The 68,978-nt window shown below is 32.8% G+C and overlaps 5 protein-coding genes and 3 pseudogenes across 5 annotated transcripts in view; 1 reads left to right on the top strand and 7 right to left on the bottom strand.

Moving 5' to 3' along the window:
* LOC145602560 (uncharacterized) overlaps window positions 1-868 on the bottom strand; it is a 9,451-nt gene extending 8,583 nt beyond the window's left edge. Inside the window, exon 1 of the mRNA XM_081658749.1 lies at window positions 372-868. Within this exon, the coding sequence (XP_081514875.1) occupies window positions 372-761 (390 nt within the window). The 5' untranslated portion in view covers window positions 762-868. The remainder of the gene's footprint in view (window positions 1-371) is intronic.
* A 7,850-nt stretch (window positions 869-8,718) lies between these two features.
* On the bottom strand, window positions 8,719-11,003 carry LOC145600721 (tetraspanin-8-like). Its single transcript, XM_081656594.1, has 3 exons — window positions 10,497-11,003; window positions 10,020-10,064; window positions 8,719-9,033 (listed from the first exon to the last, which is right to left on the bottom strand). Exons 1-3 carry the CDS (start codon window positions 11,001-11,003, stop codon window positions 8,719-8,721), a joined length of 867 nt encoding a protein of 288 aa, XP_081512720.1.
* Window positions 11,004-12,539: 1,536 nt separating this feature from the next.
* LOC145600719 (tetraspanin-8 pseudogene) lies at window positions 12,540-14,213 on the bottom strand (annotated as a pseudogene).
* Window positions 14,214-23,830: 9,617 nt separating this feature from the next.
* LOC145600718 (uncharacterized) lies at window positions 23,831-24,601 on the top strand. The gene has a single exon (XM_081656593.1). It carries the CDS (start codon window positions 23,831-23,833, stop codon window positions 24,599-24,601), a length of 771 nt encoding a protein of 256 aa, XP_081512719.1.
* Window positions 24,602-28,982: 4,381 nt separating this feature from the next.
* LOC145600717 (tetraspanin-8 pseudogene) lies at window positions 28,983-30,835 on the bottom strand (annotated as a pseudogene).
* A 2,080-nt stretch (window positions 30,836-32,915) lies between these two features.
* Window positions 32,916-34,233, bottom strand: LOC145600716 (tetraspanin-8-like). Its single transcript, XM_081656591.1, has 2 exons — window positions 33,727-34,233; window positions 32,916-33,224 (listed from the first exon to the last, which is right to left on the bottom strand). The coding sequence occupies exons 1-2, from the start codon at window positions 34,231-34,233 to the stop codon at window positions 32,916-32,918; spliced, it is 816 nt and encodes a 271-aa protein (XP_081512717.1).
* Window positions 34,234-36,799: 2,566 nt separating this feature from the next.
* Window positions 36,800-51,475, bottom strand: LOC145600239 (beta-amyrin synthase 1-like). Its single transcript, XM_081656169.1, has 17 exons — window positions 51,275-51,475; window positions 50,712-50,897; window positions 50,198-50,287; window positions 49,851-50,048; window positions 49,555-49,639; window positions 49,224-49,390; window positions 46,393-46,584; window positions 44,993-45,229; window positions 44,004-44,126; window positions 43,797-43,895; window positions 42,878-42,934; window positions 42,601-42,647; window positions 42,341-42,484; window positions 41,519-41,696; window positions 41,327-41,401; window positions 38,707-38,790; window positions 36,800-36,925 (listed from the first exon to the last, which is right to left on the bottom strand). Exons 1-17 carry the CDS (start codon window positions 51,473-51,475, stop codon window positions 36,800-36,802), a joined length of 2,289 nt encoding a protein of 762 aa, XP_081512295.1.
* Window positions 51,476-64,034: 12,559 nt separating this feature from the next.
* Window positions 64,035-66,349, bottom strand: LOC145600715 (BURP domain-containing protein BNM2A pseudogene; annotated as a pseudogene).
* Between the last annotated feature and the right edge of the window lie 2,629 nt (window positions 66,350-68,978).

Raw genomic sequence — 68,978 nt, 5'->3', positions numbered from 1 at the left:
AAACAAACAATTAACACCACTACACTCACAAAATTCCAACAAATCCATCATTCTCCACCACGAAACATATACAAAGAAATCCAAACTTAATGCAATTTCTCAAAATATACACCTAATATTTTCAATTGAGGGTACAAATAAATATATTAAGAACACAACAAATAACTTCTAAGACTAAAAAAAATTCGCATTGCTCATAATAAAAACAAAATAAATTACTACTAAACTACACCTAATAATGATTAAATTACTTTAATTCACCCCCAAATTAACTCTTTCACTTCAAAATTCCATTTTTTTTGCAGAAATTTCAAGTTTAATCAATCAAAGCAAAGCAATCGAAAAGCATAAGAGAAGAGAGAAACAAAAACCTTGAATTTCTCAGGAAGTTCATACTCATAATTCTCAACATGATCAAATCGTCGATTCTTCTTAGATTCCTCCTCCGCAACTTCCTCCTCATACTCATACAAATCCTTAACATAATTCAATTCACCTTCATCCGAATCAATAACTTCATCATCTTCAACATCATCATCACTATTACCATATAAATTAGGGTTTCCGAGATTATCAAGCTGCTTCCTAAATGCCGACGGTAATCGAGGACCTCGTCTCTCTCCTCCGCCACCACTTCCACCACCACGGCGTTTTCCAGAAGATTTAGGGTTTGATTTTTTGCTGGTGAATTTCTTCGGTGTTTTCTCTCTCCTCTGTAACTGTTTCGCGCCGTCGCTGGATTTCCTCTTCTTGTCCGCCATTGTTGAGGGGTTTCAGAGGTTTAAGCTTGGCGGCCGCGAAGTAAGAGAGAGAAAAAGAGAGTGCGAGATACGGAGTAATTAAGAGTTGTACAAGACTACAAGAGTGAGTTGGGATTTTCTTGTGTTTTTGTTGTTGGGCTTTTCTTTTGCTAGTTAATTGGGCTTATTGTGTGGTTGGCTGCCCATGCTTTGCATCAACAACTTTATATTTTGTTGTTTAGAGAGGCACAATGGCGGGGTGAGTAGGGATGGCAATCCAGTCCGGATCGGATCCTACTTCGTCCCGATCCGAGGTAAACTCTGCTCCGACTCCGAAAAAAAAAGTAATCCGAGTTCGACTCCGTTAAAATAATCCGACTCCGAGTCGGATGCTACAAAAAATCCGAGAAAAAAATCCGACTTTGACAAATGTCCGACTTTGACGGATTATCCAACTCCGACTCCAATAGATAGTGGATTTTTGTGTGGGTCATCGTGGCATTGGGTGTGGGTTGTAAAGGCCCAAATAGCCCAACATCTCAAAAAAGTTTGTGATAAAACTGATTATAAATTATGGTAAACTCGTAATGGAATGAAGTATATGAACTGTAAGCATTTTAGAATACGAACTAGTTATTGGCCCGGGCGATGCCCCGGGTCATTATAAATTTATTACTTTAATCGATCTATATATATTTTGGCTTGTTTGTCATTGAGAGATTAAGTGGTGGTTTTTTTTTATGATTTAACTAGCTTTTGGACCCGTTCTACGCACGGGTTATGCTTAAGTTATAAATTTATTTGAAACTTTACAAATTATCTTGTCACCTAAATAAAAAAAAACCTTTACAAATTATTTGAATGAATTATTTTATTATCTTTTGACATATTATAATATTTTATGAATTAGTGGTAATAGACTAATAGTTATAGAAAAAATGGCTTAAAATCGTAAAATCATATCTCTATCGCATGATATATTAATCAACAATTTGTATAAAAAACTACTTTGTAAATACCAAACACTTATTATAATTTTACAATTTTTACATCAAATGTGAAGGCATGATATTCTTCTTTAGTCTTTACCAATATATGTCTCTTATATTGCGCTTAATATCTTCAAAATTAAAGCCCCATGACACGCAAACAATGTCATCCTATGGAATTTCCATAGTATTCTTGTCACCTCAATATTTCCCTTTTCAATCATCATCCTCATTGTTGTAGAAATTTCACATAGGATTTTGAGAGATGTTTCTCTAATTTTTTAGTTTTTGAAACTTAATGAGTGTGAAAAAATCTTTATTGAAAATTTGTATTTATATAAGAAGAGGGGGAAGATAAGGGGTTAAATTAAAGAAATGAATTATGAATGTGAATAAATTGAATTGATAGATGGAATAATGAGAAGAGGAGAAGGTTTAGGAAATTTAATTTGTTATTGAATTAAAATAAAGATTACAAAATATAAAAGTTATTGAGAAATAAAGGGGGAGATGAAGAGAGAATTTCTTTGAAAACATAAGGAGGGAGAATGAATAAAGAAAGGTGAGAAAGAATGATGACATGTGTCAATTTTGGTTTGTGTTTTTAAATATTAAGTATAGATAAGTATAGATATGATAGCTTAAGTAGTTTGTTGCTTGTATGAGTTGGTTTGATTATAAGAATAATTTTCTTACATTAAAATAATCATAAAAATATGATAAATCAAATCTTTATAAATTTGATGTCAAAATATATACGACTCCATAATGCACAAAAATCTTTTACTCTATGATTACAATTTTATGAGTTAATGCACAAAATAAAAATGGAGTAATGTTTAATTTCTTACAAACTTTATTATTATGTAATTATTAAGGAGTTATAGTCCAATTCAAGGGAAATTGTCATGCCATGCATATGAAGAGTTTATCAATTAAATTAATATTAATACATAAAAGTTAATGCATAGAGTTTTTCAATAATTAATGCTATGGTATGATTTGACGACGACACATCATATGCTAAATGGCAAAATTGTTGACACATGGCAAAACATCATGTCTTGCCATGAGTTTTAATATATATATTGAATATTGATATGCAAATTATAAGTCACTTTCTTCATTTTTAAACCATTTTTTTTATGCGCTTTTCAATGGTAGTTGTTGTCACTTGTTATTACCTTATCATCTCCCTATCATATAAAGAAATCGTAATATGTATACAAGGTAGGCGGCTGAAAAGAATGTTAAAATTAGACCACCATGAAAGAAATGGGCATCTAATAAGGATTGTTTAAGATCTTAAGAAATTATTGCCTATATATATTATGAAAAAGGTCAGACGGCAAATTAAAAGAGTATGTTAAGATTAAACCATATATATGAGAGAAATAATGCAAATGTCCTATTTAAGCTCTTTTCAACTTTTTGAGTATTATGAGATGAAAAAAATATATTACTATGACCAGGGCAGCTAACGTGTGCGAATCGCAGGACTTTTGATTTGGAGTTATGTTATAACTTTAGTTGTTTGTAGCGTTAAACAAATATTTTTAGTGGTATAAATGTCTACACACTATTTTCAAGAGTTTAAAAAAATAGCATTAATGAAGGAAAATAAAGTAAAATATAGTCTCAATACTATTTTAAAGTATCAACTAGAGTGTGTGATCCGGGCTTTGCTCCGCGTGGGTGATACTTTGAATAATTTCATTTTATTTATTAAGCGCTCTAAAATACTTATTAAATTTTTAACGTGGGTAAATTAGAATACAATGACAACAATAACTTATTTTGGAATTTTTTATGTTTATATTCTACATTCCAATACATGTATGTATCTATCATGTATATGTATATATATGTAAATACTTGTGGTTTCCAATCAATGAGGTTTGGGGTTCAAATCTCTTTGTATGCATTTTTTTAATTGTGATTATTGACTGTGGATGTGGCATGATGTTAAATGTTGTTAAATGATTATGTGGTGTCATATTGGTGTAAGGATACATGTGTCACATACACAAATTCCGATTCTAAATGATCTTATGATCAACTAGGTTAGGCCCCGTGCCATGCACGGTATATCGTAATTTTCATCAATAAATAACATTATTTTTAATTAAAAAATTTCTAAAACTATTGTGAGCAATTTAATACCAAAAAAAAAGTTATTTTCTTCTTATATCATGTCTTTACAAAAATATTTAAATACTTGTATTAATATCACGTTAAAGAGTTGTTTACTTAGTCGAATGAGTATATTAAAATTATGTTGAATGACTGATTTTAAAAACGGTCAGTAATTAGCGATCGTTTTTATAATCATTTGCTAACATTCATTTTATCGACTAATTTGGTGCCTGTCATTTTAATTTTTCAAAGACAAAATTGATGTATCCTTTTTATTTTTACAATTAATCAAAAAAGTATGTATAAATTATATAGGTTTTTTTTTTCTTCCTAATTTAGTAATTATTCTTGTCCAGTATATTCTTAAGATAATATATTCTTAAAAAAAAATCACAAAGATTGCATTTTCAAAATAATTATATGGTAATGTTGCCAAAACTCATACCTATAATAGTTGTGAACCCATCTATAGAATGTAAAAGATCTTTAATAATTTTATATGGTTAATTATGACAATTATTATTGTATATAATAATTTCCTTAAATATTAAAGTTTTATAAAAGGATTGTTTTTTTTTTTTTTAAAAAAAACAAAAATACTAAGGACACACTAGAAATTGACACGTGTCATTGCTGGTGTGTCTTTTAGTATATAGTTATTGATTCTTATCACTCATCCTTGTGACTCTCTAAAAAAAAATCTTTTTTTTTTTTTTCAAAACTTACCATAGTTAGGCCCCGTTGTTTAGAGATGCTCTGCTGTGCTCTGCTTTGCTTTGCTCTGCTAAAATCTGCTTTGCTTTGCTTTGCTCTGCTCTGCTCTGCTGAAATCTGCTCTGCTCTGCTCTGCTCTGCCCTGCCCTGCTCTGCTCTGCCCTGCCCTGCTCTGCTCTGCTTAAAATTAATACCTAATATTGAATTATTATAATAATAATGTATATTTAATAATAATAATAAATAATTAATACTTAATGATAATAATAATTAATATTTAATAATAATTAATATTTAATAATAATAATATTAATAATATAATTAATATTTAATAATAATAATAATATTATTAATAATAATATAATTAATATTTAATAATATTAATAATATTAATAATAATTAATATTTAATAATAAAATTTAATGATTATAATAATAGTAATAATAGTAGTAGTAGTAGTAGTATTAGTAGTAGTAGTATTAGTAGTAGTTATAATAATAATAATAATATTTAATATTTAATAACAATAATAAATCATTACTATTATTATAGTATTATTAGTAGTAGTAATACTAATAATAATAATAATAATAATAATAATAGTAATAATAATAATGGTAATAATAATAATAATAATAATAATAATAATAATAATAATAATAATGAAATCTGCTCTGCTCTGCTATGCTTCAATCTGCTCTGCTCTGCTTTGCTGAAATCTGCTCTGCCCAGAAGCTCAAAAGAACAGGGCCTTATACCACTATCTAAGATCAAGGAGCGAGTAAAAAACACACTTAACAAATAGTCTACGTTTACTAGTCCAATCCCCCGGCCCACCCCCTCTACCCTTTCATCCACTAGCTAAGATCAAGGAGTATTACTTGATTTGTTGATCGAGAAGTTAATTATAGTACAAATGTACAATACTAATTTATTTAGGTTCTTAGATTAGTTGAGATAAGAGTCATAAGAAAAAGACATTGGAATCAATTCATCCACACTCTTTTAGTAGTATACTCCTTAATCTTGCAATATTATATTTAGTAGGTATTTTATATTGTTTGTATCAAGACTATACACTTTGCTCCCTCATGAATCATGTTAAAATCTTCCACAAGTTGGTTTAAAATTTTATGGATGAAAACTCCCACAAATGATTGTTGTCGACCACTCATTTGTCCCTTGGTTATTTATGCTTAGATAAATAGACTAATTAATTCTCATTAACATATAATAAAGAAAAAAAGTTCATGTACTTAAATTAAAAGGGTCACAATGACACATTAATACATGATATAATCTTTAAAGATAAGAACTCTAGCAAAGTTTAATTCTTAATTAGGACGTGTTTCATGGAAGATGGCGCGACAATGAACTATCATATTCGAGTATACAGTAGAAATAGTATAAATTAATGAGATGTTAGAAAAAAGTTTTATTTACTATACAAAAGATAATCCCATAGATTTCCTTCCATCAAACTTAAAACAAGCTCTTTTGTTTTTATCTACGGATTGTTCAGAAGTCTAAAAGAGGCTTTCACTTGATTCACAATAATCATCTCCTAGTAACAATCTAACAAGAAGAGTAGAAAATTATGAATAAATGGATAATCAGTGGGCTGATTACCTTAAGTGTAACCACTTCAATGATCACGATTGTGTCGATGGGTTTTTGGCTATTGAACCAGCCAAGCGACATGTGCCTAGGCATCAACACGAATGCGAAGTACAATGGGCGTGGAGAATTCACGTCAATTATCTACGTAGGTGCAGGATTCGGTCTAATCGTCACGGTCTTATGCCTGTTTGTTATGCCAATGCGCCACAATTGGAAAAATGGTGAGCCTAGTAACAAGCGTGTGATTATTGCCGTTACTTGCTGTGGGCTGCAGCTTGTCCTCCTTATATTGTTTGCTAGCCTCTATGCTCTTGCACAAAGCACCCTCGGTTTCGCCTCGCTTCAGAGGTGGATTTCTAGCCCTGAAAGATGGATGAACATCAAACACTGTCTTTACCAAGATAGCAATGTATGCGGTCATTTTCGGCACAAGTATGCTGAGGATACTCAAGATCAGTTTTTGGCTAGATACTTGACTCCTATTGAGGTACGTGCTTGTTTGTTACACGTCATTATGTTTATTTTTCTTGTTTACAATATTATGTTTTTACTCACTATCTTAATAAGTGGTCAAAGGAATTACATGACACTAATGTAAAAGTTCAATTGTTGTAATCTTTATTAAAGAATAAGAGGATTAATGTTGCTATTTTCCAATGTATTGGGATTTAGAGGTAGGGAGTCTATTAACTTAACATGAGCACAATTACTATTGGAAACGATTTGGACTTTATCACGTGACACCTATAATGGGCTTTGGGCAGTTAGGCTAATTCATGTCAAGTTAATTTGTCCGTTTGCCCATGAGATAATGGTCGCACTAAAATGATTTGGACTTAATCAGGTGACACCTACAAAGAGAGCTATTCAAATTACAAATCACTCAAATCAGGTCTAAACTATTAAGAATATAAATAAAAGGGCAATTATAAAAATCTTAAGACTAGGAATAATGAAAATTAGTAGGTATTAGATTGACGCATATATTATTCGTGAATATTGAAATTAATATTAAAGATATGCATCCAATGCCTATACTAAAATTGCTAGGTACATGTTCATATGAATAGCATACGTGATACATCCCCTAAGATTTTTTTTAATAATGATTGTTTCAATCAAGTTGTCTTTTAGAGTCTATTGTATATATGTAGTGAATGAACGGCGTATGGAGTATATGATGATTAAAATCTATTAAAGGGCAAATATGTAGAGCTTACGAAAGTCAAACTGTGTAAATTATTTATTGATACTTTTGAACAAAATTGATAGAAATATTTTGATCTACACCGATAACCTTATATAAAAAAAAGACAATTATTCTAAAAAGGTAACAATATTAATCACCTATCATTTTCTTAATATTTGTTTACTTATTATAGTCGGGATGTTGTAAGCCGCCATTGGAGTGTAACTTCAGTTTCTCAAGCCCTAGTATTTGGATCAAGCCATCAAACGGCACCTACTCAAATCCTGACTGCTATGAATGGGAAAATGACCCAAAGAAGCTTTGTTACAATTGTCAAGTATGCAAGCTTGGTTACGCTCAAGAATTGAAGAAAGCATGGATGATTAGTGGCACTCTTGTCGTTATAGCGTGGCTGTTCTTTGTTTCTGGTTTCATATTGCCAAGAATGCTTGTTAAGGAACATGAAGAACTAATGTAGGATAAATATGTACTCAAATCCGTACGAGTTATTCACTTGCATTTGTAAAATTTCAATTTTAGTATGTAAGGTGAAATGGTACGACAATGTATATGGATACAAGTTATTTACTGTTCCTCTATATACGTAGTATATTCAATTCAAGTATCATACGAAGTACAATATCACGAGGCCTGTGTATAAGATGCTCTGTAATTTCAAGTTATTTTGAAAAAAACTTTTAATAATCGATTTTCTTATTTCTCTTCTCTTCTTTTCCTTCCATTTCTTCCTGTCCAAACAAAGTGTAATTGAGGATCGGGATAAATCATAACCTTGTTGGAGAAAATCGAAGTTGACCTAGCTTATGGTCCATATACAATTGAATAATTGATCGATACAAGCATACAACTAAAGTGTACTTAAAGTACTAAATTGTTCCAAATGCTATCATGTCAGTCATTTGTCATTTAGTAGCTCACAGTCACATTGCATAGACATATTTACTTACTACTTCGTATTAATTAATTTACATCCAATAGACCAACGAATTATGTACTTGTACTAATTAAAAGCGTTGTCTGATTAAAAATAGTATTAAAATATTATCCGCTCCTATTGGTTCTCAGTTAGATTTTCTTTTTCTTTTTCTTTTTAATGAGAAATAATTTTGAAATAGGATAAACAAATGATTGGAGGAAAGTAGCTAGGAAATACTTGGTTACTTGTCAATACTAACTTCTTTTGATTTTTTTTTTTTTTTGTAAAAATAATAAATTAAGATAGGAAACTTAACAATGCAAATTAAACAAAAGCAACACATACGACAGTGCCCTTTTATGCCAACCAACAACTTAGTAAATTTACTATAAACTAAAGTAACAAAGGTTGCCTATTATCCTGATAAAGAGATAAATTGGCACTAAAAATGCAACAAAGAATGCCCATCAACATTTGTATGCCTGCGATCAGAACCAGTCCAATGCCTGTTGTAAACCAGTGACTTGTAACGTCTTCGAGGAAACCGGCCTTACATGATCGGCAGTTGAAGCATAAGGTGTTTGGATCATCATCCCATCTATTGCAGTCATCTTCGGTGTTGTAGTTGCTATTGTTTGCTGGCTTTAACCAAACTTTTGGGTTTGTATTATTGAAGTTACAATCTTTTGGGGGCTTGCAACAACCAAACTGTAAAATACATTAAAAAAAAACCTGATTAGTTTGATACCGAGCACTCAATTTAGATCCAGTGTCAATGTATATATGATTTTAAAATTAATATCTTCAACTAAAAATAAGCAAAAATCTAGCTATAATGCTATATATATTTATACAATTCATTTACTGTATAAACGGTCCTAATACATGATATGTGACAGATGTTATTGCTTCTTATTAATTTATAATACTGTTTTACTCAACAAAATATAGTTAATTTTTTTATATTTTTATTTTTTGATAGGAAAATATAGTTAAGTTAGATCAAATAAGGCCCTGTTCTCATTAACTGAACTCAGCTGAACTGAACTGAACTGAATTGAACTGAACTCAGCTGAACTGAATTGAACTCAGCTGAACTGAACTGAACTGAATTGAAATGAATATTTTATAAGAGAAGGAAATTAGGAGCTGAACTGAACTGAACTGAACTGAATTGAGCTGAACTGAACTGAACTGAACTGAACTCAGCTGAACTGAACTGAACTGAACTGAATTTCAACGTAAGAGAACAGGCCCTTAGCTTTAAATTGTACGAGTACTAAGGGCCTGTTCACATTTACTGAACTAAGCTGAACTGAATTGAACTGAACTGATTGGAACTAAACTGATTGGAACTGAACTGAACTGAACTGAGCTGAAATGAATATTTTATGAGAGAGAGAAATTCAGAGCTGAACTGAACTGAACTGAACTGAACTGATTGGAACTGAACTGAACTGAACTGAACTGATTGGAGCTGAACTGAACTGAACTGAACTGAAATTAAGTAAATATGAACAGGCCCTAAGTTTGTTCTCTATATTATAAGACAATTAAATTTATATGAGAAATAACTTATTAATAAGCGGCTGTAATTAATTTGTTATTTTGAAAAACTATCATTTTTTATATTGATGACACATAAATTTTGTTAACAATTAATAGTTGCAAAACATTTTTATATCATAACATACAACACTTTTGACATAGTTCTCCGAATATAAGTTACCCACAAGCAACTGTAAACAACATTAATAAAAAAGATGCACCAAATAAGTGCTTAGGTTTTACTTTTAAAGGCACATTCAAGATTATTCTCAAATAATTAAGAAAAACGTAAACTTGCTTATCTAGCTTACTAGCTAAACATTATTATAGTAAAATATATTCAAAGTAGCAACCCAATACATGGCCGGATTATTACACACTAATTATAAAAAAGTTAAAATTTGAAAATAAACTGACAAGTAACCTAGTTTCAATTCTATAGGTCTTGTAAACGATAAAGGTTGAGTATCGTGATATTGTGACAATGTGACATAACGTGTTTAATTATACATTTATACTATATTCACTTCGTTCAATTAACATTTAATATGCAAAAATGAATTTAAGGAACTCGAGATCGATTTTTTTTAAAAAAAGTAAAAGTTTAAAAATAGAGATAGTACCGTCAAAGCTGGGTCAATTCCTAATAGATCAGCAAGCTCACTGCACACAAGTTCTTTATTCTCAACAAGAACATTGTTATAGTACTCATCCCAATTTTTCTCAACCTTGTTTTGCATCCACTTAGAGTATGACTCTACGCGAAACTCCTTGTACGCTTGCCCGGGTATCGACTTCCCTCCTCCTTTACTGCTGACCGCCAACGCGAAGATCCCTAAACCGAGCAGGGCAAGGATCAAAGGCACCGAGCAAGATATGGACTTGGCTATGGAAATCTCATGTTTACGATACAATAAACAATTCGTAAAGCTGAGAATCAAAAGTGCAGCCCCGATGACCACTAGTGTGATCCCTAGGAATCGAAAGCCCGTGCAACCGGAACTTATGTGGTAGAGTAGGCTTCCTCCGGAGCAGATCGCCACAATTGATGTACAAAACTCAAGAATAATTACAAAAGAAAGGGATAGTTGTTCACTATTTAAGTTAACTAGTTTCTTTGAAAGAACCATTTTAGTAGTAGCAAACTAACTAGCTAGTGCTATGTGATGAATATAACAGGGTTGATAGTTTGTATTTAAAGTTGTAAATTGTAATGTGTACGCATTGAAATATTGTTATAGGTAAGATAAGGTAGGAATTTAAAATAAGGTATTGGTAAATTGTCATTTGTGAAGTGTCACTATATTTGAATGTTCAACAAATAATATTATAATCATAAATCATTAAACTAATGATGTATGTGTATAGAAGTAAGATAATGACGCTAATTAAACTAATGATGCAATGTACTTATGTAATAAAAGAAAAACCAATAATACTTATAAATATTACAAGAAATGCTCAAAGTATTATAATAATCTCCCCCAAATCCTAGTAATTAATGAATGTAGTGGGTTTTTTTTTAAAGAAGTAGAAGATTGGTTCTTTGATTTTTTTGATTGTTTTAGTGGCTCTAGAGTCTAGAATCTAGATGGAATTAAATTACAAGAGTGATGGGAGGTTTATTTTTATGAACAAGCTAGCCTTGACTTTAATTGTTTTATTGTGAAAGCTTAATTGCATAAGTAGGTGGGAAACATATTAGTAGCTTCTTGGTAGCATGAGGATTGATGATTAATTAAGGAGAAGCCTAGCATTATGGGACTACAGGTCTACATGTGGATGCCAAGTGTCAAAACCTGGCCTGACTCAAAATCGATCTGAACAAATCACGATTTAATTAGATCTCAACTTGTATAAACAAAATAATTTAACATGACTCAAGTTTGAAATAGATGTGACTTCTCACCAAAACCGACCCGAACTCCGATCCTTTGCCCTACCTTCCCAAGATCCCGACCTACACTAATTTACCAGTGAGACGAATCGGTCTAGTAAACTCCTTCTTCTTACCCCTAAATATTACTAAGTGTTTCGGGTAGAATAATGGGACCTTCGGCAAGGTCCTTCTGAAGTGGCTGAAGACTAGGCTCGGTCCAAGTAATGTTGGGCCGAGGGTTTCCTGCTCACAAACACACGTAAACTAGCATCGGGGGTTGTGCCGAGGAAGGCCCCTCCGATGCCGAAATCAGTACAATGTGTAGAGAGAAAGTTATACAAGAGAATTAATTGCTTGAGGCTTGATGTGAATGAATGTAAAATGAGACAACGGCCTAAAGTCAGGTGGGCTCACCACCTTGACTTCACTTTGATTTGGCATTGAATGGAGAGTTGAACCTTTGACTTGGGCTTGAAATTGAATCATTTATAGACCAGACCCAATTAGACTAAATTGGACCCAAACAGTAAGTAATTTAGTCATATATGTAGCATAAAGAATTAAAGATAATTTAGTAATTTTAATTAATTTGGTACAAACCTTTAATTATTAAAAAGCAGAGTGATTTTTAAGAGGGTGAGCCGTCACCATTATATTGTAGTCACATCACCTCTAACACACGTTCTTATTACATCACAGACATTATAACATAGTCGTTACACACTTACACCACTAACATATGAATGTCGAAAGGATCGGTCATGCCAATTACGATCGAAAGATATGCTTATATCCTTGAATAACCTTCAGATGAACGATCTGAAATGATAGCCGTGACAAAGCAACCTATACCAAGCAAGAATAGTAAGCCAATTATCAGAACCAAAAAAACGCCGGTGATAAACCAGTGAGAAGTTACATCTTGTAGAAGAGCAGCTTTGCATGATTTGCAGTCGTAGCATAAGTTCTTTGGATCATTGTCCCATTTGTTGCAGTCGACGTTCGAGTAGTTTCCACTCTCCGGCTTTACCCAAACTGTTGGACTTGTGTAATTGAAATTGCATTCTTCCGGTGGCTTGCAACAACCTGACTGTTGATCATCGAATTAAAATATTTCAGAACTAGTTTAATTGTTTTATTCTATTTTATTCTCAGTAAATGTGTTATTTTCACTTTATATTATTTTGGAAAATTACAACAATTAGATGGTTGATAGAATTTACTGATAAACATACATGATCTGGATAATTTTAAAAAATCAATATATCTATAACAAGAGATATTTGGTAAATAGGTGGTAGTTGATGATACACCTGGTTTGACTAGCTGAGAAGTTGATTATTATATTAATTGGTTTGATTAGCAACTTGTAAATAACTGATTGTGTAAAAGTATTTGGTAATTAATTATTAATTGTTAGTTATATATTTTAATCAATTTAATACCTAAAAAGCTAATTATTATTTAATAATAAGGCCCTTTTTTATTCACCTTATTCTCAATAAATGTGTTATTTTGACTTTATATTAGTTTGGAAAATTAGCACAATCAGATGGTTGATCCAATTTACTAATATACATAATCGGGACAATTTTTTAAAAATCAATATATCTATAACGAGAGATATTTGGTAATTAGCTAGTAGTTTTTTTTGATGCAAGTAATTAGCTAGTAGTTGATGATACACCTGGTATGACTAGCTGAAAAGTTGATTATTATAATAGTTTGATCATTAGTTGCTTGTAAATAACTGATTGTGTAAAAGTATTTGGTAAATAATTGTTAATGGTTAGCTTTATATTTTAATCTATATAATACCTAAAAAGCTAATTATTATTCAATAAACTAATTCAAAAAGCTCTTGTAATAAGCTTTTGAACCCCAAAAAAAAACTCTTTTTATAAGCTATTTAATTTATGGAATACTCAATTTACTTTGGCCTACTCAAACATCTACTAGGCCTCAATAAGATAAGGCAAAAGCTAATAAGCGTCTCAATGACCTCTAAAAAACTGGACTTAATCACCTGGCCTGAAATTGTTACCACCAAAAATAAGAAACAAAACAATTTTTTTTTTTTTTTTTTATAAAATAAGAAAAGTAGTCATACCTCATAAGGGGACAAATTACGTTTGTGGAATTTATCAAGGGAGTCCCTCTTATATTTCTTTTCAAATTTTCTGCATATATTCTCTTTATATACAATAACCTCCTTATAGCATTCTTCCCAATTATGTTCATCATGAACCTTATTCTGCATCCACTTAGAGTACGACTCTAAGTAGTAATCCTTGTACGATATCCCTGGGATCGATTTTCCTCCCCCTTTACTGCTCACAATCAACGCGAATATCCCTAAGCCGAGGAACAGAAGTAATATAAGTGAAGACAAGGATAGCGATATTGGTAAATTATGATCGCTTGAATCATCAGGGACATTCGTGCAGTAGAGGATAAACATCATTAAGAATCCGATAATGAAGAGTGTTATACCGAGGAAACGAAAACCAGGGCAGTCTGAGCCGAGATAATGAATTGAATTTATTGATAATATTAATGTGATAAAAAATGAAATTCCCGCTAAACACAACATACACCCTCCTGCTGCCCTTAATGAACTCATCTTTCACAACTACAAATTTTGTTACTACACAAAAAAGAGACTTTCTTGTAAAGATGATTTGTGCCGTGCAATAATGTTTTTCATGACATATATATAGTCAAAGTTCGAAAATCTACCTTTCATTTGAAAAAAAAAAAAAAAAAAATTATAATTATTTTTCTTACCTTTTAAAAAAAATATATATAAGAAGTTGATTATTCTATGAAAAGCTAGTTTTATTTATCTATGGTCGGCCAACCAATTATGCTAGTATTGGAACAATGGAACTGGGCAAATCTATACCTATATACTAAAGTAATCCCCGTAGTTATCCCTTAAGTACACGTGTCATCACCATATAAAAATTTTCCCGCCAAAATATTTTGTTACTTTTTTTTTTTTTTTTTTTTTTTTTTTTTTTTTTTTTTTTTGTTATTGATACAAGTTTGTTACTATATTTAAAGTAGAATTTTTGCCTTAAATTTAGGGAGTGATATCCAACAATAATAATTTAAATAAAATTAAAAAATATAGTGGTGTTGAATGAAATGTTAGGTAAAATTATAAAATACGAGTACTATTAGGATATCATTAAAAAGTTTTATTTATTTATTTCTTTTTTTGGTTATCAACCAGAATAACATGAATAGTTAGTACTTTTTTTATTAAAAAAATAGTAGCTTTCATATTACGAATACTAAAATCTAATTAATTCTTCCGTCTCATATTAATTGTAATGTAATTTAGACATTGAGATTAATCTTATGGTATACCACAATGTTTATTTTACTTTTTTTTATATTTTTTTTTTGTATTTCTAATGATTCGTTTTGTACAGTTTCTAATAAACAAATAGTAAAATATTATTGTAAAACCGTGCATAGCACGAGTTTTGAACTAGTCTAACTTATAAAATAAAGACTGAATCACACCGGTTTCGGACAATTATTAAATGAAAGAAGATAATTCCTTGAATATATCTTGGCCTATCAAAGGCATTATATACAAACTAGAGTACGTATAGTATGCTACAATTAAGGGCCTAACTTCCTATGAATATGGAAGAGATAATATACAAAATATTTACTTAACAACTATACACTAACAGAATATATTGATGTATATCAATATATTCTAACACTCCCCCGTAGTCGAAACGGGAGGACCTCGAACGCTGAGACTGTCCCTAAAATCCTCAAATAAAACCAAGGGAAGACCCTTAGTAAAAATATCTGCAATATGATGTCGGGATGGGACGTGTAGCACTCGAACCTGTCCACGAGCAACCTTCTCGCGAACAAAATGGATATCCATCTCGATATGTTTAGTGCGTTGATGATGTACAGGATTCCCAACAAGATAAATAGCACTAACATTATCGCAATATACCAATGTAGCCTTTTGAATTGGACAATGTAGCTCTAATAAAAGATTACGTAACCAACAAGATTCCGAAACCACATTGGCCACCCCTCGATATTCAGCCTCCGCACTTGATTTAGACAATGTAGGCTGTCGTTTGGCTGACCATGAGACCAAATTATCACCTAAGAACACACAATAACCGGAAGTAGACCTTCTGGAATCTGGGCATCCAACCCAATCTGCATCTGTGTATGAAATCAGAGTAGAAATAGAAGAAGGATAAAGATGAAGACCGTGATCAAGAGTCCCCTGAATATAGCGCAAAATACGCTTAAGAGCATTCATGTGCTCGACTTTCGGATCATGCATAAATAGGCAAACTTGTTGGACGACATATGTAATGTCTGGTCTCGTGAATGTAAGATACTGTAGAGCCCCAGCAAGGCTCCGATAGAGGGAGGGGTCCTCAAATGCAGTGCCCGAAACACTTAGTTTCAATTCGGCTTTGTATCTACTGGAGTCGGGGATGGCTTACATGAGGACATTCCGGCTTGATCAATAATTTCTGTGGCATACTTCTTTTGTGACAAAAATAGACCCCCTGCATGGCGAGATACCGCTATACCCAAAAAATAATGGAGCTCACCCAAGTCCTTCATAGCAAATTCAGAGCTAAGAAGAGTAATAATAGACTTACGAAGCTCATCAGAAGAGGCAGTCAAAATAATATCGTCCACATATAACAAAAGATAAGCCATAGAAGTACCTTTCCGATACACAAAAAGTGAATGATCAGAGGTACATTGAGTGAACCCAATAGTCCGAACATAGTCAACAAATCTCATATACCAAGCTCGTGGATCTTGTTTGAGACCATATAGAGTTTTCTTCAATGAACACACATGGTCTGGTTTGTTCGGATCCCGAAAACCCAAAGGTTGATGCATGTAGACGGTCTCTTGTAGTTCACCATGTAAGAAGGCATTCTTGACGTCTAGCTGATGAATGGCCCAAGCTTTAGACAAAGCCAAGCTAAGAACAGTGCGGATAGTAGCCGGTTTGACAACCGGACTGAAAGTGTCACCACAATCCACGCCAACCTGTTGAGTTTTACCATCACCTACAAGACGGGCTTTATGCCTCTCAAACGAACCATCAGATTTTTCTTTATGAGTAAAAATCCACATAGACCGAATAACATTAACATTAGGAGGACGGGGCACCAACTCCCACGTCTTATTTTTAATAAGAGCATCATATTCATCAGTCATGGCCTTTTTCCAATTTGGGTCCCTAAGGGCCGACACCGGGTTACGAGGCAGCGGTGATTTTGACACTACAGTAAGAAGATTGAAGTGTTTCTTGGGCTTAAATATCCCATGCTGGCTGCATGTAACAGGAGGTGTGGGAGGAGTAGGAATGTGTGAGTGAATATGAGGAGTAGGGCTAGAGGGAGGTAGCTGCTGTGGGCTTGTGTGATGCGGTGGGCTTGTGGGACACGACCCAAGAGAAGAGGAAGAAGGAAAGGTGGGTGGGCTTGGGCTAGATGGTGGCGTGGGATGTTCATTATTTGAAGGTGGAGTGGGCTCACGGTTTGGGCCATTTTGTGGAGCTGATTGTGGATCCGTGGTCAAATAATGAAGTACAGCAGGAGATAGGCCATCATCTAAAAATTCATATGTGTCTTTTTGTGGGCTATGCAACTTAGCAAAAGGAAATTGGGTTTCATCAAAAATCACATGACGACTAATGATTATTTTCCGTGTAGATAAATCATAACACTTATACCCCCTATGATTTGATGGATAACCCAAAAAGACACATGGTGTAGAGCGGGGTTGGAGTTTGTTTATGGTGGTAGAAGGAAAAAGGGGATAACATAAACACCCAAAAACCCGAAGATGAGAATAGGTCGGTTCCTTTTGATAAAGAACTCGAAGAGGAGATTGGTAGTGCAATTTCTTATGTGGAATAATATTGAGAAGGTAAGTTGTCATTTGTAAAGCATGATGCCAAAATGAGGGGGGTAAAGATGCATGGGCTAGAAGAGTACGAACAACATTGTTAATCGTACGAATTTTTCTTTCGGCTTTACCGTTTTGTGGAGATGTATGAGGACATGATAAGCGAAAAGAAAAACCATGCTTTTTATAAAAATCCCAAAAAGGCCCATTATCAAATTCCCTACCATTGTCACATTGTAAGTTCTTTAGACCCCGTTCAAATTGTGTTTGGATGAAAGTTCTAAAATTTAAGATAGTAGAATATGCATCAGATTTATGAGACAAAGGAATTGTCCACAAAAAATTAGAGAAATCATCCAACAATAAAATATAATATCTATGACCGGAAGAACTTAAAATAGGCGATGTCCATAAATCAGTATGAACAATGTCAAAGGGCATAATAGTAGTAGAATTTGATGAAACAAACGGCAATTTAATGTGTTTCCCAACAGAACATGAATGACAAATACTAGAATCTCCAGATTTATTACATTCAATAAATTTATTCTTCCTAAGAGAACTCAAAATATTAGCTCCCGGATGACCTAACCGATCATGCCATAGAGATGGTGCTAAAGCTGCAAAAGTAGAATGAGAAGAAACATGTGGCTTGGTGATAGGATATAGAGCACCCCTACTCTCACATCTCATTAGACGCGTCCCCGTCTGATAGTCCTTCACAGAAAACCCAAAAGGATCAAATTCAATTGAAACAAAATTGTCAGTAGTAAATTTTCTAACCGACACTAAATTTTTGATAATGTGAGGGGCATGGAGGACATTTTTAAGTGCCAAAGGAGGATGGGGAGACTCTAATTGGGTATGACCATAGCCATTAATAGGAATAGACTGACCATTTCCAACGGTTATGCCATGTTTATTGCTCAAATTAAAATAAGACGTGAGATTACCTTAGCCAGAGGTCATATGAGAAGTGGCCTGGCTCCGGTGTCCATATACCAGTTTGGATCCGGAGGAGTAATGCCGAGGGTGTGCATCGCCGCTTCTATGTCAGTTGGCGTCGGTCCAGAAGCACTGTAAGCCTGCTGAGGTTTCGGCCCAAGGATCCCAGCCTGTTGGGGCTGATTTGAAGAAGGATTGGGCCTGGCCCATGGTGCAGCGGGGTAAGGACATGGTGGGATAGCCCACTGCATCCATGGCCAAGACCACTGCTGCTGGTTTTGCCACGGGTGTGGTGCTGGTTGCTGCCCACTGTTCCGGTGGTTGTTGGTGCCGCCCTTGCCCCCTCCACCGGAGCTACCCCCGCCGGAGTTTCCTTTACCGCCGCTTCGACCCCAATTGTTGTTGCGATTCTTCCCAGAATTGCGGTTTTGATGCCACTTCCCACCATTGTTAGGACGATGAGAACCCGAGTGATCAGCCCCATCTTGTACATCATCGGAATCACGAGCCACCATAGCAGAGGCGGTGGTCTGGGCTGATTTCTTCAAGCCTGCCTCTTCAAGAACTAACATTGATCGGGCTTGATAGAATTGCGGCAACGGGTCACTTTGACGGATTAAAGTGGCCACCCCTTTGTAAGCATCGGTGAGGCCGGACACCAACTGGAGAACTATTCGGGTATTGTCTACCGGAGAGCCGACATTTCGAAGTTGATCCGATAAGGTCTTGAGATGTTGACAGTATGCAGAGACATTTGGAAAATCTTCCATGCCTGTGTGAGTGAAGTCATACTCAAGAGATACGGCACGGGAGTGTTTATTGTCTTGGAATATATCACGCAGGCGATTCCAAGCCTCCATTGTCGTGATGTCGGGTTCAATGATGGTGTTTAGCAAATCACGGGAGATTGTGGAATAGATCCACCCTAGAACGACAGCATCTAGAGTAGCCCACAAGTCCTTCTCGGCCTTAGTAGCAAGCGTCTTCTCCTTGCCTTCTGCCGGAGGAATGATATGAGCAAGCACCTTATGAGATTTTGCGTGAACTTTAAAGTTCCGCCCATGTTGCATAGCTATCAGTCTCCATTTCCAGAGTCACTGGAAGGACACTCTTGATGTTATTAACGGCAAGAGCCGGATGAAAAGTTGACTTTGAGTCACCCATGGAGGTTAAAGAGAAGAAAGGAAATTTTAGAGAAGAAGAAGAAGAAGAGATGCAACAATTGAGCGGCTAGGGCGCGGAAGATCGATGATCGTTTCCCTATAACACTGATACCATGAAAGAAGATAATTCCTTGAATATATCTTGGCCTATCAAAGGCATTATATACAAACTAGAGTACGTATAGTATGCTACAATTAAGGGCCTAACTTCCTATGAATATGGAAGAGATAATATACAAAATATTTACTTAACAGCTATACACTAACAGAATATATTGCTGTATATCAATATATTCATTGATGTATATCAATATATTCTAACATTAAAATTTGTAATTGTTTTTTTTATAGTAATATGAAAGGCAGAGAAAAAACTAATTTAAAAACTATTTAATGTCTTTTTTTAAAAGCATAACATAAATCGCTTCAGCTCATAAAATTAACATCTTCGTAACATATTAAAGGAGAAGATTATTCTATCTATTGGAGTACGAATTATTTTTAAAGTATTAAATTGAAAACCATTAGATCCAAGATTGATTTTAAATGTTTTTTTAAACCACATCAGACCAATTGATGACCAAAAAGTTATATATATTTTGACTAAGAGATTAAATGCACCATTTAATTTTAGTCTGCTTAGATCTAGTCTGAACTCTCCTATAAACTTTGTCCTATGATCAAGTAAAGCACATAAACATAAGAGGCCTATCATACATGTTCAGGTGTCGTATGTCTATACAATTGGAAAATCCTAGAAATATAAATTCCGTTTATAAATGTATTAATTACAAATTTTGTAATACAATATGTTGAAGTCAATAAGTATAGTAATATTTTTTCTTTAATAATATACAGATATACTCTGTAAATATCTTACGTAATAGTTGCACTTTGAAAACAAATTTGTTTTTTATACAACTCGACAAGTTTGGAGAATTAAAAAGTAACACCAATTAAAAAAAAAAAAAAAATGACTTCGTGTCATATGTCCAAGTCCATGTTTAGAGAATAAACTAATCCTCGGCTCCCCTCTGCGTTGCTATCTTATTTGCGTGCACGATCTTCACCTTATTTTAATTAATTAATTAATTAATTAATTAATTTTTAAAAAATTAGAGGAAGATACACTATTGTAGAAAATCAAAATCTTCTCTCAAATATTGTTGTTGCCCTTGATGTTTTGATGATAACACAAGTCAAATAAGTGGACTAATGTTTTGATAAGTCTTGCAGTTTGTTTATATTAAGTTGCAGGAAGAACTCAAGGCAAAGGAACAATAGCTAAAAGAATAAAGAGATTAGTAGCAGCGTTCCTGTAAAGGAACTGAAGCTTCGGAGCAGAAGCTAAGGAATAAACACTCGGAGCAGAGACTTCTCAGAGAAAATAAAGTCTGAAATATTTTATTTTAGGTTTTATGTAAGTAAAATTAATTAGGAGTTGATGTTAAGTGGAATGCGTTTTTAAAAATATAGAATTTACTTGATTGCTAGAAAATAGGAAATCTGATTTGGAAAATATCTTTGATTTTATCCTTTGGAAAAATATCTCAGAAAAACCAACTTCCTAAACTTGCGCAACTAACTATTTGATTCAGTCTTCACCACTTACCACAAACTGCTTCTAAGGGGCTAAACGTGTCCTGGTTTTTAGGACATGTTTGGAACACTGGAAGTGGTGGAAAGGAGTGGCGTTGATATGCAGCAGTAGTGGCGCAAGTGGTGGGAGTTGTGGTGTTTTCATCAAGCAATAATTTCCTATAATATCGAAGCTATTCTTGGAATAACTTCACCTTGCTCAAATATATCTTTCTATCTTTCTTGTTTTCAATAGAGTCAAGAGTCGCATTCACTTAAGCATTAACGTTCTTAATTCCTTTCACTAGAGTTTTATCTACTTGAGTTGTAATTTGGGAATTGGGAGTTTGAGTGAACTTTAAGAGAATTCAGTAGAGAAGAGAAGAGTGGCAAGTAGTGGGACTTGCTGCTGGGAACTCAAGTTCATAGAGGAACTTGAAGATTGATTCTTTAGTTTGTAATAGGTTGTTTGCCCTGTTATAGTGAAGAATCTTTCCTAAAATCCCAAGTGGTCGTGGTTTTTCCTCTTGTTAAGGCCAAGAGGTTTTCCACGTAAAATCTCTCTGTGTTAACTTTAAGTTCCTTTAGCTTTGTTTTATCAATTTCGCAAATGTTTGACTCAATTCTCTTAAACTAATATTCACCCCCCCTCTTGCTTGTAGTATTCTTCTAAAGTTACAATTGTAAAATTATACATGTAGGTGTGATACACTAAATTATCGAATGTCCCTAATATTTTGCTTTATTTGAATTTTCGCTGTTTGCAAGATGTGTCTTGAACTCTCCATTTACAGTAAAAATTACTATAAAAATTAGAAATTAATTAAATACACAAAGAGAAGAATCTAACAATATTAAACATGACTATATTATTTATGAAAATTTTAAGGTAGAGGCAGCTTCGTACATCCAACAAGCCTTTCAATAATCTTTATATACGTATAGCCAAGCTATAATGAGAACCAAGTCTAAAATGAGAACTAGGAACTAATTTGGACTCTTAAATCATCTTAATCGGACGACTTATATACCTACCGTGTTATTAATGACATTTTCGTAATTTTTTTACTTTACAAATTGGTTTGTAGTTGGACTTGTGTAATTGAAATTGCATTCTTGTGGTGCTTGCAACAACCTGACTGTAGATTATCGACATTAAATATTTCAAAAGTAGTTTAGTACTTCCTCTGCTCTTTTTTATTTGACCCGCTTTAACTTTTACAATATTCACCGCCCCTTCTTTGACTGTCTTTTGTAAATAATGTGTAAGGAAAAACATATATATGAGATTTTTTTGAATTCGTCTCAATAAGTACTAATATAATATATAACTTTTATAATTTTTACTTATGGAGAATTAAAGTTTTGCATTGACAAGCGTAATAAAAGAAATAGGTCAAGTAAAAATAAAAAAAACGGAGGAAGTATTTATTATCTTGTATTATCAATAAATACGTTATTTTGACTCTTTTTTTTTAGGACGCCTCAATTTCTCATAATCATATGACATTTTTGTAAATAAACCAAGAATTTTATTTAATTGTGGAGCCCACAATAATAAGAAAATTGTTGATTTATTCACGATAATGCCAAAAACAAATTTCGTTTGGAATTTTCCCTCTTTTTTTTGGATAATCGCAACAACATGTAGGATTATAAAGTAGAAGTTAAAAATGGAGAAGCTTTAAAGCAGGGTCAATAATGGAGATTGGACAGCTTATTTTTTTCACAAGCTCCGTCAATATTCAGTATTGGCGACCTCCAATAGAAGAGTGAGGGAATTAAACAATCATACAATAATCACCTTCTTTTTAGGGCTAACCATTCCATTATTAATTCTATATTTTCTTTAGGGTTTTTGTTAGATTTGGCGTTTTCGCCGCCTAAAATGGCGGTGCCAAAGTTTGGCGGTCTCCACTGAAGTAGATTTAAGAAGAAAACAAAGAGATAAAGATGGTAATAGGATGGGTGGAAATGAATGAAGGAGAAAGATACCATGGATGCGATGGACCACGGAGTTAGATCACGATGTAATGAGGTTAATATAAGTTAATAAGGGTATTACAGTCATAGCAGCTAGTTGTTAAGATATTTTGTGTGATGTTTTCTAGGATGATTCTAGTGAATGCTAGGCAATGATTAGCTGTAAGGATTGGCTGCCACTCTTGTCTTCTAGCTTGTATATATACTACTGTAATCAATCCATGAGGAGTAATGAGAATGACCTAATATTCTTCCTCTTATTCTGCCTTCTTTTCTCTCCATTATTCTCTCTTCTCTAAGCTAGTCTCCTTGCATCTCATAACATTATTTTTATCATCATGGTATCAGAGCCTTGATGCAAAATCGAGACTTTTTTGCTTATCACTATATTTCTGGTCATCTCATTTGTTAAAAATCTAATCTTTTTTACTGCTTCTCCTTGTTTCTTCTTCATAAAAATCCTCTCTTTCTTCTTATAATGGCTGACACTGCCAATCCTTTATATCTTCATCCCAATGATGGGTCTTACTCCATATTTGTTGATAAGCTTACAGGAGCAGCAGATTACAGATCCTGGAAACGTTCAATGGAGATAGCACTTTCATCAAAGAAAAAACTGGGCTTTGTTACAGGCTCAGTTCTCAGATCTACATATGCTGAGGATGATGCAAAATCAGAACAATGGGATACTTGCAACTCCATGGTAATTTCTTGGATCCATGCTTGCTTATCTGATAATATTAAAAAGTCTGTTTTGTATGTCAACACTGCTAGAGAAACTTGGGTTCAGCTTGAAAAACGATTCTTCATGTCCAATGGTTCTAGAAAATATAGGCTAAACAAAGATATCTATAATTTGAAACAGAACAATGATTCTGTCAATGCATATTATACTAGTATGTCTAGCCTATGGGAAGAACTTGATGCTATGAATTTCTTGCCCACTGTTTCTGATGGTAATACTGAAGTCATAAATCTTTTAAATGCCATTGCTAAGTTCCAAGAGGAAAGCAGACTATTTCAGTTTCTAAATGGGTTAGATGAGTGTTATGCTGCTATGAGAAGTCAAATTTTGATACTTACACCCCTCCCTACTGTTGAATCTGCTTATTCCATGCTCCAACAAGAAGAGAGTCAAAGAGAAATTCTGCATATAGGCAAGAATGATCCTGATATCTCAGCTATGTACAGCAGAAATTCTGCTACTTATGCTGCATCTCCTGGTTCTGCAAATAGACTTCCTCTTTGAAGTACTTGTGGGAGGAAAGGGCATAGTTCAGATAGGTGTTGGTTATTGGTTGGGTATCCAACTTGGCATCATAAATACAAACCAAGCATGCCAAAGCCAATTCCCAGACAGAATGACCAGAAATGGAGCAGGCAAGGCCCTAAGTTAGCAGCTGTTTCTCAGAGTACAAACACTAGTAGTTCTGGTTCTGTGACTCTAACACAAGAACAATTTGAAAAATTGCTTCAGAATATTCCCTCAGCAAATGCTGCATCTCAGCATAGGGGGAGTGATACTAATGAAGAGCTGGAGAACTTCTCTGGTATGGTGTCCTGCTGTAATGCAATCAAAGTATCAACTGATTGGATAATTGATTCAGGTGCATCTGACCACATGACTTCTAATCTCCAATTTCTCAGTGAAGTTCAACCAGTTCTCTCTCAGCTTAACATAAATTTGCCAACTGGTGAAACTTCAAGAATATCACACATTAGATCTGTGGAACTTCCTAACTCTTTGATACTTAGGAATGTGTTGTGTGTTCCTAACTTTAAGCATAACTTGTTGTCTGTGAACAAGTTGATCAAAGATTCTCAGTGTGAGGTGGTTTTCTATGGAACACATTGTGTAATAAGAGATATAAAATCATAGAAGATAAAGGGGTTGGGAAAGATGAAAAATGGCCTTTATTACTTGCATTGATTAATGGCTCTGCTGATCACAGTTCTAATATTTCTCAACTGACAGGCAACAATGGGAATGCTGGTAATGAACATCTAGCCCTTGCAATCTCATCAAAGACTGAGAGTGTTCCTTTTGCTGTGTGGCATCACAGACTAGGACATGCTTCACTCAGCAAGTTGAAGCATATTGATTGTGTTAAGAAAATAATAACACAAAATAGCCAAGTCTGTGTGACCTGTCCCTTGGCTAAATTCACTAAGCAGCCTTATCAGTTGAGTACATCTCATGCAAAAGAACCATTTGAAATGGCCCATATGAACATTTGGGGCCCTTACAAAGTATGTAGTAGAAGAAAATACAGATATTTTCTCACTTTGGTAGATGACTACTCAAGGATGACATGGGTGTATTTATTGGAGCAAAAATCTGATTCTCTGGCACAGTTCAAGTCTTTCTATAATTATGCTTTCACTCAGTTTGAGAAGAAAATCAAAGTTCTAAGGTCAGACAATGCTCTTGAATTTGATGATGGGCCATGCCAAGAGTTCTTTGCCCAAATGGGAATTGTACATCAAACTTCTTGTGTTGACAGACCACAACAAAATGCAAGGGTGGAAAGAAAGCACAGGCATATCCTCGAGATTGCAAGAGACATCAGATTTCAAGCTGGTTTGGAGCTTTCTTATTGGGGGGAATGTGTCATGACTGCTGTACACATCATCAATAGACTGCCTACCACAGTTTGAAATAACAAAACACCATTTGAAATGTTATTTAATTATGCTCCTGAGTATGATCACTTGAAAGTATTTGGGTGTTTAGCTTTTGCTTACACACACTCAATTCAAAAAGACAAACTTCAACCCAGAGGTTTGCCTTGTGTATTCTTGGGTTACCCAGCTACTCAAAAAGGATACAGACTCCTTGATTTGTCAAATAAGAAGATCTTTGTGTCTAGAGATGTTTTTTTTCATGAAACCATCTTTCCTTTCCAACTTTCCTCTCTTGATCAGCTCATGAAACCCTTGCCAATACCCTTTCTTAACCAGACACATTACCCTATCTTATTTGATGACTGTCCTGTTCCCTTGGGTGCTCAAAATGATGTTCATGAAGATCAGCCTTTGTCTGATGATGACAGTAACACTGATGCACATACTCACTCCCCAAACACAAGCTCAAACACAAACCAAAACACATATCCCACACCACCACCCCCACCACCACCACCACCTCCTCCCAAACAAAGCCATAGACCATCCAAACAGCCTTACTGGATGAGAGACTATGTTCAGCCAAAAAATAAAAATAAAACTCAGCAAATAGCCAATTTTGCAAACCAGCAAGTTTTCCCTGAATACTACTGTTTTCTTTCTACTCTTGAAAATACCACTGGTCCAGTGCACTATAAACATGCTGTGCAATCTGATCAATGGGTTGCAGCTATGAACCTAGAGCTTTCTCAATGTGAACTCAATGGTACTTGGGAGGTCACAACTTTGCCCCCTGGTAAGAAAGTCATAGGAAGCAAATGGGTGTATAAAACAAAATTTAAATCTGATGGCACCATTGAAAGAAAAAAAGCAAGAATTGTGGTTTTAGGTAACAGGCAGCAATTTGGCATAGATTACAAGGAAACCTTTGCCCCTGTTGCAAAAATGACCACTGTAAGAACCATCTAGGCTATGGCTGCTATGTATAATTGGCACACCACTCAAATGGATGTGACCAATGCTTTTCTGCATGGTGACTTGCTGGAAGATGTTTATATGTCAATGCCACCTGGGTATTTTCTCCTTTGGACATAGATCGAATTCAAGTTGATTCAGGTGCCTCACCTCCCTCCAAGGCATCACAGTTGGTGTGTAAGCTTAAAAAATCCTTATATGGATTAAAGCAAGCACCCAGGCAACAATTTTCTAAACTTTCTGAGACTATTCTATCCTTTGGGTTCACACAATCTAAGGCTGATTACAGTCTATTTACTAGATGTCAGAACAATAAATTCACTACTGTGATAGTCTATGTTGATGATCTCTTGATCAGTGGTAACTCTGAAGAAGATATTGATGAAGTCAAGCTTCTACTGTCATATAAGTTTCACATGAAAAATCTGGGGCCCCTGAGATATTTTCTTGGTCTAGAAATAGACAGGTCAAATCAGGGAATTTTTATTTCTCAGAAGAAATATACAACAGACTTGCTGACAGAATACAACATGCTTAATGTCAAGCCCTTGAAATTGCCAATGGACACTCACTTAAAACTGAGTGATAGCAAAGGTGATCTTCTGTCAGATCCTACCCCATTTCAGCAGCTCCTTGGGAAGCTCATATACTTAACTGTCACTAGGCCTGATATCTCCTTTACTGTTCAGAATCTAAGCCAGTTCATGCATTCACCAACCATAGTGCATATGCAAGATGCAAAAAGACTCCTTAGGTACTTAGCTGGTACTTGTTCTCAGGGCATACTACTTGCCTCTGCTTCTGCTGCAATTCTCACTGCCTATTGTGACAGTGATTGGGCAAGTTGTCCCATTTCCAGGAGATCCACCACATGTTATTGCATACTCCTTGGTGATTCACTTATATCCTGGAAATCTAAGAAACAACCAGTGGTAGCTCGTTCTTCATCTGAAGTAGAATACAGGGCAATGGCTGTTACAGCATGTGAAGTTACTTGAATTAAAGCTTTGCTCAAAGACCTGAATCTATCTCACTTGGCTAAGACTGTTCTTAAATGTGACAACAAGGCAGCCTTAGCAATTGCAGCTAATCTTGTAATGCATGAGAGAACCAAACATGTGGAGATAGACAGTCACTATGTCAGGGATATGGTCAAGGCTGGAGATATTGAACCTCAATATGTTTCTTCAACAAATAAACTAGCAGATGTCTTCACCAAAATTCTGTCAGTTAAGCAGCACAATGGTCTTCTACTCAAGCTATGAGTCAAATCTTCAACTGCCTCTCAGCTTGAGGGGGGGTAATGAGGTTAATATAAGTTAATAAGGGTATTACAGTCATAGCATCTAGTTGTTAAGATATTTTGTGTGATGTTTTCTAGGATGATTCTAGTGAATGCTAGGCAATGATTAGCTGTAAGGATTGGCTGCCACTCTTGTCTTCTAGCTTGTATATATACTACTGTAATCAGTCCATGAGGAGTAATGAGAATGACCTAATATTCTTCCGCTTATTCTGCCTCCTTTTCTCTCCATTATTCTCTCTTCTCTGAGCTAGTCTCCTTGCATCTCATAACATTATTTTTGTCATCACGATGAAGTGAGGAGGAAGCTGAAAAGATTTTTTTTATTATTTTCTTTTATTTTTTCAAAATATAAAAAGATTTACAATTTTGCCATTAAGATAAAAGCATTTGTTTATATTGGATATAACCTGGATTCCCTCATATAGTTTACGTTATAATCATTATGTCACAAATTGTCAGATTGGTAGCATAATTCAAAGATATGTTTGTAACTTTAATTAATATGGTACAACTGTATAAGTTTTAGCTTTATTTATTAGGGATATTTAGAATGATTCTTTAGAGGGTGAGCCGTCACCATTATATCGTAGTCACAACACTTCAATTTTTTTTTTGACGAACACAACACTTTTAACAACACACGTTCTTACATCATAGCCATTAGCCCATTATATCATACTTCGTATTTGTTACACCACTAACATGCGTACATCATAACGATCTGTCATTCCAATATACAATAACCTTCAGATGAACAATCTGAATTGATAGCCATAACAAAGCAACCTATACTAAACAAGAATAGTAAGCCTAGCATCACAACCAAAAAAACGCCTGTGAAAAACCAGTGAGAAGTTACATCTTGGAGAAGAGCAGCTTTGCATGATTGGCAATCGTAGCATAAGGTAGTTGGATCATTGTCCCATTTGTTGCAGTCGACGTTTGAATAGTTTCCGATCTCCGGCTTTACCCAAACTGTTGGACTTGTGTAATTGAAATTGCATTCTTCTGGGGGCTTGCAACAACTTGACTGTTGATCATCGAATTAAAATATTTCAGAACTAGTTTAATTGTTTTATTCTATTTTATTCTCAATAAATGTGTTATTTTGACTTTATATTAGTTTGGAAAATTACCACAATCAAATGGCTGATCTAATTTACTAATATACATAATCGGGATAATTTTTTAAAAATCAATATATCTATAATGAGAGATATTTGGTAATTAGGTAGTAGTTGATGATACACCTGGTATGACTAGCTGAAACTCTGAAAGTTGATTATTATAATAGTTTGATTATTAGTTGCTTGTAAATAACTGATTGTGGAAAAGTATTTGGTAAATAATTATTAATAGTTAGCTTTATATTTTAATCTATTTAGTACCTAAAAAGCTAATTATTATTCAATAAACTAATTCAAAAAGCTCTTGTAATAAGCTTTTGAGCCCCAAAAAAAACTCTTTTTATAAGCTATTTAATTTATCGAATACTCAAATTAACTTTGGCCTACTCAAACATCTACTAGGCCTCAATAAGATAAGGCAAAAGCTAATAAGCGTCCCAATGACCTCTATAAAACTGGACTTAATCACATGGCCTGTAATTGTTACCACCAAATATAAGAAAGGAAATTTTGACAATTACCACCTTCTGTTATGTCCATTTTAGCAATTACCACCTTCTATTTTTTTTTTTTTTTTGAAAATTACCACCTTCTATTTTTAAAAACATCAAAAGTTACCACCTTCTTGTCCCCCAACTACCACGTGACGTCATTTTGGGCCCATTCTTTCCCTTTCCTCCCTATTTCCCTCACATTTCTCATTCCTATTTGGATTCTCATCTCCCCTTTCACTTTTTTCCCCCAAACCACCAATAATTGTTCGTCAATTTTGATTTGGAGGAGTGAAGTGAAGTGTTTTTGATTGTTTGGGGGAAAAGAAGTGAAAGGGGGGATGAGAATCGAGTTAGGAATGAGAAATGTGAGGAAAATAGGGAGGAAAGGGAAAGAACGAGCCCAAAATGACGTCACGTGGTAGTAGAGGGGCAAGAAGGTGGTAACTTTTGATGTTTTTGAAAATAGAAGGTGGTAATTTTCAAAAAAAAAAATAGAAGGTGGTAATTGCTAAAATGGACATAACAGAAGGTGATAATTGTCAAATTTTCCTATAAGAAACAAAACAAATTTTTTTTTTTTTATAAAATAAGAAAAGTAGTCATACCTCATAAGGGGACAAATTACGTTTGTGGAATTTATCAAGGGAGTCCCTCTTATATTTCTTTTCAAATTTTCTGCATATATTCTCTTTATATACAATAACCTCCTTATAGCATTCTTCCCAATTATGTTCATCATGAACCTTATTCTGCATCCACTTAGAGTACGACTCTAAGTAGTAATCCTTGTACAATATCCCTGGGATCGATTTTCCTCCCCCTTTACTGCTCACAATCAACGCGAATATCCCTAAGCCGAGGAACAGAAGTAATATAAGTGAAGTGATGCATATCGACACTAGTAAATTATATGTGCTCGAATCATCATAGACCTTCACAAAGTAGAGGATAAACATCATTAAAAATCCGATTAAAAAGAGTGTTATACCGAGGAAACGAAAACCGGAACAGTCGTCTGAGCCGAGATAATTAAGTGAATTTATTGATAATATTAATGTGATTAAAAATGAAATTCCCGCTAAACACAACATACACTCTCCTACTGCCCTTAATGCACCCATCTTTCACTACTACAATTTTTTTTTTTGTAAAGATGACTTGTGCCGTGCAATAAGGTATTTTCAGGGTATATATATTGTGCAGATTTCAAAAATCATATAATTATTTTTCTTACCTTTTCCAGAAAAAGTTTATTTTTAAATTATCTAAGGTCGGCCAGACTAATTAAGCTAGTATAGGTCAAAAAAAAAAAAAAAAAAAAAAAAAAAAGGAGACTAATTAAGCTAGTATTGCTGTATTGGTATGGGCCGTCTAAAGCCTGAATGGAACTAGTTCTAAACTTTTATGAATATTTGTAATTTCTTTTTTTTTTTTTTAGTAATGTGAAATAATTGAAAAATTAAACGTTGAATGTTTAGCAACCTCAGCTTCCAGTAGCATCTTAAAATTTGTCTCATGCTCAAGTACTTATCAAAGATTAAAGTAAAAATTAACATTAATTATACCAATTGACGCGTGATTTTATCATGCTGTCCCAATTAATACCACTTTAAGTAATGTTTTAAATGCTTATCCAATATCTCGGAAGGCCGGGGCCCGGGAGTTAGCAAGATCCTTTATAAAATAAGTATTAAAATCGAATTTTGTCCAATTTCGTGTTTTGTGATAATACAATATGTTGAAGTCAATAAAATATAATAATTTTTTTTGGCAGTAACGATGATTCTTACACTAATCATACGTGAAAATAAGATTTGCATTTTTACAACAATTTTTTTTGTACAACTCTATAAGTTTGGGCCGGGGAATTAAAATATAATTTCTTTCCATGACTTGATCTCATGTGTGCAAAGTCTATGTCCAGAGAATAAATTACTTCTTGGCCCCTCTGGATTGCTAATCTTATCTGTGTGCACGATCTTCACCTATTGTTATTTATTTATTTTTATTTTTTTTTTTCAGGAAATTAAAGGAAAATAAACAAATTAGAAATTTTTAGGAGTCATTATTTTTTAGCTTTAAACCACAACCCTATCCCTTTTGTTTGCTCAAAATTTGTTAACTTTTATTACTTCCAAAAATCAATCAAGTACGTAACTTCCTGTTAAGCCATAATATTGTATTTAGTATTTGGGCCTATGATTATCATATTAGGGCATAAAAAAAAAAAAAAAATTAAGGCTTAACACTTCCACTAGTCGTATTTGTGCAATTAAAAAAAAAAGTAATAAAATAAAATTAGATTTGGGCGTGTTTAGGAAAAAAAAAAATAGTTGGAGAGGCATAGCTATTAGTTGTGGCGGTATGCAATAATTGTTAGATGTCAATATATAAGTTGTTAATTGTGAAGATAAATGATTAAAGTTTAAATATCCGATCAATACAATATTAAGACTTTGTGAATTAAGAAAAGTTAAATTTAAAGTTTTAATATTTTAATTTGAACTTTAAAACATACCCATTGAAGGTTTTAAAGGTATAGTCAAAGGACTAATTCAATCAAAAATTTAAACTGATGGTTAAAGCCATTATTGGTTTTATATATACTATCACGCCCCCTCACATAAGATCCCATTAGGCTTGAACATGAGTCTCTAAAGCAACAAAGAGCATGCAATTTATTGACTTTTACCAACAATAAAGACAAAATATATATCAATAAAATATTAAGGTTTGAATTTGATAACTTATGGGCTAAAGATAACATACAAATTAAATAAAAACAAAACAGTAAATAAAGCTTTAATTAAACAGTACAATACATACAATAATTTGCTTGTCACAAATCACAATTAAGTAGCCAAAGTAGGTGGCATAAAGATACTTGTGTAAATTTATTTTGGTATAAACCTTTATTAATTTGGTCACATACAACATCTCTAACACACTTACACATAGCGACTGATCACAAAATATTAACTAATTAGTCTGGATTCAACATTATACATGTTATTTTGATTTTATTCGATTCAAATACTAAGCTAAAATTCTGTAGGATAATTCAGATGAAGTTGCCGTGATGATACCTATTACAATGCCACATAAACCAATTAAGACTGGTAAGCCTAGCATCACAACCAAAACAATGCCTGTGAAAAACCAGTGAGAAGTTACATCTTGGAGAAGAGCAGCTTTGCATGATTCGCAATCGTAGCATAAGGTCTTTGGATCATTGTCCCATCTGTCGCAGTCGACGTTTGAGTAGTTTCCGATCTCCGGCTTTACCCAAACTGTTGGACTTGTGTAGTTGAAATTACATTCTTCCGGTGGCTTGCAACAACCAGACTGCCATTAAATAAATAAAAAAAGTAAAGTTAATTCCAACATTTCACAATATATATGTGCTACTTAAATCGACTTCTAAAGTAAGGCTATGTTTGATAACACATTTCAGAAACCTTCAATAATAAGTTGTTGAAAATTTAAGTCAACTTAAATGATTTGAATTGTTTGACTAACACGTTTGATCAAAGTTATAATTGTTAACAAAATTATTTGCACACTTTATTTTATTTATTTATAATTGCATTATTACTAGTATAGTAGTATATACAAATAAACATAATAATTAGGACAATCTAATTACCGGTCCAATTGAAACCGGCTATCCAAAAATCAATGTATCTAGTTTGACCGAATCGGATTCAGATTATAAATTCTTTTATCGGTTAAGAACGAATTGGATATTTGATTTTGAATTTTATTAACCTCAAAATTAAACACACAGTACTTCGTATATTATTTACTCAATATATAAAGTACATAACAATTAAATTAAAGTACTAACCTCATAAGGAGACAAATTTCGTTTGTGGAATTTATCAAGGGAGTCTCGCTTATAATCCTTACCAAATTTTTTGCACACATGCTCTTTTACAATAACCTTCTTGTAGTATTTTTCCCAATAATGTGTATCATGAACCTTGTTCTGCATCCAATTAGAGTACGACTCTACGTGGTACTCCTTGTACGATCTTCCAGGGATCGATTCTCCACCCCCTTTGCTGCTCACAGCCAACGCGAATATCCCCAAGGCGAGGAGGAGAAGCAGTAAAGGCGACCCGAGGATTGCCAATACTTGTACCATATCTGAACTCCCTGCGACTGTAGAGAAGATGCCGCAACAAAGGAGGATGAGTGTAATGACTCCGATGATGGTGAGTGTTACACCAAGGAAGCTAAAGCCCGAGCAACTCGGGCCGAGAAAATCAAGTAGGCTCGATCCCAAGATTAATGGGATAAATAATGAAATACTCCCAACTAAAATCATACACCCTCCGGCTGCGTCACTCATGTTGCACAACTACAAAATTTTGTACAAAGACTTTCTAGTGAAGATGACGACTTGTGCCGTGCTATAAGGCGTCTATATATATACTACGTTTGGTGCATGTGCGGCCCAGCAGGCAGCAGCTAGCTACACCAGAGTCCGTTTGTAAAAGAACAAAATAACCCTTATTACACTCACTAAATAACCCTTGAACACTGACAAAGTAATCCATATCATATTAAGTTATTAACTAAGGGTCTATTCACATTTACTTAAATTCAGTTTAGTTTAGTTCAGTTCAGTTCAACTCTAATCAGTTTAGTTCAGCTCCTAATTTCCCTCTCTCTTAAAATATTCATTTCACCTCAGTTTAGTTCAATTCAGTTCAGTTTAGCTCAGCTCCAATCAGTTCAATTCAGTTCAGTTCAACTCAATTAAGTAAATGTAAACGGACCCTAAGTAACCCCTATAACACTGGCAAAGTAACCTTGAGGACCGAGTAACCCTTATAACACTAAAGATCTAACCCCATAATTACTCGTCATATGATATGACCTACCACATATAAGAATTTGCAATTTTCCAGTTTTTATTTATTTTTCTTTTTTGTTTTTTTGTAAACATAATTAAATAGCCAATAAAAACACATCCTCCTGCGATTGTCCAATGTCCCTTTTTTTTGGGCGTGAACATAATTAAATACTCCGTAGCCAATAAATACACATCCTCCTAGCTAATTTTAGAAGAGAATTAAAAATCAATCACTTTAGAGGACTTTATGAAGTATTTAAACTCAAAATAATCTGTTTTAAGATCATATTTTAACCAATTTTGGACTAAACTAGCTTGTATTAAGTCACCAGAGATTATATTTCAATTCGACTAATAGATTTTGGCTCATATTTACGATCTGATTCAATTTGGTCTGATCAAATTTTATTTTTTTTAGTCGAACAAATTTTTGAAGACCGATAAGTGGATTGAACTTTTCTCCTTATTGGGATATTACTGTCCTTAATCCATAATTAGTAGCTTCGTCTCATGCAAAAGTCCATAAATATTAGTAACCTATCGCGTTCAAGTTGCTGTATTCAAGTGGGAATATTTAATTTCATACACAATAAATCTAAATGGTATATATCATTTTCAAATTTTGTCAACAATCAATTTGTGTAATATAATATGTTGAAGTCAATAACAATATAATTTTCTTTTGATCGAGTAATATAATACACTAACACCGAAGAAACTTACACTAAACGTACGTGCTACTACGTAGTAGTTGCATTTTAAAAAACCAACATATGCTCAAGAGTCAAGTCAATGCTTAGACGATGCTAGCTTGCCCATCTTCTCTGCGTGCTTGATCAAAATCATCCAATTATCCTTAAATTCAATATTTATGTGTGCGTTATGCTACATTTTCGGATCTTGTCTATGTCAATTTATGAATTACGAAGTTACAATATTGTGAGATTATTTCAATTAGTTATACTTTGTAATTAGGTAGTTAAAAATTACTGAAAATTTTTCAGTGTTATTTTTTTTAAAAGGACAATATAATTTGCTTACGTGGTGAAATTTGATTGGCCCATTTCAAATATTTTGATTTTTATTTTGAGTTATTTTAATGTCCATAATATATTACAAATGTATTTATATTATGTATTATTTTTAATACATGTATTATTTTAGAAATATATTTATAAATTATGAAAATTTTATTTTTATAATCTAATTAATTATCGAAATTATATAAAAATCATAAAAGTAAAACTAGGGAAGGGTGCACTTTCACAATGATTTTCTGATAGTGTTTCCGGCGTAGGGTTCACGGCAGCGTCTACGAATTCTGGTGGTTCAAGGTGCATTTCCAGGCAAATTTTAATTATAATTTAATTTTCGAAAATGATTTTAATATGATGAAATAGAATTTAAAAAGCTATAATTATGTATTCTTTACAGAAATATATGTATTTACAATTATATTTAGGCTTTTAAGAATAAATTAAAAATGAACCAATCATAACATAACACATCATCATGTTATGGGTGTCAAGATTTTTTGACAAAATACAAATGATGGTCTTAAAATAGATTAAGCTGATAGAACAACAATATGTGGGCCTTGTTGGGCATTGTTATGCTGATTTAATTTGACTAAGGCCTTTACAATCAAACTGTTAGGCCCAAAATAAAAGCCATTTTGATACCCCAAACAACGTGGATCATAGAACTAATTGATTTTCATAGTTTTACTTGATCCTGAAGTAGGAGAAACAATATTGTATTAACTTGTCGAAAACTTATACATGAAGTTATTATGTCAACTAAAAAACTCTGGCATTTTATTTCATATTACGAAGTAAATTTTACCCCTAAAAAAAATAAATAAATAAATAAATAAATAAAGAGAGAGAGAGAGAGAGAGAGAGAGAGAGAGAGAGAGAGAGAGAGAGAGAGAGAGAGTAAATTTTACATATAATCTTCGTTAGAAGAGTATTTTAAACAATAAGCAAATAAATTGATAAAGGGCATTTTTTTTTTAAAGAATAAAGAAGGGCATTTTTAGAAATGAATAAAAACATAATTAAACAGAGTTGGTTGAAGGTAATGGAACAATCTTGATATATTCAGCAAGTGCCCACAATGGGAAATAGTTCCTGTACAATGGATAATTTAATATGCATGTCTTCAAGGATGTTCCCGTAATTTCCTATTTTTAGGATACAACACAAATGGAAAAGAAAATTAATTTAACATTCAAAATAAAAATCATATGATATTAATTCTACTCTCGTTTATATTATTTGCAATTTTATATATCTCATAAATAATTTAAACTAAAATAACAAATAATATAAAACGAAGGTTATTACTTTTTCTATATCCAAATTAAATAAGTCATTTTTCATGGACAAGCATGTTTTGGAGAGGAATTATTGTCGATTAAAGTTGGACACGATTCACACGAAGATAGTGAAAATAGTTTAGTATCATCATAAAGTGAAATTATAAAAAATATGTACGGTAGGATTCGACAAATCATGTGATTATAAGAGAAAAAAGACACCTAAATGAAACTTGTTGGTAAATAAAGTAGTAGAATAAATTAAGTGATTTTTTTTTTTTTAATTTTTATCACAAAAAAACCCTAATATTGACTTTACCACCTACTCTTTTTAAATTCTTATATTAACTAGGGCAGCTAACGTGCATCGCAAAGCTAGTCATACCTAGAAGGTTTTTTTGTTTGGCTTTTAAATCACAAATTTAGTTAAATTAACAATAAGAGAAAATATATAAACAACTATATTTAGGAGGTATAAATGTTCATGATAACTAACATTATTGAAAACATAAAAGTAAATAAGTACTTTAGAGGGTATAGTTTTCTAAACATTATTCATTAAAAATAGCTTGTACATATTAATGAGGGTATGTATGTAAATACACATTTTGAAGGGTATAATTGGCATTGCACTATTTATAAGAGTAGTTTTCTACTTTTTATAAGGTAGGGAAGTAAATAAGTACTTTAGAGGGTATAGTTTTCTAAACATTATTCATTAAAAATAGCTTGTACATATTAATGAGGGTATGTATGTAAATACACATTTTGAAGGGTATAATTGGCATTGCACTATTTATAAGAGTAGTTTTCTACTTTTTATAAGGTAGGGATACAACAAAGACATCTGAAAATTGGGCCCAACATAAACAGGTGTCACTAATCTATTGGGTAAAAGTAAAGGAAAAAGAAAAAAAATCTTAAATACTAACCCAGCGACCGCCCCACCCGTGCCCCATCCTATCCTCTCCGGGCGCTGGCACGCCCTAATCTTTGGCCCCCCCTCCCCCTCCCCCCACCCCAAAACCAACCCTATCACCCCATACCCACCAACAACAATGCAGCCAACACACCTCCCTCAGCTCACCCAACTTCCAATATGGCCATTTCACCCAAGCCCGCAACAATAACACTTATACAACAGTCGAGCATTCACGGAAGCAGCAACAACAACAACCAATTGGCGACACATGTTCAAAATTAAGGATTGAGGAAAGGGTGGTTTTTAAGGTGGGGAAGGGGGATGGGGCCAGTTTTGGGGTGGAGGAAAAGTGAAGAGGGTGTTTTCTAGGGTGCCGCGGCAATCAGTTAGGGGGTGCCAGTGGTGGTGTAGATGAGGCAAGAGGTGCCGATGGTTGGGGTGGTGGCTGGGTTAGTTTAAGGTTTTTTCAACACAATAACTTAGAGACACGTTTACAAGGTAGGGCCCCTAACATATTCTTGGATGGAATCTGTTATATGGTGATAAAAACCATTTTATAGATTTTTTTATTTTTTTTGGTGGTGTTAAAATAAAATATTGAAGAGAGTAGGTGGTAAAAGCCAATATTGGTTTTTTTTTTTTTTTTTCCTTCCTGTGGTAGAACAAAAAATCTCCTACATTAATTGGTAAGACGATGTATAATTTGGGAGATGAATTGAGTTACCTGCTGAGGAAAATCACCATTTTCCAACTGTGAATTGATTATAAGTTTTGCTGCACGGTGTAGAGGACCCAAGTCCCTTTTTGCCTGATTAGGATTTAATAAAATTTAAAGATTAGTAAGAGTTGAAGAGATTTTATGTACAATTGGGTATAAAATACATTCAAGGGTATATTTTTGCTTATTTCAATGATCTTTGCTTGTTCAACCATCAAATGAGCGAAAAAAGAAAAATATGTTTGGGTACACCTTGCACCTAGATGTATACATATAAAATTTTAGAGAGCCGGACTTAGAAAATTTCAATAATTTATTAATGGTACGGTCCTTTTAAAGATAAATAGATAGATAAACCCATTAATATTTGCAATATCAAGGTCCCATTAGTAAATTATGTATCTTTAGCTACCTTTTTTTTTTATCTCATACGAAGTATTACTTTTTTTTTTTTATCTCATACGAAGTATTACTTTCATTACTTTGACTACATGTGCTTACTAATTGACCTTTGAAATCTTTAATCATTTTTTTAAATCAAAGAAACAAAATTTAAAAGTATTTATTAAGATTAATCAGTGCCGTCTTGGACATTTTAGGGGCCCGGAGCGAAATCTTAAAAAAAAGGCCCCTAAATTATGAGAATGTATTTCATAAATTTTTATATTATAAAGTTCACCAAAATTATTGATTTTAATCGATCCTCCGAGCATTTTTTTAAAGCAAATTCATCAATCAAACCCTCACAAGCTATATTTCCACTACCTCATTTTATTTATTTAAAAAAAAAGTCAAGAATTTAAACCCAATAAATAAAAAAATTAATAAAGAAGAGAAGTTCAGTAATTAAAGCTAACATAATACGAAGTAGAATTTAGGTAATTAAAGCAAAGAAATAAACTAAAAGAGAAAGTCGAAAAGAAAAAAGGAAAATGAAAGCTCATATATAAGAGAAAATGAAAATCTAAAAATACAAAACAAAAAGAAAATTAAGCAAATAAACCAAACCCCTGCTTTAGTGCTTCTTCATTTCATCCATTTGAACCAAAAAAATCACTTAAGCTAACTAAATTAATCTTTTGATTCATCTTTATTTAGATTAAAAAGAAGCAGTTATACTTGTCATTAGTACTACATTTTATTTAGATTAAAAAGAAGCAGTTATACTTGTCATTAGTACTACATTTCATTAATTTATCAAAAAATAGTTTTTTTTTTTTAAAAAAATATTAAAAAAAAACAAAGGGGGCCTACAAAAGGGGGGCCCTGAGCGATCGCTCAATGAGCTCCCCCTAGTAGCCGGCACTGAGATTAATCTATCCAATATATTTAAATACTAATTAACATTTGTATTCATATATTGTGAATAGTACAAAAGATCAAAATGAGTAAGAAAGTGAGAATAAATGGTGAGCTTACGCCTCGACTTCTTAGTTTTCTAAATGTCCTATTAATCGCATACATTACTTTGACTAATGTTTGTGTTTATACATAATAATATAATATTAAACATAGTCATGTGGATATTGGATATTTGTTAGAATTGATCCAACCTGTAGTTTCAAATATTAACAGTTTAAAATGTATAAAGGATAAATAAGAAGTCAGCTATCATAGTTTTTTCATCGATGTATATTTGTATATTGTTCGAAGTAGAGCACTTCCAATAAAAAAAGGAATTATAACTCTACTAAAAACTATACGGATAGTTTCAAATGGCCTCAGGCCATAGTATTAAATCAAATTATAACCATTTATTTTTATGGCTAATATAAATTGTTGATATTAAATTTTTTGACCAAATTTTTTTTTTAAAAATATAATGGGGCAATTTATGTCAGTTTCTCTTGTTTGCCAAGTAGGTTTTTTTTTTCCCCTTTCTTTTTTTGGCTTTTCTCCTCCATCTGCATTGTTCGAGTTCATTCTTTGAAAGAAATGGAGAATAGGAATTCCCTCAAAAAGCGTTTTGCATATTCATATCTTATTAATTTGTTTACAAATATTGGAAAGAAAAAGGTAGAAGATGAAGTTAGTGTTCCACATATTGAAAGATCATAGCCTTCATTGATCTGGGATAGATTGGAATAACTCGGATAAGTAAGACAAGCAAAGCCAAAGCCTCTAATAGTATACTAAAGTAACAATCGCTAGCATCATCATCCTTTTCAAATTGTACACGTGTCAGCTTCTCCTTCATATTTTCCCGCCTAAACTTTTTTTTTTCTTTTCATATTTTTTTTTTAAAAAAATCAAAATACTGATTGCAAATTAGTTTAATACAGTACATTAAGCTTTTTAGTTTTCATTACCTTTTATTTAAAAACCTTAAGGAAAACAAATATCAACCTTTTATACACTCCATCTAATTACAAAGTTCGCTAAATTTTATTGTAGATGTGAATTTTCTTTTGTTTATATATTTTAAAATTTGGTAGTTTGATTTATGTTTATAATATCGTATGTAATACAAAGAATTATGTACATATTTGGACTGATATGTTTGTGAAGTTTACAAAATTACAAATTCTTTTATTATATCCATGCATCGCACGGGAGTTAATCTAGTACAATACTAATCTAAACACCAAAAGAAAAAAAGAAAAAAAAACTTAGTTAGTATTTGTACCTGCCCACCATGGAGTAGAGCCATCAAAGCCCACGCAGTTTGGACCAAGTTGGACTTTGGAAGTGGCACAAGTTCCTTTTGTTATATCCATGAGAGCAATACACAATAACACAAGTATAAATAAATATGCGTGAAATACATTGTTCATAGTTGATATTGCAAAGTGTTAGAAGAATTCATCAACTTAATTACCTCTTTGTGACATGAAAGATAGCTCTCACCCCAGCCACCATCCTCCATTTGTGTTGCGAGAAGAAATTCAACACCCTTTTTAATGGCTACACAATTATCATAGGTCTTTCCTGTTATGGCTAGTCCTTTAAGAGCAAAATATGTCCCATACGTGAAGCAAATTCCCCAACTTCCATACCTACACTCAGTATTATGTCAATGTTATACATAAGTATTAATCTCGTCATCTAGTATATTAAATTCAGACTAGATTAAATAAGGTGGAAATATTATCAAGACAATTTAATTAGGGCCTGTTCACATTTACTTAATTTCAGTTCAGTTCAGTTCAGTTCCAATCAGTTCAGTTCAGTTCAGTTCAGTTCAGTTCCAATCAGTTCAGTTCAGTTCAGCTCTTAATTTCCCTCTCACATAAAATATTCATTTCAGATCAATTCAGTTCAGTTCAGTTCAGTTCAGTTCCAATCAGTTCAGTTCAGTTCAGTTCAGCTCAGTTCAGTAAATATGAACAGACCCTTAATCATGGTAGGAAACTATAGGACGAATACAAAACCCCTTTATTTTTGCCTTGTCAACATTCAAATTAAAAATAGTCGATTTCATATTTATGTAATACACATGATAAGAGGATGTCCCAGTTTCTCATGGTGAGAAACAAAATTTGTTTCTCATATGGCATTTTCGTAAATAAACCAACAACTTTATTCAACCGTGGAGCCCACAATAAAATAAAAAAGTTGTTGATATATTCACAAAAATGCGAATAAGGAATTTCCCCGCATGATAATATGGATCGAATTAGATACGTAGCTAATAACATACCAAGATCCATCAGGAAATTGAGAGTTCTCAATGTAATCAACAGCCTTTGTGATTAAAGCTTCAATCTCTTTCTTCCTATGGCTTGGATGTAACTTCTTGAACAATACTAGAGCTTGAATTACTGAACTCGTACACTCTACGTACCTATAATATATAATGTGTATCACGGTATGTACAATCTTCTTATATGCATAGCCATTCAAAAAACTAATAGCAAATGTCGAATTTGTGAGCATTAATTTACTAGTTTGAGTACTCACTCATGCTCAACGACAACGTTGGCAAAGACATCTGTTGTGTTCATAGCCTGAAATGGTACAAAAGAACATGTCAAGTTCGTTTTTTAGAGATTGCGTTAAAACATACCACCTTCGTCCAAAATATTTTTGCTAGCTTATGTTTAAAATACAATTCTAAACCTATTTATAACCTAAAAAATATGATACTTTTCAAAATATACATACCGAAATAATTATTGTAAATTTGTAATTAAGTGTGTACAAAGTACGTACAACAATATGAAAATTATTTACTCACTTCTAGCCATTTGTAACCTCTTGCTTGCTCCCAGGCAGTAAGCCCTCCATTTTTACTCTGCAACAATAAATTTAGTGAGTGGTAATTAAAAATATTGCTAATAAATACGGAGAACGTTAACATATATGATGAGTATATACGTGTGTAATGTGGATGTTATGTTTAATGTTTTTTCAAATCACAAAAATCACATGGTTGTACACTTGACTACTTGTGTAATTGTGTTAAAACACCTTCAATTACAATTCCTCAAATCACATGTCGATTGTACCTTATAAGGTATACTTCCTCCGTTTTCTTTTAGATGCAACACACACTTTTTCACGGTATTTAAGAAATGTGGGGTTCACATGATATAATACATTTTAAAATGGGATGAGTGATTGTTAGGAGTGTAATTAGTGGGTCATGTGCTTTAAATAAGGAAAATAGTATAGTTTTTCCCTAAAGTAACTTTCCTTTTATAGTGTGTTGCAAGTATTGTGACATTTTCTTTTTAGGGAAGTGTTGCAAGTAAAAGAAAACGGAGGAAGTAATTGGTTGCCCAATTTGCTCATTTGTGTGGATGAACAAGTCAAAATTTTTCTCATTTGCACAAATGAGTATATTAGTTTAGTTCTTATTGAGCATTATTTAACAATTTAATTTGCTTATATAATTCTGTGCAGACAAAGTATAAGTTAAACTGAGTGTACTGATCACTTGAGATATCCCTCACTCTTTCTTTTTTTTTTTTTTTTTTTTTTTTTTTTTTTTTTTTTTTTTTTTTTTTTTAGAAAGAAAGCTATCCCTCACTCTCATAAAGTGAGTATACTATAAATCTATGATATATTGTTCGAATATTAAAACAATTCAACAAAAACACTATATTATACTATTAATTATAATATCGACCTAGAAAATGAATTGAAGGTAGTACCTGTAAAGAAAGCAAGAAATTGACGGAATCAAAAATATGTTTAGTGTCCATCTTTTCTCCAACAATTTCAGGGGGCATCGTCGATAAGATTAAGCAACACTTGATATAACAATACAAGTAAAAATTAGAAGAAATGATATAATTAACAAATTAAAAATGTACAATTACATTTTTATTTTTTACATTATTGAATAGATAAAGGTCTACCTTGAGGGCATCAGCTGTGCAATCAGAAACTTGCCAACCATGATCTCTATCAGAGAATGCCCAGGCTCCCTTCGAGATGTGTCGATACATACTCTTGAAGTCACCCGATGGATTTTCCTTTATCTACATATATCATAAGATTACTTAGTACATATGCTTCTTCTTTGTAGTTTTATATCCTAACGTCTTGGTTTTCACGCTTGTTAATACACATTTTTTTTTTTGACAAGAACTGTTAATACACATTTTATATAAGTACTACTAACAAAACTTTTTTGAATCAGTATATATACTTCATCCATTTTATTTACTTGCACCACAATACTTTGGCACGCATTTTAACAAATATATTAGACTAAGTAGATGGATAAATAAATAATTGACAACATGTTACCAGCGATAAGAAGAAAGTGATAGGTTGCTACGCGGCTAATTTTCATATTACATTTTGTTCGTTTAACTAATTTAATCATTTTCTCAATTAGGGTCAATACACATATTATAAAATCAAATATTCTTTAAAATAAGAACCATTTAAGATATATTTTGTCCAATTATGAGTATTTTATTTCAATCCTATAGTCAAGCCATGAGACATGAAAACTTGGCATTCCAATTTTTGCCAAGTCTCAAGCCATACTCATAAGCAAAAATTATGCATAAACATGCCATATTAGGTTTCATGTAAACGATATCGAATAAATTTGTTTATTATAAAAAATTAATTTTGAGTTTTAATTTCGATAAACTTTTAATCTTTCCCATACATACAATAATTTATATTATTCAATAGTTTACATCTTATAAATTGTAATTTTTGCATCATAAAATTGTTAATTAAATTCGAATACTTGTTATTCATAAACGTCATATGACTTTTATATTAATAATAGTCTGATTTTACTATTTTAAAAATATAAAAATAATTAAAGATAAAGCAAACAAAATAGATCATTAGTCACCAACAAAATTTTATAAGAAAATGTGACCTGTGATTCTTTGATGTAGAAGTGAGCTTTGTTTAAAGTAGGTCCAATTTCATTAAGTTCCAGATTTGAAGCTAGTAATGCTTGGACAGACAATCCACAATCCCATTGTTGGCTTCCAATACCTTGTACTTTAAATCCATCCTCAGATATCCAAAAATAATCGGGGATTCGAGCAAGATGTTTCTTGAAATGATCTCCTTCCGGATTTTCCACCCAACATGCCAACATACACAACACCTGTATACAAATTATAATATTAGGTACACCTGTAGTACACCTGTACACTAGACTATGTTGTATCTCTCTAGGTCATTTTTATGCAAGATCGCCAAGATATATACCAATCTATCTATCTATAAATGGTAAATTTTATATTTTTATCTATTCTGATAAGTTAGGATATAGTTTTGAAAGAAGACTATACTATGGTCTTGTTTAGTTCACCTTGTATTTGTCTATTTAATTTGATTTGAACTTATTTTTTTTGATATGGTCTTATCTGAATTTATTTTTCCTAATTTAATCTGATTAAACCAAATTTTAACCTTATATGTATACTAATCTATAAAGAAAAATTGTATCAGTCCTCAAAAAAGAAAAAAAAAAATTTGTATCCAGTGTGATCTTATTAGCATGTTAGATTCATAATGAGGCGAACTAAACATGACCTAACTTTAAGCTTGTATACTTTTCCTATAAAAAAAAAATGAAATGCATGCAATTTAATTAACAGAAATTTCACTTTTTATTCCTCTTTGGGGTTGCTCATGCTATAGATAAGAATATGAGTCGATTCCAATAAATACGACGGGGCTAGATGATATTGAATATTGTCTATAACGCTTTTCTAAAATCTATTATAAGCATCTTTTTATAGACTGAAAAATTGAAATATTAAATATTTTTCTAGCTTTTATTAGTTGACATATTTTGACTTTTGATAATATTTACAAATTCTATTTTGACTAGCTTTTGTGACTTATAACTATCATAAAATATAGTCATATCTGTCATATATATGCGATCTTGTTTGATTCATTTTATTGTTTTTTTTAAAAAAAAAAAATTTAATATTAAAATTTTTAGTATTTTTTTCTTGTTGCTATTTAGAGACCAGATATTAATCGTTAAACTTGTACAGTAAAAAAAAAAAAACGTAATAAAATAAAAGAGCGTGTTAAATAAAAAAGAATGGAGAAAATTTTTAGCTTGGAGATGATCAGGTTTAAAAAACTTAACCCTACTATACATATATAGCACCAAATGACTCGAAAACCTAGAATCTGATTTGCATAGGTACAACAAACTCATACTAACTCCACCTAACTAGACCGGACCTAGCTAAACAAACTTAGCTAATGATGATCCGAATTGACACTTCTACAGTAGCAAAGTATTACCTTTTCCACACATGCAAGTGTTATGTAATGGCTGTTTTCGTCTTCGTAATGTATGTGCTTCATAGTAACCTCCAAAGCTTTCTTTCGGACTAACTGGTTTAGCGGCCATCGATTAAGGAAAGGCTCCACAAAGTATTGAAGAGTGTCCCAAATCAAATCTTGAATCAAAGGGTGAGGGTAAAAGAGATCTTCCTGTTGTATAATCATTATTTAGTTAAACAATCAATTTATATGTGAAATTAATAAATTTTTACTTCTCTGTTTATATAATGGCAATTATTTTATTTTCAATCTAGACAATGAATAAATTCAACCAATAGTTTAATGTAATAGATGTTTGCATTAAACTAATTGCCCCTGACATCATGACTATCTACATATTAACCTCTCATGATGAAAAATTTTCCCACCTAAGCTATTAGTGACATTATTTTTTTTTTCAAGATAAATAAAGGTTTAAAAAGTATAAATTAATTATTCATTTTTCTAAAAGAATATATACTTAAATTGACTAACTACACAATTTCTGATGCACTTAAAAAAACGTATATAGAAGATTGCATGAATTTGGATTTCCTACTCTATATTAATTCATCATTTTTCTTGAACTATTTATACTACGTACTACACACAAATAATTCAAAACAAAAAAAATTATTGTTTAAATCGTGCATGACACTAACCTAGAAAATTGTGAAAAATGACCTTTTAAATAGTCGACTTTTTAAAAAAGAACCTTTTAAGTGAAATCTTGTAAAAAAGGACCTTTTAAATTGTATTTTGTTTGTACGGAGTACTTGGGTGAGCTTGCGAGGTGGTCAACGCCTAATATGTATTAGGCGTCTTATTAGGTAGTGGTCATATAATAAAACCCCTCATAAGTCGGACTTTTAGAGTCACCTGTACATAAGGTGCAACTTATAAACCTATCGATCCGAGTCGCCTCATACTTATTAGGCGACTCGTTAAGTTGGGGTTAAAATCAACAAAGCACCTAACGAGTCACCTAATATATGAGGTGACTTGATATATTAACAAGTCGCCCCATATATGCATGCGACTCTATAATCCGACTTATTTAGTGGTTTAAATCAGATTTTCAAAGTCACCTGTACATAGGGTGTGACTCGAAAACCTGTCGAGTCCTTAAACATATTAGGCGACTCAATAGGTGAGTTTTGTTATCTATGACTCTCACCTAATGAGTCGCCTAATATGTATAAGGCGACTCGATAGGTTAATGAGCTGCACCTTATATACAAGTGACTTTGAAAATCTAATTTAAGCCACTGAATAAGTCGGGTTATAGAGTCACATGCATATATGGTGCGACTACTTGTTAACCTATCAAGTCACCTCATGTATATTAGTTGACTCATTAGGTGCTTTGTTGATTTTAACCCCAACTTAACGAGTCGCCTATTATGAGGCGACTCGATATGTTTATAAGTTGCACCTTATGTACAGGTTACTCTAAAAGTCCGACTTATTAGGTGCTTTATTATATGACCACTACCTAATAAGCCGCCTAATACGTAAGACGCGACTCGATAGGTTAATTCTAAGAATGAATTTAAAGTAGTTACAATATGACTTATATATATGAAAAGTAACTTTGGCATAATGGCAAGAACTTCAACCTTCCAGCAAAGAACTAGAGATCAAGCATGCTGAGTGTCATAAACATTGACATTGTATGAGCTAATAAATATAATTGGAAAAAATGTTGATTTTTTACGTGTCGCCTCTTTCAACACAAGCGACACAATAGATGAATCTATGGAGTCGCCTGTTTCAACACAAGCGACACAATAGCTTAACAAATAGAGTCGCCTAATAAGTAATAAGAGACTTATATAAAAGCTATCGAGTCGCCTTAGAGGCGATTCCTAAAGTTGGAAGCTACTGTGTCGGTGGCTATGGAGTCGCCTTTAAAGCGACTCGTTAGGTCATTTACAGGCGACTCGGTAGGGGTTTTTTGTAGTAGTGTCCCTTTTCACAATTCTCCCTCTCTCTCTCTCTCTCTCTCTCTCTCTCTCTCTCTATATATATATATATATATATATATATATATATATATATATATATATATATATATATATATATTGCCAAGGCTTCTTAAATAATATTTAATACTTATTATTTGGTAAATATATTTCATTTATAAGCATCCAACAAAACCTTATTTGATTATTTAATACTATACAATAATATTTTTCTACATCTAACTTTGTGACGTAATCCATAATTATTTATTACTCGTGCATGTAATACTCAGTTCCCACTATTTTCTTCAGTAAATGATATAATTTTATTCTTATTTTTGTAATTATGTATTTTATCTTATTTTGCATTTTGATAATTATTAAAAATTAATATAGTGTTAAACTAATATTAAATAGTGAAAATTACTGTGTTTGGCACGAAACCTAATGTAGTATATCCAATCCATAATCGACTAATACGGAATTACATATTTTTTATTTTTTAATAAACACCGGATATGAATCACCCCTTTTAAAACATTTTTTTTACGTAGTAATTAAAAGTCAATTCATATCTTAACAATCTTATATTTGTATTCACTGTCGTATTTTTATAAAGATTTGTTTTAGCTAATACCCTTTTAATTAAAGAGTAGGTATGCCTCAAAAAATATAAAAAAAATACTCCATAACTATTGAGTAGGTACGCCATATTATTGCATGTTGAATACGGGCATACCGCGCGCATACGGCACATAAAAAATTTATATCACCAAAATAGGAATATCTTCTCGGGAAAAAAAAAGGGATTATCTTCTGGTACCAAATAAAATAGGAATATCTTACCGCAGCACACGAATGACGGGCTTTCCTCCAACTTATTTGGTCAAATAGTTCGTTGTAGAGTTCTTTTCTTAGTTGCTTAATTAGTGGTGTTATTGGACCAACAAACCTTTTCCCATATAAGTAAGACATTGGCATAAACACCACTCGAATGTAGCACCACATTTTACCTACATTTAATCACATTATTGTCTTAAATATAATTTTACTAAACATCAGCCATAATATAACATATGAATGTTGAATTTTATATGTATGTAATTTGATAGTGTTATATAATAAATTTCACTAATTTCAAAGACATAATAAATAGATAAGGAAATTTATTGTATACCAATATGCATTGGGAGGAAGTTTGGAAGAAACACTAACTCAGGTGGCATTGGATTACATCCAGACCAATTGTATAGACCAAGTATCTGAAAAAAATACACAAATCTAATTGTTAGTTAAAAGAAATTAAATATTCTTGATCTTGGTCATTTATTAATTAGGGTATCATAATTCTAAAGGTAGATAAGTTTCATTAACGGCTTAGCTTTTCTCTATAATCAATTTTACCATGTTGATATATAATATACTTTTCAGTTTTTACGGTCTTTAAGACATATTTTTATTAGCAAAACTTACACAAAGCCATGTTTTCCCCCATGAAGGAATATGTGTAGCACTACCATGGTCAAGGATCCATTTGCGAGCTCTAGGGCACGCGTTGTGATCACCTTCATCAGGTCCTACACCAAGTATCCGCAAACAAATGTAATTGAGCACGGTACAAAACATTGTGCTATGTCCTTCACAATGAAATCCCCAACCTCCATCTTCATTCTGCCATAACCATAACAATCAAAAGTAGCTATAATTATAATCTTTTCTCTACATTTCCGATATTCCATAATAATTCTAACTCTTTGACAAGCACGCGCTTGAGAGTATATAAGTTTGATCATAAATATAAGTCAAGAATAAGGATGAACCTGATGATTGTAAATGGTACGAAAAATTTCCGTTCGGTGTTGAGCTGAGATAATAGAATTTAGATGTCCTGTAATGTATAAGCAAAATACCTGTGGCAAAATAAAGTTAAATTTGTTATAGAATCAACTAATCAGAGGGGGCCTTCCGATCCACCGGGGCCACTTAGGCCCGGCCCCAGTAAATTATTGTAATTAATTAGTTATTTTTATTTATTTTCAAAAAAAAAAATTAGTTAATGAACTTAAATAACCTTATTTTACTTATAAAATATTAGGACATAATGATTAGTTATGTATGAGATGTAAAAGATTCAAATCCCGACCTCTGTAGCATTTTTGGTCAAGATCCGCCAGACTAATGAAGGGTTGATTATATACTTACGTGTATGCAAGGATGAATTCGGTCTTTTAACTTAATAGTTAATACGAACGAGCATTATTAGAGATGTAGAAGAATCAAACTATTAAATGCTGAGAAAATCTAAAAATTATAACATGAATGAAAAAAACTGACCAAGGGAGGGATGTAAAATTGAGGAAAAGCAGTGTCAGCAGGCCAATGACCATCCTCAGCTTGCAACGCTGTAAGGTAACGCGCAGCTCTCTTCACCGTTGTTGACGCGGTTTCGCGTGTGATCTCCTCCCCATCCTCCACCTTCACTTGAGGTATTGTTTGCTTGAAGTTTTTCTCACGTAGGAACTGTTAGTTGATACTAGTTTAGGGGAAAATCCCTGTTTCTCATGGTGAGAAACGAAATTTGTTTCTCATGGGGGCATTTTCGTGAATAAATCAACAACTTTTTCATTATTGTGGGCTCCACAATTGAATAAAGTTGTTGATTTATTTACGAAAATGGCATGTGAGAAACAAAATTTGTTTCTCACAATGAGAAACTGGGGCATCCTCCTAGTTTAGACCAAAAAAATAAATAAATCTAACACTACTCTCTCCGTCCCTAAATTAGATATCTCTTTCTCTTTATTATGTGAGTAACAAATGCTAAAAATAGGCATCTAATAAAGAGACGGAAAAAATAGTTTTTTTGTATTTTGGAATATAGTTAGTGATAATCAAACCTGATGACGCCAAATGAGATCACCACAAGCCTTAACTTGAAAACGTTTTTGATAAAAGTTACGACGAATATCTTCAATCTCCTCTCTCTCTTCAGGGGTGCCATAGTTGGGATCAAATTCCCAAGTTTGGCGCCCCAAAAAGTTGTTGCTACTGTACAAGTATGGCTCATTTGCCCCTTGTGCTATTTTCAACCTCCACATTATCTATGATCAGCTCAAGCCTCCAAGTGTATCATAGATTAACTATTGTTTTTGTGTAAGCTCAATTTGGAAAGACAGTACACATATTGTATTAAATTCCAAGGTTTTGAGATGTATTGTTATGGTATGAGCTCCAACTTAGGTGTGTGTATATATATACTTCCTCCGTTTTCTTTTACTTGCAACACAGTCTTGTGGCACGTGTTTTGAGGTCGGGTTTATGTAATGTAAACGGACAAATTTTTCACTATAATTTTTACAAATGATACTTAACCCTATTCTAATTTTCGTATAAAAATTATATTGATAAAATCGCTCGTTTACCCTCGCTAATCATCTCCTAAAACTGCGTGCTTAAAAGGTGTGTTGCAAGTAAAAGAAAATGGAGGAAGTATATATTTGTGTGTGCAGTGGAAGGAGATAGAGTAAATAGATTAATTAATTATTCTAAGGTTTTGACTTTTGAGATGTACGTATCGTGGTGGTATCAGTTCGGATAACTAAGGGCTTGTTTGACATCGTTTTTCACTTTTTTGTTTTTAATTTTCTGTTCTTTTTGAAAACAAAAAACCAAAAAACAAAAAACTATAGTGATGCCAAACGAACCTTTAAGTATAAAAAATTTCGTTTTAAGTTATAATTTTTTTACTTTATTTCTCGATTTTTTTACTTGTAATACTTGTACATGTGTTATTCATGTTTGTCAATGCAAAAATATAACCGTCAACATTTTTAATAAATCATGCATTTGTAAAAATTATGATAATATAATAATGGAGTACTCCATAAATTTTAGTGAAGTATACATGTATATTTATAGAAATCATAAAAATCATTAATGTGTCCTTTAATAAATCATTCATTCACCACGTGGTCGCTTGTAAAAAAAAAACAAAATAGCTCCAATAATAACACTGACACCCATATAACATTGACAGAGCAACATTTATTATAATGATAAAGTAGCCCCTACAATACTAAGTAATCCCTACAACCCTAACTAATTAACCCTTATAATACTAAACAAGTAATCACATGGTGACTAGACACATAGTGTGGCCAGGCACATGTAAAAGTTAGTGTAGGTGTTATATTTTTATTACTACCTCCGTTTCTTATTATGTGCAACAAAATGGTATTATTTGTAAGATATAAAATATTCTTTTGTTACACATAATAGGAAACAGAGGTAGTATTTTTTTTCTCTTATGATCCCTATTCATACCCACTAATACTTTTTTTTTTCTTTCATATTTATTATTTTAAAATAAATTATTAACCTCAATGTCTCTTTTATATGCAATTTTGTATTCTCTAACTATTCCACTTACCTCTTATTTATTTAAATCAATTAAATTATCTAAGACTATATGGCGGTTAAAGTATAACAAATATTAAAATATGGAAGAAGTTTTAAATCGATTTATGCTAAAATGATGATAATTTGCGGAAATGAGTCAATACAAAATTACAAACAGGTTCAGAATTACCCTGAACGACCAAATGTATGGGAAAACTATAGTACAAGCTTTTCTAACGTACGAAATACTCCCTCCGTTTCATAATGTTAGTCCCATATACTATTTTGGGCATTTCAAAATGATATACTTATATTGAATATATTTCATTTATAACTTGATTTCACTACAAGAAAACAGCCTATCTCCGACGGACTATTTCCGACGGGCACGTAATTCCGTCGGAAAATTCAAAATTTCCGACGGATTTTTGATCCGTCGTATTTTTCCGACGAAACTAAAGAATCCGTCGTAAATTTACGACGGAATTTAATTCCGTCGGAAAATTAGTACTTTCCGACGGAATATTCCGTCCAAAAGAGTAATTCCCGACGGAAAGTTCCTACGGAATTTCCGACGGAATATATAACTTTTTAAAATAATACCTGTCAAAAAAAAAAAAAAAATTCAAACCCTAACCCTAAAGCTCTTCCGCCCCTTTTCTTTTTTTCCCTCTTTTCTCTTTCCTCTCTTTCTCTCTCATGTCCGCCCTTCTCTTCTCCTTCCTTCTCTCCTCTTTTCTCTTTCTCTCTCCTCTCCTATCCTTTCCTCTGATCTGCCTCTTTCTCTCTCCTTCTTCTTCTTTCCTCTTCTTTTTTCTTCTCCTTCTAGCCTCTTCTCTGTTCGCACTCTTCTTTCCCCTTCTCTCCTAACACCACCACCATCACCAACTACCAACAACAACGGACACCGTACCATTACAACCGTGCAACAACAACGACGACCACAATAACACCGGCAACGCGTAACAAAACCAATTGCACAACCACCGTCACGAGAATCGTCAACCACTCAAGTATTGTAGATATTGTTTTAGTTTAGTTTAGATCGTAGATCTAGTTTTTTTTTTTTTTATAAATTTCTGATTATGGTTAATTTTTCAAGTAATTGTAATATTAGTATATGAATTTTTGAGGATAATTGTATATTTATTTGAATCCTTTTGATTTTTGTGGTTCGATCTACTTGTTTCGACATTGTTTTTAGTTAATTGTTATTGTTTTATTGGTTAACTTTAGATCTATATGTTGTGGTGGTTGTTTTTTTGTTTTATTGGGTTAATTTTATTTTAGATCTGTTTTTTGTGGAGAACGGTGGTAGTGGTGTGGGGTTTGAGCTGGGAGAGAGGTTAAGGGGGAGGTGAGGCCGTGAGGTGGTGGTTGTGGGGAATATTTGAGGAGTTTTTTTAGTTTTATTTGTTGCGGTGGAGGTGGTGGTATTGCGGTGCGGGCTGGTGGTGGTATGGGGTGGTGCATTTTTTTTTTATTTTTTTTAAAAGGGTTTTCCGACGGAATATTCGTCGAAAATTTCTGACAGAACGCAATTCCGTCGGAAATTTCCGACGGACTTTTTCTTGGACTGAAAAACCTCTGACGACGGAAATTTTCGTCGGAATTTCCGTCGGAACAGTGTTTCTGACGGAATTTTCGTCGGAAAAGGTCGATTTTCCTACGAACACTTTTACGACGACACTTTCCGACGGAATTCCGTCGGAAACACCATTACCGACGGAAATCAGGATGTTTTCGAGGGATTTTTTCCGTCGGAAACCGCCTTAATTCTAGTAGTGTTTTTTTTTTGGAATTAATAAGTTGTAGATTGATGACAAGACTCTAAATAAGGAAATCTTTACCTTAAATTATGCAATTATGACTTGTGATTTCCCAATTAAAAATTTAAAATGTTAAATAAGGTAAACTAATTATGAATTATGTTGTACTTTAATGTTAGATTCCAAATATATTTATTTTCTTATTTATGTGATTGATTTTATATGAGACTAACATTATGAAACGGATGGAGTGTTAAAGTCCACAAACAGGGCCATACCATCCAGCATGCATGTTTGGCGCCCCTCAATAAATGAAGACTAAAACCACAATGTTGTTATTATTGACAATATCGGTTGATCAGATCAACCTGTATTTTCCCATTCTCAAAGCATGACTCTCAATTATAATACGATTAAAGCCAAATCTTGTAGCATTGATAACACGCACAGCAATACATTCATGGTATTCAACACATTCATGGTACGCGTACGTCGTCCAAGACATTAGATTAATGATCATGGATATCCAGGCAACTGCCATCTGGATGTTATGGGAGCTGACACGATACAATTTTAATAATTTGATGGGATCGACTAAAATATACTTTTTGACATATAATTGGAAATTATTTCATGATTGTTCACTTACTTTTAACAACGATATCCTGATTAAAGATTTGATTGAATTTAATTGTTTAAATTTTGGCTAATCAATTTTCGTAAGAAAACATTGAATATCAATACGAGTGGATAATATTTTTTGGAAGAAAAATAATTAGCACTATAATGGAATGACTCTATTATATTCATCAATAAGTAGAGTATTTATACAAAACCTACACTTATAAGATAGGAAATAATGGTTCTAAAAGATATACTATCATAATCATAAATCCTAGAGATATATTCTCTAAATAAAATCTAAACATAAAATAAAGCTAAATATTATTCTCTTAATTATATCTACGGAATAATATCACACATATACTCCCTCCATCTCCTTATTAGGCTCTGTTCTTTTGAGCTTCTGGGCAGAGCAGAGCAGGGGTCAGCAGAGCAGATTAAATTTCAGCAGAATAGAGCAAAGCAGATTTCAGGATAGCAGAGCAGAGCCGAGCCTAGCAAAGCAGAGTCGAGCCGAGCAGAGCAGATTTCAACATTATTACTAATACTATTATTATGTTATTATTATTAATGTCGTTATTATTATTATTATTATTATCAAAAAAAACCTACAAAGTCAATCAATTTACAAGAAATTATTCTTATTATTATTATTATTATTATATCTCAAAAACAGATTAAGTCATACAACCTACAAAAAATTAGTGGGAAGTCGAGATACAATCTAGGCCCCCACTCTTCTAGCTATAGAAAAGCCTATCCTAGTAAAAATATGAGCAGCAGCACGAGCACCAATATCCTGAGTCGTCGAGAATTTCTGAACCCGCTTCAGTAACGCAACATCCTCCTTGTCTAATTCCCCAAGCGAAGAAAATGAGAAGGGAAGGAATCCATATCCAATTGCTCGACATTATTATTATTATTATTATTATTATTATTATTATTATTATTATTATTATTATTATTATTATTATTATTATTATTATTATTATTATTATTATTATCATTATTATTATCATTATTATTATTATTATTATTATTATTATTATTATTATTATTATTATTATTATTATTAAGTGCATATACAATTTAGGTTAGTGAAAACATAAATATATGTGTACCATATTTAACATATGTTAATAGTAGAAAGATAAAAGACAACGGTTTACTTATATTTTTTTCACAAAAATTTTAAAATATAATGATTTAATGAGTAATAATAATTTTACTTATAAATTTGTCTTAATCATATATTTTTAACCCTAAAATAATAATAATATACAAAGTACTACTTGAAAACAACCTCTTTTTTTTTAATTCTTAAATTGTATGGAAAGATTTGAAAATTAATTCAACTCTATGAACTAACAATCAATACCCAAATAAAATGTTGCTACATATTGTGATTCTAATATCTAATGTTTATAAAAGAAAATTGTTATTAATTGCTATTACTATTATTATTTATTTTTTTTGAAAGAATTGTTATAATTATTAGAAATTATTAATTAATAATATTATTAAATATTAATTCTTAATAGTTTGAGTTATTAAATATTATTACTGATAATTATTATTTTTAGTGATTAAAAAATATTAGTTATTATTAATATTAATAATTATTAAAATTATTTTAAATATTAATAATTATTATAATTATTCAAAATAATAAATTACTATCATCAATACAATATTAATTATTATTATTAAATATTAATTATTATTGTTGTTATTATTAATTATTATTTGAAAATAGATCAGAGCCGAGCAAAGCAGAGCAGAGCCGAGCTGGGCAGATCTGAGCAGATCAGATTTCTTTTGAGCAGAGTAGAGCAGGGCTCGGCAGAGCAGAGCAGCTCTAAAGAACGGGGCCTTAGAGTCTCTTTTCTATCATTTATTACTCACATAATAAAGAGAAGGGGACTTTAATAAAGAGACTAAGGTCTCCAACATCTTTCCATATGTTCATTATTATTATATCATTTCATTATCTTTATTGGATCTATTGGTAAACTATTTTAAATGTCCAATGCTTTGCTTATAATTTTTAATGTATTTTTATAGATCCCATAATGTTCATTATTTATTGTGGAACTTTTTCGAATTTTGTTTTTAATTATAAATAATGTTCATTACATAATATCATCGATCATGTTCTTAAGATCTTAAAACCAATCACAAATAGAGGAGCTGAGGTCTTAAAATAATATCATCATCAATCTTCATAATCTTTATTATTATTAATTTTTTTTTAAAAAAGTAAACACAATTAGATGATAATTTAGGGTCAAAAATAGATTTAATAAATGATATTGAAAATATTTAGGGTCAAAATAAAAATAAAACAAAAAATTAGTAATAAATTCATATACACAAATTTTTGTATGCGGCTGGCCACATAGTGCGGCAGGGGTTACTTGTATGGTGTTATTGTAGGTGTTACTTATATTTTGGTGTTACTTGTATAGGTATTACTAGTTTTGTCAAGGGTTACTTGTGGGTATTACTTGTATTCTAGGGTTACTTGTATGGGTGTTACTGATTTTTATCATGGGTTACTTGTAGGTGTTACTTGTATTCTAGGGTTACTTGTATGTGTGTTACTGGTTTTGGTCAGGAGTTACTTGTAGGGTGTTATTGGTTTGGTACAAGGTTTTGGTCTGGGGTTACTTGTAGGTATTACTCAACCCATACATTCAAGTAATCCATACAAGTAACCCCAGAATACAAGTAACCCCAAAATACAAGTAACATTCTACAAGTAACACATACAAGTAACTCCAGAAACAAGTAACCCATAATACAAGTAACCCTTGCCGCACCATGTGGCATGCTGCACTGAAAAAGCTCTGATTCATATAACGTAGACACTAAAACTAGGGGTGTTCAAAAATACCCGGCCCGGTTGACCCGACCCGCTGACCCGGTAAATTTTAACGGGTATTTTTCTGTTTTTTTACAAAATTAATGGGCCGGGTACCCAACCCGGTAAAAAAGAACTGTAGCGGGTCGGGTCATGGGCCGGCCTTTGAGTTATCCGGGTACCCGTTGACCCGTTAAGCTCTTTTTTAAAAAAAAAATTAATTTTTTATATGTTAATACTTGATAGGCAGTATTGCAGTAAGGCAATTAGGGTTTATTTTTTTACAGCCGTCATCTGTTCATCACTCTCTCCTCTCCCTCTCTCCCCTCCCTCTCTCTCTCCCCTTTACTGATTTACTCACAGTCTCACACGCACTCTCTTTCCCCTATCTATCTCCCCTTCAATCATAGCCACACACTCAAACGCACCCACCTAATTAACCCAGCAAATTGATCATGCAAGAAGTCTTCGATCCCACCGCAACAAGCCTTCATCAACCAAGTGAATCGAACCACAAGAAGTTTTCGATCCCACCGCACAACCGTGCCACTGCAACCGCACAATGCTAAACTACATGAAAAGGTTATCCACCGCAGTGGTCCGCGCGAGTATGAGTTCCGATTGCCAAGTTGTTCCTTTGTAAATGATAATTAATGGTGTTTTGTCTATTTTATCATTAATATTTTGTATATTATTTGTGGTTTGCAATTGTTTATTTCCCTCAATTTCTTCTAATTTCTGAGTTATATTAATTATTATCAATTTCTATGTGAGAAGTGTTTTGATTATTGCTTTCAAATGCAGAATTCAACTCAAATTATTTAAAGTTTTTTTTTTAATTTTTATCGGGTACCCTATGACCCGACCCAGGAATAACGGGTACCCGTAAGTCGGGTACCCGAACTCCGCGGGCCGGTAATGGGTTGAGTAATTGACTACCCGCAAATCCGGGTACCCGGAGTTTCGGGTACCCGAAATCCCGGGTACCCGGATCTGAACACCCCTAACTAAAACTCATACAAGCTTAACAATAAGAAAAAGAACTTTGAAGAGCAAATATGGGATAAAAAAATAACACAATGATGAAACAAGTATAATAACCATAGGAACATAAATGAACAAACGAACGTGAGCACAAAAGAACTTATGTAAAATAATAAGTCGTATACTTCATATTATTTAAACCCAAAAAAACTATTTTAACCTACATATATACAATAAAGAACAGAGTTTATAATGTAAAAAACGTATAGTTCATATCCAAAGATTATAATGATCAAACTCAAAGAACATATTACACCGAAGGGAAGGCCTGACGCTGGCGTGGAAGGTGTGTTGGACGCCGGCGGGAAGGGTGTGCCGGACGCCGGCGGCGGGAAGGGGGGACACAAGCCTGACCAAAGGACTTTATGTATAGACCAAGGATATTGTAAACAGTAATAGTAATAATAACTTGTTTGTGACTTAATTTGTGACATGTACTTAATAGCTGGGAGGTTGGGATCGATGTTTTTAAATAAAATATTAACCATGGTTAATAATCTTAATAAAAATAGTTGTTATTTTTGGTAATTAATGATACAATGTCACTAAAGATAATAAGTTTATTTTTACAATTTATCATTGAAAAAAAAAATTACAATGCTATTAATTAATGAGAATCTCCCAATAATGTTTGGCATTAGTATAATAGTATACATATATATATATATATATATATATATATATATATATATATATATATATATATATATATATATATATATATATATATATATATATATATATATATATATACATATATATATATATATATATATATATATATATAACAGTGAAAATGATCTTCTAATGAGAAGGAATCTTGATCGTACATATAAATCAAACGATGCACATTTCACCTCCACGAAATGCATATTTATCACAAAAATTATGCACATTTAATACAAAAGTTATGCACATTCATTTTTTACTTTCAGTTTCCCTCATAACAAACTCTGTCTCTCTCTTTGCTCCCTCTTCCCTCCATTAAAGCTTTTTTAAAGTTCTATCTTTTATTTTTAAAGATGACAAAGGAAATATCCATTGTGTTGAGATTCAATTAGGGAATTTTCTTTACTACTCTTTCCTCCTCCTTTCTATATATTATTTGGGAGTAATTAGTTCGTACAACTTTACGACATCGGGGTAATCAAATTCGAGTAGTCGTATCTTTTATATAAATCATATACAAATAATTATGAGCGTTAATATTTAATTAGTAGTGGATATTAGTTAATTTACTACACATAAGAAGGTTTTTGGGAAATATTCATTGAAAGCTTTAACGTAATTAATCTCGCAACTGTAATCGTAGGAGTGGACCTCACAAACAACACAATTGAACAGAATCCATTAATGGATAGTGCTAAAATCTTTGGAGTAGTTATTCACAAAATTTCCCCGCGCGCGTGTGTGTTTTTGTGTGTGTGTGTGTGTGTGTGTGTGAGAGAGAGAGAATTTTTCATATGTGAGAACACTCTTTATGTTCTAAATTTTTACTCATATGTTCTAGATTTTAAATCTGATGTTCTAAACTTTTTCTTAGGTGTTCTAAATTAAATCAAATTTTCTAATTTAGTACTCACATGTTCTAAACCATAAATTAGTTACTTTTGATGTCATAAATTTTAAATAACTTGTTCCAAAATTTTAACTTATATGTTCTAAATTTTAAAACGTGTGTTCTAAGAATTTTAATTATATGTTCCAGATTTCAAAGCATATGTTCTATTTTTTTACTCGTATGTTCTAAATACTTTACCCACACTTTCTATATTTTATATTAGTTTGTTCTAAATTTTATTCACATGTTTATAATCTTAAATCAGATGTTCTAAATTTTTATTCACATGTTCATAATCTTAAATTAGATTTTCTAAATTTTACTAGTATGTTTAAAATTTCATAAAGCAAATTTTATAAATTTTTAATCACTTGTTCTAATTCTTAAATCAGATGTTCTAAACTTATTACTCACACAAATGTTCTAAATTATTACTCATATGTTCAAAATTTTAATTTGAGTCACATGTTCTAAATTTTAACTCGCATGTTCTAAATTTTTATTCACATGTTCTAAATTTTTACTCACATGTTCTAAATTTTAAATCAGTTCTCATATAAGTATGAATTCTCACATATGAAGCTATTCTCACCGGATCCCTCCCTATATATATGGGGAGGGATCCGGTGAGAATAGGTCTATATGTGAGAAAACATACTTATATGAGAATTGATTTTAAATTTAGAACATATGAGTAAAAATTTAGAACATATGATTAAGAATTTAGAACATACGAAGTATAAGTTAAAATTTAGAACACATAATATAAGATTTAGAACATGTGAGTAATGATTTAAAACATTTGATTTAACTCATTTAAGATTTAGAACATGTATATTAAAATTTAGAACATCTGATTCAAAATTTAGAACATACGAATAAAAATTTAGAAGATGAGAGCGTTCTCACATATGAAAGATTTCTCACATAAAGAGGAATTCTCACATGAGCCTCCCCATAATTAATAATGCATAATTGATATATGCTCTCCTCATTCACCGGTACTCCCTCCGTGTTTTTTTAAGTGATACATTTTCCATTTCCGGCCGTGTTTTTTTATGTGATACATTTTTTTTTTGGCAAAACAATACATTAAAATATTATATCTCTCTCCTCTCATGGTCCCTACCCAAACCCACTACTACGTTTTATTATATCTTTCCTCTCACATATATTACTTTTCAATAAACTATTAACCCCACTATCTTTCTTTAACAATTTTTTAATACTCCACTACCCCACTTACCTCTTATTTTATTTAGGAAAAATTGCTCCCATTAATCTGAACTTTGCCTCATCCGCCGAAAATAATCCCAACTTTCGTTTATTATCTATTGCATCCAACTTTAGGGGGTATTAATTTTCGTTGCACCCAAATGACCTGCAACCGGTAAATCAGGTAAACATTTTTTTTTTGCATACGTGTCAACATGTAATTGGTTGAAAAAAATAGGAAAAAAAAAATTAAAAACATAATTAAAAAAAAAACCCCAACAACCACCCTTAGCTTCTCCACCAGCCACCAGCACCACCATCACCAGCACCACCATCACCGGCGCCGACCCCCTCTCCCGCGTATCGTCCCCTCCCTCTCCCGCAACCACCCTCCCCGAAACCCTCCCTCTCCCGCAACCACCCTCCCCACCCTCTCCCGCAACCACTCTCCCGCAAAACCACCTAAAACCCATCCCCCACCCTCGAAAACCCTAATCGGACCTCCCTAGCCATCGCTAGGGGTTCGGTCAGGGTTTTTCGAGGGTGGGGGATGGGTCCGGGGGTGGGCGGTGGAAATTAATTTTCGGGGTGAGTGATTTTCAGGGGTTTTCGTGGGTGGGGGAAGGGTTTTTGGGGGTGGGGGAAGGGAAGGGGTGGGTTTCGAGGGAGGGGGAGGGGTTTTCGGGGAAGGGCGGTGGTTTCCGGCACCTGGGGAGGGGTTTTTCGGGGGTGGGGGTGATTTCCCGGCGGGGTGGGGGTGGGGGTGTGGTGGCCGGCTGCTGGGTATGGTGGTTTGTGGGGTTTTTATTTATTTATTTTTTTTTTGTTTTTTTTTTTTTTAAAAAAAATTTAAACCAATCATACGCTGACACGTGGCTAGATGACCTGCTACATCAGGTTAGATGACCTGTTGGGTGCAACGAAAATTAATACCCCCTAAAGTTGGGTGCAATAGATAATAAACGAAAGTTGGGATTATTTTCGGCGGACGAGGCAAATTTCAGATTAATGGGAGCAATTTTTCCTTTTATTTAAGTCAATTAAATTGCCTAAAACTATGTGTCGGTCAATATGTATCACTTAAATACAAGTATAATTTTTGGGTAAATACACATTGCGGGAAACAAAAATTATTTCTCACAATGACATTTTCGTAGAAACATTAATAACTTTTTCATTATTGTGGGCTCCACAATTGATGATAATTGAATAAAGTTGTTGATTTATTTACTAAAAATGCCATGTGAGAAATGATTTGTGTGTCTCACTATGAAAAATTAGGGCAAGCCCATTATTTTTCTGAGGTAGGATGCAGGGGTATTCAGATTATAGTTCTTAGATTTAATCTAGCTTTTCAATTTCTTTAACAAAATTCTCTATTAAAAAAATGAAATTAAAAAAAAAAAAAAAAAAAAAAAAAAGAGGATTCTAGCTCTGTAATCCTACATCTCCCAAGTCCCACAAAGCCAAAAAATGATAAATCTATATTAAAATCGTAGAGTAAGTGAATGAGGTTTCTCCAAAACCTCAATCCTCAACTCTCATGCATTCAATTTTTTTTTTTTTTTTTTTTTTTTTTTTTTTTTTTTTTTTAATAACCCCTATGACACTAGCCAAGTAACCCCTATAACACCAAACGGGTAACCTCTATAGATTTGACAAATACACCCTAAAATAGTTGGTCATATTGCGTGGCTATCGACAATATAAGAGTAAGACCCTATTCTTTTGAGCTTCTAATTAGCAGAGCAGAGAACATACATCGGATTTTAGCAGAGCAAAGCAGATGCATACATCAGATTTTAGCAGAGCAAAGCAAGTGCATGTCAACAAGCATAACAAGTGTCAGCAGATTATTAATACTCAATACAACATAACTAAGTAGGGTTCAGTAGACCAGTCCACAACAAACTAGAGCAGTTCAAATGAACGGGGTCTAAGTTACAATATCAAATTCAACTTCCAATATTTTAAAAATATATATTTTTTTCTTATATTATATACTTCATATTTAATATCTTTCTAATATATCCCGTGCATTTTGCACGGACATAATCTAGTGAACAATAATAGAAGTGTAAATCAAAACATTATTTTTTTTAATTAATTACGATACATTCAATTCGATCATCATTTGGTATTACAGCAGATTTAGACCACATAGTCACTTATATTATTATACTTGTACGGTTGTACCTCATAATATATAAGTAGTACCATACAATTCAGCCATTGTTAATTACATACTTAGCTTGAAACTCTGCCTACTGAATTATCAGTAGCATAAGATATTATTGGCACCCAAACAAGATTATCTGCAGGAAAGAAATGGCAAACTGGGGATGAACCAGGCTTAATGCCTAGAACTCGAAACGAGACATGATCAGGACTCCATTGAGAGGTATCCATATGACAAACAGCAACAGCTTCATGTACAATATTGTTATCATCTTCACCTCTTAATGAAACTTGAAACACCTTGCTTTCGCTTTCTTGGAAATGGCAATAGTACACCACGTATGGGTACGGCATGATGTGACAAGCAACCATTTTCGGGGCTAGTATTTCTCTAGGTTCATCTACTATGGTATAATTTTGTAAAATACTACCAAATTTCACGAAGTTTTGGGTGGTCATCAAGGCCCTAAACTTTGTTGATGATCCGAAGATTTTATGCACAAAATCGAGCATAGACTCTAAGGAAGTTGGACAAAACTTAGTCTCTCCTTGGATAGGTTTCATTATGATACATAGTCTTAGAGTATCTTCCATGGCTTTAGCTTGAGGCGAACCTTGAGAGAAGCCGAAGAGTTTAAGAAGATAAGGGAGTTTAGATGGTGAGAAAGGTATTAACTCGGATTCTTCTCTAGGAAGAAAATGAGGAGTACGCGAAGAAGGATTTCGACCTTTAAAGAAAATAGGCATTACATTTCCTAGTTTAAGGTCTTTAGGGGTGAAAAATACTTGCACTGAATGGTCTATGTGTGGTGTTGTTGAATGGCCTTGATGTTCATGATGATGACTTCCTTCATTCTTGCGATTCGTTGCAACGTTTTCTCCAATTGCATAACCAATCTGCCAAAGAAATTCAATTCAATTCTTATTATTAGTTAATTTAAGGTTCAAGACAAAATAATATGCAAATTATACAATACATAATAAAGAAGATAGTTCACCATTAATAGAAGCAAATACAAAGCCAAACTCCACCGAGTGAATTGAGAATAATGCATCTTTAAAACTTAGCTTGAAATGTGTTATTAGTGTGAATGTTTGATGACTGATGAGGGCAGTATGAGGCTACATTTTTATAAGGTTTTGGATGTAATTATTAGGAAAATTTGTCAGAAAAAACCATTTATAACAACTATTTTGTCGGAAAAAACCTTATAAAATTTTTTTGGCAAAGAGAAACCAGATTGTAAAATTTTTTTGTTGAAAACAACCTGAGATCTCTAATCACTCAATTAACTACTAATTTCCCCTTAATTCTTCTAATTACTCATAAATCTCATTAACCATTTAATAATTAAGTTGATTTATAAAATAAAAAAAATAAAAAAACAAAAACCACCCTCACCACCACCAATCATCTACCCTCTCCTTCTCCCCCTCCCATGGCAGCAGCTAAGCAGCCTCCTCCCCCATCTCCAGTCGCCGCCTGGATCCCCTCACCCCCGCTAACCAACCTCCACCACCAAACTGACCCCCTCCCATTTCCCTTTTTCGAAAAACCACCCACCAACCTTCTGCCATAATCACAACCCAGAAAACTACCCCTAAACACCAACCAAAACGCTTCATACGCAACCACCCCTCATCGATCTTCAACAATCCCTCCTTAAATGCTGCAATCTCTCTCCTCCCATCTAATTTCAACTTTGAAATCCACAAATCCGTTCACAAATACGAAGAAGATCTAGTGTTGGTGGTTTCTTTTGGTAGAATTTTTTGGGTTAGGGTTTAGGAGGGTGGTCGGTGAGGGTAAATGGGAAAGTGAAGGGGTCGATTCGGCGGTAGAGGTTGATCGGCGGGGGTAAGGGGAGGGGGCTGCTGCCATGGTGGTGAGGGTGGGGTTTTTTCTTTTTTCTTTTTTTTTTAATTTATAAATCAACTTAATTATTAAATATTTAGTGAGAGTTATGGGTAATTAGAAGAATTAAGGGGAAATTAGTGGTTAATTGAGTGATTAGGAATCCTAGGTTGTTTTCAACAAAAATATTTTACAATTTGGTTTCTCCTTGCCAAAAAATTTTTATAAGGTTTTTTTTGACAAAATAGTTGTTATAAATGGTTTTTTCTGACAAATTTTCCTAATTATTAATGCATGATGAAATATAGATTCACTGATTTTTGGACTAGTAGTGTTAGACTACAATAATTGTAAACGGCCCCCGCATTATAATCTTTAAGCAACCCAATCATTATAGCTAGGAAATTGCTGGGAAAATACAAGTTTTTCAACACGAGAAACGAAATATGTTCCTTTAAAAGGCATTGTTGTCATTTCAAGTAGGTAAGTATGGGTAAATTTGTAATATCAGCAATAACAGAAGTTAACATTTGTTCAAAAACACTGAAATTCAACGAGCTTCTACAATGAAGATTTCACAAGCTTTAATGATAACTTCAGAAGCTGAAGGGTTTCAATGGAAGAACATAACACCGACCCTTATCCTTTGGGCCGGGTTGACCATGCCCTTTATTTATTCTTAGATTTTTCTTTTGATTCGATGGCTTGGTGGACATATCGAGTGAGCAGTGATGTTTTTAATTTTGGTAATGAAACACTTAAAAAAACGACCATTTTTTAGAAGTTGGACACTTAAAAAAGCAAAGGGAGTATTTAGTAAAACTACTCAAATATATTTACACTAATACAAGACATATAAGTATAAAGGTAAAAAAGTTCACACTCGAGTGATCAAATTCTAACCTTAATATGTCAATTGGACTATATCTATAATACGGAATAGTATAGAGATATAATATGGAGTATAATTATTGAATTCCTATATTTATAATCAAATCGTATAAATCTTCACCTGAAGTCACGATGTAGAGACGTATTGATAATTTGTATTTAATGAATAATTTATAATGTTATCTATAATAGTAAGTGGGTCATGTTAGTCATTTATGGTTTACAATAATGCATTATGCATAGAAGACGTATTTGTTCACTGTTTAATAACATTATTCATCAGTTTGCATGGGTAGTTGGGTACGATTAGAGGACGACAATTAGACAACCACATGAATCACGTTGCCGCATTTTTCAATAAACTAAGGTGCTATAAAATAAACTAGTTCTAAAAAAAATGCATAAATATAATTAAAGGAAGACGATTTAGATTAGTGGCGGAATGTAGAATATTTAATGAACTGAATGTAGACGGTTTTGAACCGGTGGTCATTTGGGGGGTGGCAATAACCACAAGATAGGCCACCGGTTCAAATTCGGTGGCAAAAAAGCTTATTGCCAACCGGTGGCAATATTTATTATGGCCACCGGTTAATCGGTGGCAATATATGTGCGTGCCATTTTTTTTTTGGTGAAAGAAAGCTTATTGCCACCGGTTAACCGGTGGCAAAAATAGGGATATATAATTTTTTTTTTTCTTTTCCCTGCAATAATTCTGCTATAATATTCTGCCATATTATTGCTATAAATTCTGCCATAATATAATTATATATAACAAGAATTATAAATATATATTTAGACATTAATAATTAAAAACCAAATGCAATACAATAAATAAAGTATCATATACATAAGTAAAAACAATACTAACTATACAAACAATAAATAAAGTAGTCTAAAAGTTAATTAACAAAGTTTAAATTCAAAATGATGTAACATTTACAAATTGAAGGTGATGAAAGATGCCAACATGTCTCGTACTTCATTAAGTTCCTTGCTTGTTAACGGATCTCCCTTTTGCACCTTGCAAAACTTGGAGTATATATAAATTATGTTAGAATTAATTAGTTAAGTTAAACATGTGTAAATAAATATGCAAAAAATTAAATACTTAGGTCAAAACGGTGTAAAAGAAGGCCAAAATGACTTCTAATTTGCCCATTTTCTACATTTTTTAACTAATGAGCTAGTTCTTTGTCATAACATGTCAATTATACTTTGTTTTTGGTGGCTAAGCCTTGAAATCACGTCTAAATAAGCCGTCTTGCAAAACTCTTGAACCCCATTCCAAAATTCCAATGTATCACGTCTACCATACATCCAACCACGAGCCTTCTCCATTTAGTAAAGTGTCTCTAAACATATATAGCAACATATTATGAATAATGTATAGATTAAAAAATACAAATGACATATGGGTAGAATCTAGGGAGGAAATCCACAACCTTCTCCTAGAATCCTTCAAATATAGATTCAGTTCTAATTCACCAGCTATTCGACAAATTGATCTTTCGTTTATTGAACCAATCGTTTCATCAGATGATTGCAACACCCTCCTAAGTCCAATCTCTAAAGAAGAAATAAAAAGAGCCTTTTTTGAAATGAACCCCAATAATTCCCCCCGGATCAGATGGCTTTGGGGCTTGGTTTTTCTAAGCCTACTGGCCAATAGTTGAGAATGACATCACTATAGCGATTCAGAGTTTTTTCTCGTATGGGCAGCTTCCTCCCTTTGTGAACAACACTATTATTACCTTAATACCGAAGGTAGATATCCCAGAAACCCCAAATCATTTCCGGCCAATTAGCCTGGTAAATACAATCTACAAAGCCATATCAAAAATCATGGTTATATTAGTCGTCTATGTCCGATTCTAAAAAAGTCGGTCATCCCCTTACAAAATGCTTTTACCCCCGATCGCTCGATACATGACAACATCCTTATAGTACAAGAAATACTTAACACCTTCCATAAATCAAAAAATAAGACAGGTTGGTGTGCACTAAAACTGGACATGGAAAAAGCATATGATAGGATTGAATGGGATTTTTTGTGGGAAAGCCTTAAATGTTTTGGATTCCCTTTGAAATGGATTCATTGGATCCAGGAATGTGTCACCAAAGTGTCATATTCTCTTAAAATCAATGGAGAAACTACAGAATGGTTTAAGCCTTCAAGAGGGCTAAGACAAGGGGACCCTCT

Source organism: Chenopodium album, chromosome 21 (genome assembly GCF_948465745.1).
Source record: "Chenopodium album chromosome 21, dcCheAlbu1.1, whole genome shotgun sequence".
Lineage (NCBI taxonomy): Eukaryota > Viridiplantae > Streptophyta > Magnoliopsida > Caryophyllales > Amaranthaceae > Chenopodium > Chenopodium album.
This window is presented reverse-complemented; position numbering and strand designations above follow the sequence as displayed.

Coding starts and splice junctions, on each gene's coding strand:
- LOC145600721 (XM_081656594.1), bottom strand. CDS start 11,003: ATGGTTCTTTCAAAGAAACTAGTTAACTTAAATAGTGAACAACTATCC. Junction 10,065..10,496: donor GAATTGACCCAGCTTTGACG/GTACTATCTCTA, acceptor TGTTGTTTACAG/TTGCTTGTGGGTAACTTATA. Junction 9,034..10,019: donor AGAACTATGTCAAAAGTGTT/GTATGTTATGAT, acceptor TGTATTTTACAG/TTTGGTTGTTGCAAGCCCCC.
- LOC145600718 (XM_081656593.1), top strand. CDS start 23,831: ATGGCTGACACTGCCAATCCTTTATATCTTCATCCCAATGATGGGTCT.
- LOC145600716 (XM_081656591.1), bottom strand. CDS start 34,233: ATGAGTGACGCAGCCGGAGGGTGTATGATTTTAGTTGGGAGTATTTCA. Junction 33,225..33,726: donor GAAATTTGTCTCCTTATGAG/GTTAGTACTTTA, acceptor ATTTAATGGCAG/TCTGGTTGTTGCAAGCCACC.
- LOC145600239 (XM_081656169.1), bottom strand. CDS start 51,475: ATGTGGAGGTTGAAAATAGCACAAGGGGCAAATGAGCCATACTTGTAC. Junction 42,935..43,796: donor ATTTCTTGCTTTCTTTACAG/GTACTACCTTCA, acceptor TTATTGTTGCAG/AGTAAAAATGGAGGGCTTAC. Junction 41,402..41,518: donor ATCTTTCATGTCACAAAGAG/GTAATTAAGTTG, acceptor ATATAACAAAAG/GAACTTGTGCCACTTCCAAA.